Below are 72,089 nucleotides of genomic sequence, written 5' to 3'. Positions count from 1 at the left end.
TTTGAAACCATCAGGACTTTGAGAACACTTTTCCACGGGCACAAAACCTTGTCCAAGCACACTCAAAGGAAACCAATGCAAGTATCAACTATTTCCTAAATAGGTGCGTTTAAGCTGTAACCCCTTTTAACTAAGGAGACGGTCCTCGATGGTTCAGTAATATTATAATATAATTATTATTATAATATAATATATAGGAAAGTAATATTTCTTAGATTTGATATACGATCTGCGGATCACTCGCTGGACGAGTGAATTTAGTTTGTCGCTATTATCAGGTCTGCCGAATCCGATTAAAGTGTATAAGACAGGTATAGTTAATCATCATTAATTATACGTCTTTTACTGTGATCAAACTCATAGTTTTCCCCGAAATACACTACAGTTGGGATGAGGTTTTGATGTTGGTGTGCTGTGCCTTTTGTTCTCCACACATAGCGTTGTGTGTTCTTTCCAAACAACTCAATTTTGGTTTCATCTGTCCACAGAATGTTTTGCCAGTAGTGCTGTGGAACATCCAGGTGCTCTTTTGCAAACTTCAAACGTGCTGCAATGTTTTTTTTGTACAGCAGTGGCTTCATCCGTGGTGTACTCCCATGAAGTCCATTATTGTTTAACGTTTTCCTTATTGTAGATTTGTCAACAAAAATGAAGGCATGTACCAGAGATTTCTGTAGATGCTTAGCTGACACTCTAGGATTCTTCTTCACCTCATTGAGCATTCTGCGCTGTGCTCTTGCAGTCATCTTTACAGAAGATTTTTTCCAAGATATTTAGCGAATGAAAACATCCATTGTGATGTAGACGAGAACCTGTGGCCAAATCCATGATGGAAACGTAGATGCATAGTGCAGAGAGGAACACTTCAGTTTACAGTGTACTGTATTTTTTTTCTAAGTTGTTCCTTGGAAAACATATGTTGTGATTTATTTCATCAATAAATTACAGATTACAGTATTTCAATGATACCACTGTGTCTGTACTATTCTCTGTAGTCTACAGTAAATTAATGAAACCTGAATCACATATTTTGTAAAATGTCTTGGTTACGTATGTAACCTCAGTTCCCTGATGGAGGGAACGAGACGTTGTGTCGAGAACAACAGATGGGGTTCGCCCTTGAGAACCAATCAACTCTGACTACTATAGAAAAGGCGAATGAAATTTGGCGAATGAAATTTGCATGCCGGGCTCCGCCCCCGGATATCCGGTATAAAAGGAAGCCGGCGTGCAGTATTCATTTACCTCTTGTTCTGAAGAGCCTGAGAGCCTCTCACGACTGCAGCAGAAGACGATACGTGTTTGTGGCATATGGGACACAACGTCTCGTTCCCTCCATCAGGGAACTGAGGTTACATACCTAACCAAGACGTTCCCTTTCTGTCGGTCTCTCGACGTTGTGTCGAGAACGACAGATGGGGTTGCCTATGGAAAACGCCACAACGCTGTATTGCGTCACAATCTCAGCGAAGCGACGGTAACAAGCCTGGGCGTGTCAGCTCGAAGCTTCGTGAAACTGTAACCTTCCAGTGTGGTGGTCGGGGGTCCCAGAGCTTTCTTGGAGAAAGATGGGTACAGCCATGACCGGTAACCTTTCACGGACGGGGCCTTAGCTCTCTACTGGCGAGAGGCCGTCCGGCTCGGGTTTACATCGGATGAGCGCAACTCTTAATGAGTGAAGCGCTGCAGAGGCCACCTCCTACCCGTGGGGAGGAATATGGTGGCGATATATAAATGGTCTTGTCCTTGGAGGAGAACGCATGGAACGTGCGGACTGGGAAGTTAACCGCGAGGTGGAGGTCCACCTGGGAAAGCTCATGGGTTACCATGTGTGGGAACCATTGTCATGAGGGTATAGCAGACGGAACAGCCCACGGGGGGGGTGTTACTGCGTCTGAGAGCACCAGGCCGGTTAGAACTATCTGTGATAGGTCACATGGTATCCCGGCCTAAAGGGGAATGCTGCTCTGCCCAGCCAACCCCCAGGGGGTGCTTGCTTAGTGATGGATGGAATGCCTGATCTTAACCAGTGTCTGGGTAAGAAGGAAGGTTGGTGAGATACCAATTTTCTTAGCCATGTGTTTGGGTAAGAAGAAAAGGGTAGATAGCACACTGACCCAACCTCTTGGAGGGTGGGAATGTGCTTTCGCATGCATACGCCCCCTCGGATGCCAGTCCTACATGTCGCCACGCAGGACATGGGCTGACACCGGGTTTACGCGAAGGTTGTTAAGCCTTGCGAGGGTGTTTGGGCGTAGCCCAACCCGCAGCTCTACAGATGTCTGCTAGAGAGGCGCTTCTGCCAGTGCCCAGGAGGTGGCTGAACTCCGTGTGGAGTGAGCCCTCACTGCCAATGGGCATGGGAGATTCTGAGATCGGAATGCCGTCGTAACGGCATCCACGATCCAGTGCGCCAGCCTCTGCTTGGAGACAGCCTTCCCCTTCTGCTGTCCTCCAACACAAACAAGGAGCTGGTCAGAGCTACTGAAGCTCTACGTGTCCTTCCCCTCAGAGAGCAGGTCCTCCGTCAGGGGAATGGTTCAGGGGGAGTCGCTGTTCAGACTATCAGCTCTGAAGCCAAGTGTGGATAAACCAGTGCGGGGTAACCAATAACACTTGGTGCTCTTCTTCCCTGACCTTGCACAGTGTCTGTGCAAGGAGGCTCCTGGGGGGGGGAAGGTGTGCTTCCGCCCGTCCCGTGGTCAGCTGTGCGCCAGGGCATCCGTGCCGAGGGGGGCCTCGGTCAGGGAGTACCAAAGCAGACAATGGGTGGTGTCGTGGGAGGCAAAGAGGTCTATCTGTGCCTGTCCGAACAGCACCCAAATGATCTGGACCGGGGGTGGAGTCGCCACTCTCCGCAAGGCGTATACTGACGAGAGAGCTCGTCGGCTGTCTGGTTCATTTTGCCTGGGATGTGTGTGGCCCGCAGGCAGCGGATCACCTGCTAACTGCACAGGAGGAGGCGTCGGGCAAGTTGTGTTGTCGTGGCGATGTACACTACGGCTGTTGTGCTGTCCCGGAGGACCAACACGTGCTGGCTCTGCACTAGAGGCCGGAGCCTTCTCAGCGCAAGCAGCACAGCCCACAACTCTAGGCAATCCAGCGCAGACGGGGGCCCGTACAGCGCCCTGCTTCTGCGTGCCCGTTGCACACTGCACCCCACCCCTGCAGCGAGGCGTCCGTCGTCACCACGACGTGCCTCGTAACCTGCACGAGGGGAACCACCGCCCGGAGGAAGGTCATGGAAGACCAAGGGGTTAAGGTGCGTCGGCAGCAGGGCGTCATCACCATGCGCCTGCTGCCGGTGTGCCACGCTGTCCTCGGAACTTGACTCTGTGGCCAGTGTTGAAGCGGTCTCATGTGCATCAGCCCGAGGGGTATTACCCTCGCGGAGAATGCCATGTGTCCCAGGAGCCTCCAATCCCAACACTGGCTGGGCGCGTGCTGCGGACAGCTGTGCCGTCATGGTGACAGAGTTTGGTTCCATACCGAGAAAGAGGATGCTCTGCACTGGGGAGAGTTTGCTGTTTTCTCGGTTGACCTGAAACCCCAATCGATCTAGATGCCGGAGCACCAGGTCCCTCTGTGTACACAACAGATCTCACGAGTGTTTGCCAGTCGTCGAGATAGTTCAGGGACAGACCGAAAGGGAGGACTCTGTACTGATATGCCCACCCCTCGAACTCGAACCATGGGAACGTGGCAGTGTCGAGGGGATCGAGACATTGGAGTAAGCGTCCTTCAGGTCGATTGCCACAAACCAATCCTGACACCTGATAGATGTCAGGATGCGCCTCTGCGTGAGCATCTGAACGGCAACTCGTGAAGGTGCTTGTTCAGGGTACGCAGACCGGTGGGGCGCAACCCGCCGTCTTTCTTGGGAATGATGAAGTGCGGGTCGTGACCACTGAACATCTTGGTTTGAGGGACAAACTCAATGCCTGTTTCGCCAGAAGGGTGGTGACCTCTACCCGAAGTACGGAGGCGTCCCTGCCTCTGACAGAGGGAGAGATGATGCCCTGAAACATGGGAGAGTCTCTGGCGAACTGGATCGAGTAACCAAGACGGACCGCCCGCATTAGCCAGCGAGACAGTGTGGGCAGCTCTCAAGCTCCCAGGGACTGTACAGGGTGACCAAGAGGGGAGTCTGCTTCATCATTCCCACTGGGGGTGGTTCGTCGGCTGGCGAAGCTAACCATCTGTCGCGGGGGGTCCCCGGAGGGAAGGTTGGCTCCGCCTTTTTACCTGCCTGGCGGGACAACGATACGCACTGTCAGTTTGAGAGTGGTGACAGCTGTCGTATGTGTACGACCTCACACCTCGCCAGGGTGTGAGGTCGGTTCGCCGAGCACAGTCCAGTAGAGTGTGCGATCGGCTGCAAGTACAACCGGGGAGAACGGAAAAACTCTTTGAGTAAGTGGGCGCCAGGCCCTGAAAAGGGCCCGGCCTTGGCGACGAGGCAGGAGTCGTCTCTTACCGACCGATCAGAGCCGTGGCTGTGAAGGTTCGGGCCCGATGTTGTTCTCCTTGAAGTCTTCCCGTCAGTGTCCCTTCTCATGAGAAGTTTGCTGATGGGGTGGAGGACTTCCTTGGTGTCACTCTTCTGCACAAGGTATAGCCGGGGGTGTCACTCCTGGACCACAACCGTGGACATCGTCCGACCCAGAGCCTGTGCCGCCGCCTTAGTCGCCCGTAGAGCGCTGTCAGCGGCAGCACGGAGATCCTGCATTATACCCAGGTTGGCCTTACCCTCGTAGGGCTCTCTCAACACCTGGCCTGGTGGACCTGCAGGCTGGCCATGGCGAAGAGAGAGGAGGCAGCCTGGCCCGCGGCATTGCAAGCCCTCGACACCAGTGATGCCGAAGTCTTACATGCTTTGAACCTGTGAGAATCTGGAATTCGTCCTGTCCTCTACAAATATTGCATCTGTGTTTAATACAAAGTTCATGTATCATATGTATTCATTCGTATTCATTCCTATTAATATTAGCTTCTATTCACATAAGATGTGCCTTACTTTCTTGTTGTTTAACCTCGGTGAAAGTTGTACCATGTCATGCTTATGTTGATATAAGTATCTGTTGTTCTCCATATCAAGGTTCCTAATGATGCCTATGGACAATTGTTTTGTTATTGTAATATTAAATATGTACTCATATCTGATTGTTCAGGAGGAAAGACTAAACAGAAAGTCTGGTGATTTTCCACTGTTTTGGTGGTTTTATATGACGCCTCCTGATGCAAGCTTATAAGTATTAGTCCTTAACAATAAACTTTGGACTCTGATTGAAGAAGCACTTGTGTCTGTGTCAAACTTTGTCTCCAGGCCTGAAACTCTGTGTGTTCAGTCGATTAGACTCTTCAACCGTAGAATATTGTTTAGACAAGGGGACGGAAGAAGTTTACATTCCTTCAGGACCGTAGGCGTGGCCGATTCCCCCCAGGTGGTAGCCGTCCGCGGCACAGGTGCACCACCGCCGGTTGGGGAACATTCAGAAGAGCGAATCGGGGTGCGATCGGCCCGTGAGCACTTAGCTGGCGGGTTACGTTCGCAGAGTTTCCCATATCACTAACGCTGCTAACGTGGGTGGTCATCAGGGCCGTAGCCACAGATGTCACAGCCCGGGTAGCAGACGAAATGCCAAATTTCATTGGCCTTTTCTATAGTAGTCAGAGTTGATTGGTTCTCAAGGGCGAACCCCATCTGTCGTTCTCGACACAACGTCGAGAGACCGACAGAAAGGGAACTATATTTAATGATTGTACTAACAAATTCACAGTGAAACTATGGGTATCTTGTGTATGGGTGATCTAAAGTAATGTTACTATGCTATTTCATAATAAATTACTATTTTGAAACAATGCTTCTGCAAATGCAAAGTCTCTTTAAAGATATGAACGCAATATGCTAAGTTTTGAACAATGGACAGCCTGTGTTACAAATAATGACTGTTTTGAGTTTTGTGTCTAGAGTTGTGAAAAAAGACACGAAGGTTCTGTTATTAGTGCAAAAACGATCGTAAAAAACTGTAATACATTATGTGGGTTACTGTGTTTGTTGCTAATAAACAGGGGCGAACACTGCAGGTTAGTTTCGTTTTGAACTTATCAAATCATTCGTGCTTAGGCTGAAAAATCAGTCACAGGTTACTAGTTATGCTTTCATGTTGTGTGTGTAACATTAACCTTATTCCGCTGAGATCTGCAGGTGCGCAATCTGGGGATTTTAGGCAAACAAGCACAACGTGAGCGCTGTTTGCTGGGATGGAATTTTTAGTCTACAGAGACGTTTAAGACGAAACTAACCACAGAAGAATTCAGGAAATATAATTTAGCTAAATCATTTACATGGCAGTACTACGCGTGTGTTGACAAGCCGGATGGAAGGGGTGTGGGGTTCACTTTAACTCATTGTCATTTAAAGAGATATGCACATAAACGGGTTGCTGTGAACAGAGCTGTTTTTGACGAGGCGAGAAGGGTTTTGATTACACAGCCATTGAATGTTTTTAAGCTAAATATGTTCCAGACATTCCATCAAGACCCTTATAAATCATACCAACTTGTTGAAAATGCTCATCTGAGGAAACCTTTAAAAAGTTGGGGCAAGTGTAATATTCGATTCGATGGTAATCCACCTCCTGTTCCACCTCTTTAGTCCTACCACTGCAAAAGTCTGGTCAGCTCTTAACTTGTACCTGGTCCTCGGGACACAGGGACAACCCCTTGTTCTGAAGATCTTAAAGGCCTGGGTGGCTTGTATACCTGAAGAAGCTAAGATAGATAGGGCAGGGCTAGTCCATTTTGACCCTTATAAAAAAACGAAACGTTTAAATTCTATTCTAGCTTGGATTGGTAGCCAATTTAAAGAAGCCATTACAGGAGAAATGTGGTCTTACTTGTGGGTCCTCATCAACAATTTGGCAACAGGATTTTGCACTAGTTGAAGCCTTTTTTTGGCGGTTTGGAATACACCCACATATAGGGAGTTACAATAATCAAGTCGAGAATACACAAAGACATGATTCAGCTTCTCCAAATCTTTGAAGGATAAAAATGCTTTGACCTTAGCCAAAAATCGTAGGTGAAAAAAGCCGATTTCACAACCGAATTTCAGAATCTCAGATCTAATTGCTGCGATTTATCAATAGATTAAAAAAAAAAGATTCACATAACTGAAGGGACTCCTCCATTAAACCAATTGCAGAGGGGTTTATTACTGAATTATAGTGCTAAATAAAATCCTGGGCTTGTGGTGATTTCGAGCAAGTACTATAGAAAGTAGTTCCTTTTCTCAGCTTTAACTGAATTCTGATAAACTAAAAGAGAGTCCTTAAAAATCTCTAAAGAAACCTGGAGACCATCTTTTATCACCTACGCTCTGCCTTTCTGCACTCCCGCCTAAAAGCTGAGTTGTTTCATTAAACCAAGGCTGGGGTTTCGGCTTATCAGGAATAATTCTAGTAGGAGCAACAGTGTCAAGGATAGAAGAGCATGCCAAATTAAACACATTGAGCAACTTCTCAGCATCCCAATGAGATGGAGGATTCTCCAAGGTAGTAGTGAATGGAGCCCGAAAAAAACTAATTAACAAAGGTTAAAAAAGGTTGTGGAGAGTACACATCGATACATGACGACTCAGTACTTGTCGACACATCGAGTTGGGGCGGATAGGTTTTTTTCCTCATGGTTGAAAGAGATGGTTTTGTGGTCTGAAAAGACCACATCATCCAATGAAACATTAAAATATGACAGATCATGTGATAGTACAAGGTCTAGTTTATGGCCATGTAAGTGTGTGGGCCCATGATCATGTTGCAACAAGTTAAAAGAATCAATAAGGTTTAAGAAATCCGTGGCTAAACGATTTAATGAGCACCCAAAATCAAAAGCTGATCATATTTACATAACAGTCCACTCACAAAATCAGCAAACTGCTGAATAAAGTTCATATTAAATTACATTCAATCGTACATTTAAAAGGGTTTTATAAAAATAACTGCCAGACCTCCTCCACGACCAATCAGGCTAGGATTATTCAGAAAGTTACAATTCAGTGGGACGAAATCAGAAAACAGACTCGAATCTCCACTGCTAATATAGGTTTCGGTCATACACAAAAAATCCAACTTTCTGTCCTTAAAAGATCATGCAAAAGTTTTGTTTAAAAGAGACCTTACATTACAGTTTTTCTCGATTGCTAATTACCTCATTTTGCAAAGGTTAGACAATGTTCTCATTCAGAAAACACAAACACACAATATAATGAACTGAAGTGTCAAGATGTAAACTCAAATAGCGCACGTTCCATATTTTTGCAGAAAATAGTATACTTTTACGAAATTGTTCCAAAGGTGCAGTGGATGCCATATTATTTTACACTGCCTCCTATTGACAAATTGCTTTATTGTTTCCTTTATCTTCTCCTTAAGTCGTTTTGGATAAAAGCATCTTTATTTGTGCAGTCGTATACTGTATTGTGTTGCATGACCAGTTCATATTGTTCTTTGGTTTTTTAACTGTTCTTGTCTTGTAAGATCATCTTCATCTACTTTGCATTAGTGTAATTGTTTATTTCATTTTTTCCTAAATGAAATTCTTGCATTGTGGTCTATGTGCATTCTTTTAAGTTGTATATTCTAATAAAAACTAAGCTGTCAAATTATTCTTGAATCCCAATAAGAGGTTTTATTAACAGTGTTTTGAATTGATATCACCAGTGTCTAAGACTAAACTGTTTGGTTGAGTGTTTTTGAGGTCTTCTGTGTCATATCTGGGAGAACAGTTTTTTGAAAAAATAGGATGTTTGGTGAATTGGGTGAGATGTTATGGATTTGTGATCACTGTTTTGATAGTTCGAGGCATAATATCAAGTAATGTCTTTAAGCAATCGAGAAAAACTGCAATCAAGGTCAGTCTTATCATTGGATGATGGTCCTGCTTTGCCGGTTATGTGCGACCTAAGCAGGGAAGGTTAGACAGATTTACACCCCATCTGCGTAGATGCGAATGCCAAAGGCATATACTCCCATCACTGGAGTCTGGATCCACAGGCGCCATACCATCCAACACAGGTGCGTGGGAGTGAGCGAAGAAAGTTTGGTCCAGTGTTAAATCCACAAGAAAACGGGGAGGATTCGATGACTCGGAGACCACAAGGTGCACCCTCGCCACAGCCAACATGCCACCTCTCTTTCCTTTATTAGCAATATATGTAATTAATTGATGTAATAAAAATGCATGCCCTTTTGTTCAGAGATTGCAAAATTTAAACAAAATAAAGGACAAAAAAATAATGCACAGAAAAAAGGGAAGATTCCAATGTATATGATCTTCAGAATTTAGATGCTCATGATTTAGTAATGGAAAGACTTCAACATCTAGCTATGTCTCAGAGTGAGATTGGAATCAACTATTTTTCAAGTATCACTAATTACTAAATTCTTATCAGGTCTTTTACTATAAGCTTCTGTTGTTGCAGAAGAAGAAGTTTTTTTACTAAGGTTTGAAACATTAGTTCTTCATTTTTGTCATGCTGTATTAAAGCATTTGTAAAAAAGATAAGAAAGATCCATAATTTTGGTATGGGGTAAGCTTGAGTGAAAAGAAAAGGATTTTAGAAACGTATTTACCGACTGAGTATTGTGTGAAAACAACATGAATTGTGTTAATGGTATAATCACAACAGACGGATGTTGTGCTAATTGTGTTTAGAGTTTTGAAAATGTGACTACATATCGGTCAAAGGGATGTTAGAAATTGAAAAAAACTGTAATAATGAGGCTAGTGTGTCTGTAGTTCCTCTTTGAATGACAGAGGTTTTTGTACGACTCTGTTTCACTGTGTGAATATACTTTTACTGTTGATATGGTGGAAACTCTGACAGTAATAATCTCCTGCATCTTCACTCTTGACTCCACTGATGCTCAGAGTGAAATCTGTTTTTGATCCACTGCCACTGAATCTTGATGGAGTATTTGTGTGTAACTCATTTGCTTTTTTAATCAGGAGTTTAGGAGCTTCTCCAAGTTTCTGCTGATACCAGAAAAGAGGCTGATAAACCGCAGACTGATAGACTTCAGGACTGGTTTTACAGGTGATAGTAACTGTGTCTCCTGGATGAACAGATTTCACTGCAGGTGTCTGAATGACCGTCACTTGACCTCTTGATTCTGCATAAAGAACTAAAATATGAGTAAAGATTCATAATGAAAGCATTATCTTACACAGTGGATCAGTCATGTGAAAGTTAATGTTGTTCTCACCTCTGAAACAAGAGCTGGTTATCATCCAGATGAAGATGCTGATGAAGATCATGGTGACTGTGGGTTTAGATTTGTGATGATGGACACCTGAAGCTTCTAAAGATCTCTCAAACACTGTGTTCCCGATGTAAAGTGTCTGTATGCAAATTTATGCTCAGTATCTTTTCACAGGTTATCGGAACGTCTGCTATTAAAATTTCTCATTATAATATTTTTTTAACAAATTGATAAACACATGTTTTTCAGAAATTGTCTAATGAAAATGTTACAAATGTATTTTGGGGTTTGATTGTCATGAAGATCAGCTCTTGATCATGTGAGTTATAAACACATGTAGAGCACTGAAGCGTACGCTGCTCATGCAAATCTGCATCTCAGTGCAAACGCTTCAGTAGAGCGAGAGATCAGGACATCTAAACTGATCTCACAGAAACATTATTGATATGTCTTTGTGTTCTGCAGGGTCAGTTAACACTGTCTTCATGTGGAATGTTGAATGTAGTCTTGATACTTGCAATCCAAAGTATTTATATTGACAATATAATAGGAAAAAAAGTTAAAATCTGGACGAGTGTTTGTAAAGTTTACCCCTCCACTGGTGTGTCTGTGGTTGAGTGTGTGTCTGTCTGTGTGTGTGTGTCAGCCTGACTGCTGGAGGTTTTTGTACAACTCTTTATCACTGAGTGAACGACCAACTCCCGGTGTGGTGTGCAACCATACAGTAAAAAACACCTGCATCTTCACTCTTGCACAACTTTCAATCCAACAAACACATGTGTTTTCTAGATGGTAACAACCTCTCGCTCTCTGTGTGTTGCGTGAAAAAGCAGATGTCCTGAGGTCAGCTAAATTATTTTTCTCCATAGATGGGAATTTGACAAAGCTGTGGTCACTTACATTGGACTGGGGAAGAGTGGCCTGTAATTCTCCTCTGGAGGAGTTTGGGACTTACAGTCCAGTGATGTTCATGTTACTGAAAGGGCTTGTAAAAAAAACTGTTTGAGAATTTCCAAGACAAAAAAATAAATAATCAAGTTATCTCTCTTTTTGATTATCTCTCTTTGTGTTTTTGAAAGGGTAAATATAGTGTTTGATCATGAATACGCACTCTGTATTTGCTCACAGTAAACACTGTTTCTTACCTGCCGTTTGTACTTTCAACCTCTTTCATATCTTCTTGACGTCTAAAATCGTACATTGGCACATTCACTGGCATGTATTATTTACCAGAAAAATTGTGCTTTCGATTTCAAACTGTCTAAGTTGAGGTTTTAATTTATAGCATATATTTATGTTGACAAGGTCATATAAAAATATAATATGTATACATAAGATATGCAGTTTGTGTATTCTGTACACTTCTGTTCAAAGGTGAGTGTTTAACTGGTGACATTTATATTGACAATATAATAGGAAAAGCAGTGAAAATCTGGATGAGTGTTTGTAAAGTTTACCCCTCCACTGGTGTGTCTGTAGTTGAGTGTGTGTGTGTGTGTGTGTGTCAGCCTGACTGTTGGAGGTTTTTGTACGACTCTTTATCACTGTGTGAATGACCAACTCCCGGTGTGGTGTGCAACCATACAGTAAAAAACACCTGCATCTTCACTCTTGACTCCACTGATGCTCAGAGTGAAATCTGTGTTTGATCCACTGCCACTGAATCTAGATGGAGTTCCAGACTGAAGGGTGCTGACCCGATATATCAGGAGTTTAGGAGCTTCTCCAGGTTTCTGTAAGTACCAGGACACACAGGGTGTGCTACAGCCTGATGGAGGAATTGAAGTAGAACATCTAAGAGTAACAGATTCATCTGGTGCAGCAGTTTTCACTGAAGGACTTTGAGTTACTGTGATCTGTGATTTACACCCTGAAAAATAAATAAGAAGATTAAAATTTGACATACAGTTAATAAGAAAAAGTCATATTTTATAAATAAAGCATATCTACCTTGAAAAGAGAATAAAAGTGTACAGATGAGGATGATGAAGCTCATTGTTGATGTTTTGTGTGTTTGTGTTCAGTTGTGAAGTGTTAAACTCACAGCGCTATAAACACTCTCAGAGCTCTGAAGCATCCGCTCACTATGCAAACACATCAAGACCATACTTGTTCTAAATATAGCAGATATGACTTACAGAGCAATAAGATGTGAATGAAAGTGAAAAAATATACACATTGTCCCCTAGACCCATTTGTGTTGAAGTTAAGATTTTTTTGTATTTGATGTGTTCATGTGTAAAAAAATACTGATTTATCTTTTTGCCCTTCACGAACAGTATACAGATAAATCAGAATTGCAAATAAAAAGATTTACTGTGTATATAGTCATTTTTTTTATTTTGAATTTTGTCTACTGCAAAATGCTAATTTTCAATTCTGTGTGTAAAGACAGGCAGAAATTTAATAATGTTCATGTTTGTTTGCTGCTCTTTCAGTATTCACTCACATCTGATATGATCATATGGAAGTAAAATAGTGACTAATGTTTTTGAAGCAAAGAGACGTGCTGAAAAGCACTAACTGAAAAAAAATGCATTGTATTAACAGTTCTTGCATTTTAAGGTTCTGCAATTCAATATGGTTGTACATTTAAGATGTGAATATTACAAATTGAAACATTTCACACTCGGTTTCACTGTCTAAAACTAAAAAAATCTAAATTCACCTTTTAAATTTCATTTAAAAAATTGAACTTGTTTTTAAATACAACCTTTAATATTTGACGGATAATTTTCAGTCCATATTATTTCGATTAAAAAATTCGCTTCCACAAATTCAGCGGTTCAAATTCGGCTTGAAATTCAAAGTTTCACACCCGGGAATCCCAGGAAAAGCAATAGAGCGCCGATTCTACAACTGCATGATCTCTTCCTGCTGCCTGAGCGCTTCACCAGCAGGTGGTGTAAGTCGGTTCTGATGTAGATCAAATCAAGAAAAACAGATACTCTTTAAATGTTTGCCACGGAGTCCACTCATCTGCTCGATTAAGTGAATTTAGTTGTTCTCATAGATGGCTTCTTATGCTTCATCAAGAAAAAAAATATTTCCGTTTGTACTGGCAGCTTAGCTCACCACTATTAGCCCTAGAAAGGACATGGAGCACGGGGACAATTCTAGGTGGCCTGGAATCATTGGACTAGTCATACATTTTAATTTAATTATTTAATATTCTACCCGATCTCCTTGTACTGTCTATCTAGAGTATGAGTTTACGTTTGTATTTGGCTTGCTATTTATACCCATTCATTACTTTTTACGTGCATATGATATATTAACATTAAGTAATTTAGCAGCATTTAGCATTTTTATCCAAATTAACTTCAAAAGAGGTCAGGGAGCAATAAAGCGATATGTCATACAGAAGCAAAACAATATTGGTTTAGATGGTATGGGTAAATTACACCTGCGTATCAAATGCATGCAAATCTCTGTGGCTTGCCACATGCAAACATAAAATCGTGCTATTGATAAGCACCGTCTTAAGTCATCAAATAATGGTTTGAGTTTCGTGGATTAGAAAAAATGGATTTATAACAGTGCTTTACTAAGCCATACTGTGTATTGAGTTTTTAAAATAAAATAAGTTAATTTCATGAAGCTATTTGAATGACACATGCGATGGTATATGATTAAATGTGCCAGAAAAAAATACAATAAGATTTTAAAGCATTACATTAGGTTCATAACACGATCACAATAAACTTAATGATTCAAATGAAACAGTTTATTTTGGTATAAAACTAAATAGGAAAAAAAACAATAAATATCCATTTAAAACTGACTACAGTTGGAAATGAAAAAGTAGTGCAAACAGATATAAGAACAAGCCATGAACTATTTTAACACAACGTAAAATAATCTACAATATAAATAACCAATTAAAAGTAAAGTATTTTCTTCAAAACGTAATTGTAAAATATTTTTAAATATAGGATATAAATGCTTAAACTTAAACAAACTAATAACCACTTAGAAGAGACATATCAATGGAAATAATTATGCCTGTTTTTCATCTGAAATCTCTGAGGTCAGAACGAAAAATATAGCCAAGTATAGTCTATTAGGCTAAATAATCGAATGAATAAAAACAAACTGAAATACTGCAATAATAAAGACACCTACCTACGCATCTCATTCAGTCATCATAAGTTTAAAGAGGGTAAACTTGATCGTTTATCTGAACTGTACACGTACATTTTAGACACTTTGCTACGAGGTGTACAGGTCTGTTAGATCCTTATGGGTCCCGGCGGTGTCCGATATGGCATTGCGTCTCTAGTAATTTAAAATGAATTTACTTTACCGAATCGACTTGAAAGACAAATATTGAATCAGTTTAAATGTTATGGAAACAACAAATATTTTTTACACCAAAATTTCCAATACATTATTAGATTAATACCGTAATTGACATTTTTGCATTTTATTAACAGACAGCAACTCAAGCAGTTTGTCGCACATTTTGGGAAACACCATCTTACAGCTGTTAGATCGATAACGCCGTGAGGTCTCTTTCTTGGCTTCGACAATACATTTCGTGTCTGTTCTGGCTCTAAAGAACGTGATGTCTATTTGTATCTGGTCAATTTTATTTGGCCTGCTCAAGAAGTTCGCTTGGCTAAAAGATCGTTTTTTCTATTTTGTATTAACAAAATAAAAACGACGAACGTTTCCACAATTCCACAACATCCAGCATTTTCTGAGAGTCGCAAATTAAAAAAAGATCATGTGAGGAAAATTAAAAGAAAGTCTGTAGAGATTGCTTCTATGTCATATAAACAGAAGCACTACTGAGAGAGTTGCATACGTGTTAAAGTCGGAGCAGTTATCAATGAGATGCTGGTTGAGATCTCAGTATTTGACCGCTTTAAACAGTTAAACACAATAAATGTCCTGTAAATGCTGATGATGCATAATATTTATGTGAACATGATGGGTTGAAGTAAAACATAACCTAATTCATTTTAGCCAGAACAGGAGGAGATTCATAGTCTGAGCATAATAGGCCTAGAGTGTGTCTGTGCAAACTACTAGCAGTGCAAGCGTCAGTTGAATTACTGAAAATGTTGATGATGTTTAAGAAGCTATATGAGAACTAAATTCACTTAATTGAGCAGATGAGTGGACTCTGTGGCAAACATTTAAAGAGTATCTGCATTTCTTGATTTGATCTACATCAGAACCGACTTACACCACCTGCTGGTGAAGCGCTCAGGCAGCAGGAAGAGATCATGCATTTGTAGAATCGGCGCTCTATTGCTTTTCCTGGGATTCCCGGATGTGAAACTTTGAATTTCAAGCCGAATTTGAACCGCTGAATTTGTGGAAGCGAATTTTTAAATCGAAATAATATGGACTTAAAATTATCTGTCGAATATTAAAGGTTGTATTTAAAAACAAGTTCAATTTTTTAAATGAAATTTAAAAGGTGAATTTAGATTTTTTAATTTTTAGACAGTGAAACCGAGTGTGAAATGTTTCAATTTGAAATATTCACAGCTTAAATGTACAACCATATTGAATTGCAGAACCTTAAAATGCAAGAACTGTTAATACAATGCATTTTTTTTCAGTTAGTGCTTTTCAGCACGTCTCTTTGCTTCAAAAACATTAGTCACTATTTTACTTCCATACTGTGGTGGACGTTCGGCGGCGGCACCAGACTGGAAGTTGGCAGTGAGTACAAAATTATATCAAAATGTTCTTGCTGTTGCTTTTTGATATACATTCATACTTGGTATCATCTGTCTTGTTTTTCTTTTATTTCTTCTATTTGTTTTGCTTTTGCAGCAAATATTTATATTTATTTTACTTACTGCTTGCTGTTGTGCTCTGAATGCGACGTTTGAAGTGCTCAAGAAATCAAGATATAGGGCCAATAATAATTAATATAATGTTAAGTTTTAATCCTCATTTATATTAAAATAATTATCATGTAGAAATAATCTTCCAAATTTTGAAAAAAAAATAACTACAGGAATCATATATTCATGCAAAATCGTTAAATATGTTGGATTATGTTAAATGCGATTGGGAAATATATTTTTTATTTGAACTTTGGTAGTTTGGAAATCTTTATTTTTGTGTTTCTAAATATGTTTTGGGTATGATTTTATAACAATTACCAAAAGAAAACAACTAGCGATTTGTAATGAAGTGTCATGCATGATTTCACTGGTGGTGCCATGATTTTATCAGACATGCCACAATTAAACTAAACATAATATGTGGTGAATGTAAACATTACAGAGAAGGTGTAAAGTAGAATTGAATCCTTAAAGTCTCCACTAACACAGTCTTGATCCTAATTTAATCTTGGCATCCATTCAGTTTCTTTCTTGTAATGAACGGATTATTAAAAATACAAGATTAAACAGGCAAAACAATATTTATTAAACTTTTCTGTTTATTTTTCATCTGGCAATTTTTGCCTCATGTTCTCTGTATATCAGGTGTAACTCGTCCTACAGTTAAGGTCCTGCCGGCGTCAAGTGAAGAGATTTCCAGTAAGCAGACAGCAACACTGATGTGTGTGGTCAGCAAGGGCTTCCCTTCAGACTGGAGCTTGAGCTGGAAGGTGGATGGGAACATCAGGTCTCAGGAGAACAGCGCTGGACTCCTGCAGAAGGACGGTCTGTACAGCTGGAGCAGCAGTCTGACTCTCTCTGAACACGACTGGATCAAGAGCGTCTCAGTGAGCTGTGAGGCCACACGAGGAGACCAGACAGTCACTGGACAAGTGAAGAGAGATCAGTGTTCTCAATAGATCCTCTGTCTTCTGCTCTCTTCTTATCATTCATGTCTCACAAAAGTGGCTTTCTATTCATCTGTGCTTCATTCATTCAGTGCTGAGTATCTTTGGCTAAAATTCAATAAAATAAAAATAACAAATGATTTTGTTGATTTTCTTTTGTCTCTTTTGAACTTGAATATGTGTTGGGTCATTTGGGTCAAGCTCAGGGCTTTAAGTTTAAACTTCACTCACTGAACCATGAACACTTGAAGATGTGCTCCGTTTTATTTTTGTGTGACAGTGACATGAAACTCATGAGAGTGTGTGAACATCTGCTGTGTTGTGAGAGGAACAGAATCTCTCATCCTGATGATGCAAATCTGAGTTTCAGTTTCACTGTTTCTCACCTTGTTCTCAGAAATGAAGCAGTTTAGTTTCCACTGACAGTTAACACACTGAATCATTTATTTTGGACAACTGTGATAACTCAGACAGTAATAATCTCCTGCATCTTCACTCTTGACTCCACTGATGCTCAGAGTGAAATCTGTGTTTGATCCACTGCCACTGTTGGTCGAGTATATCAGGGGTTTAGGAGCTTTTCCAGGTTTCTGTAAGTACCAGGACACACAGGGTGTGCTACAGGCCGGAGGTGAACTGAATCTACATGTCAGAGTAACGGATAAAATAAATGATAAAAGTCAAATGAAAAATGCAGTCAATAAAAAACCCTTCTGGTAATATATATACAAATAAAGTAAATGCATGTTTCAAATTCTCCTTTGTATAGAGAGTAAAAGTTTCCAGATGAAGATGATGATGAAGGTCATTGTTGATGTTTTGTGTGTTTGTGTTCAGTTGTGAAGTGTTAAACTCACAGCTCTATAAACACTCTCACAGCTCTGAAGCATCCGCTCACTATGCTAACACACTCGACAAGGATTTAAATATTTATCTAATGCAAAAACGCAAGTTGGCCATATTGAGTGTTCGCGCATGCTCATATTTAATATTTGCAACTGATGTTTTAATATATGTAGATAATGTCTTAAAATATTGTATGTTGATTAACAGAGCATTGTATTATAACAGTATGTGTGACTTCATGGTCACTTGGACACAATTGTTCCCTATAAATGGTAAAAAAGTTAATATGCATATGCTTTATAAAACCTGAAGGGAAATGGGCATCCAAACCAAATACTTTAAACCTGTGAGTGTTATCTGTATGTTAGCAATTTGTCTGTGTCACATAAATCAGTGAATAAGTCCAGGTCTTGAGTTTAACTACATTTACTGCATATTATTTTGCCACATTTTTTATATGAATGCTTATACACGGCTCATTTGAATACTTGATTCTGATTGGCCAGTCACAATATTTTTTTCTAACATTATTTCACAAATTCTTATTTCTGAGATAACTACCGGCTGCCTGCACATTATCCCTTACTTAAATGATTTGAAAAATGTCTGGTTAAGCCACTCTGTTTGCCACTGTTTGACTTGTCAAGTGTTCTTATACAGTGCTTGTGTCTGTTATATCTTCTTGACCTCTGACAGATGACATATTGTGTAACATTCATGAGAAAGTTATCTTTTAAGTTAACTGTAGACATTCAAACACAAAGTTTTGTAAAAGTTTATATTTAGAAATGTTTTTCTTAAGATTATAATATTTATTGTTGGCAATTTTAATGATGAATATGGTTGTGTTTCTAAAGCTCATTCATTCTCACCCACACTGGTGTGTGTGCAACACAGTCATGTGTATCAGTGTCAGTCTGACTTATGGAGGTTTTTGTATGACTATTTATCACTGTGTGAACACTCCACTACTGAATAGACTTTGACAGTAATAATGTCCTGCATCTTCACTCTTGACTCCACTGATGCTCAGAGTGAAATCTGTGTTTGATCTACTGCCACTGAATCTAGATGGAGTTCCAGACTGAAGGGTGCTGACCCGATATATCAGGAGTTTAGGAGCTTCTCCAGATTTCTGATGATACCAAATAATACATGAATAAGATATGCCACTGCTGAATAGACAAATATGCACATCTCTGCTGGTTTTACACTTCAGAGTGACCGTCTCTCCTACTGTAAGAGGTTTCACTGATGGAGTCTGAATCACTGTGATCTCGGCTTGACAATCTGTAACTGATACAAACATCCATGACACTTACAACATCTACTGTACATTCAAGTTATGACAGAATGACAATCATCACATGAAGTAATATGATGGAGTTTAGTGAGTAGAATAAAAATGATGTAACTTGAATAAAGACGATCAGTGTCCAGATGAAGATGTATTCAAAATCACTTCCTCTGGAGACACATCACACCACATCTAAATCATCAATCATTTCTATATATTTTAAGTATGACCTATCATCAGTGAGAGTTTAAAAAGTGATTATTTTATTCTAAGTAAAGGATTAATGTGCTTTGAGGGGAAACTACAAACATGCTTGTTGTAATTTCCCCCAAAACAATCTGAATATCTCAAATTGAAATGAGATTTCAAAAGTTCAATTATCAATCTTATTGAATTTAATTTCACTGACCCTGTAATGTCATTTTGAATGTGAAGCCATCTGTGCCTCAAAATGTAGCCTCGCAATATGGTCATGAATTAATTTTAACTAAAAACCCAGAGCGAATTACTAAGTAGAAACGTAGACCAGACTTCAGTAAAAATAATTTTTATGAGAGTTATGAGAGGCACTTTAACAAATAGTTAAGTTAATTGAACTGTCTGTTTTGTATGAATATATGTTTTTTATAGAGTGACAGTTCAGGTTTTTGTACAGCTGCTCTATTAGTTTCTATAGTACATGTTCGGCAGCGGCACCATGGATGTTGGTAGTAAGTACACAATTTAATAACTTTCTATCATGTCTTTTTAATAAACATTCATATTGAATAGAATTCAGCTTGTTTTCTACACTGTAAACTTAACCAGCGTCCGTAAAGTTTGAAGTAAAATCAAGTAAAATGTATGAGTTAATCACTTTGAAGTTTTTTAACTTGAAGTTTTTAAAGTCAGTTCAATATAATTTCAGTTCAATTGACCCATAAAGTTAAATTGATTTAACTTTATAATTTAAGGAAGCTGAAAATTGTCATTTTTTACAGTGCTTTGAATATTTGATAGCCAATTTGTTCCATAAACACTTAAAATATGAGACTCGCATTTTTATGGGGAAAAAAACAATTTTCAAATATACATTTGTTTATGTTCACACAAATACCCAATGTGATTACAATATTTAGACAGTTTCTTGAAAATAGAGCAAGTTTTCGCATAATTTAAAAGAAAAATAACGGCGTATATTTTTTATTCTTTTTGTTGAATATGTGTCAAGTTAAAAAGAGTCATTTGTTACCCCAGGGTTTCAATTCACATTTATAAAAATACACTTCAGTCAATGAAGCATGAACACACCTGCAGATAAACTGACACAAGATCAAACGAGCAGAAACCTCCTAAAGTATAATCTTCTTTTGAATGTCACAAAATAGAATTATTTTAAAATGATTAAAACAAATGTGTAGAGTATATTGTAAGCGTGTTGTGTTGTGTATTGTTGTGTTGATTGTATTAATTAAACATTAAACAACTGCTCTGTGGTGAGAGGAACAGAATTTCTCATCTTGATGATACAAATCTAAGTTTCACTCTCGGTTTTACTTAATACAAATGTGATTTTCACACTTAACTGTAAAAAACTAATCCACTATAACATGGAAAAAGATCAAGAATATTTTCACAATTCAATGACTCTGGTGGGTTAATAAGTTTAATACGTTTGACATTTTTGTGGGGCCAAATAATCACTTTTTTAAGACAATTTATAAAATGTTCCATCAATATTCAAAAAGCTCAAAGCTGCAGCAAATATTAGGGAACATTCTGTTTTTTAGCATTGAGCTTGGACTTCAGTTCTTTTATTAAGTCATGGTTGTGCTGTGACTCTGGTGCTGTGGAGTATGTGGGCTCTGGCTTTGGTGCCATGTGGCTTTGGCTTGACTCAGGTGGTATACTAGTCCTAGAGGTGACAGTCCCAAGCTTTGGTGCTGTTGATGTCCTGAGCTGTGACTCTGGTACTGTGGAAGTTGTGGACTCCGGCTTTGCTGGCATCATAGGCCTGCGTCTTAACTCTGGTGCTGTGGAGGTCCTTGATTCTGATGGCAGCATGATGGACCTACGCTTTGACTCAGATTCTGCAGTTACAGTCACAAACGTTGGCTTTGATGCTGTGAAGCTATTCCTGTGGAACACTGACTCTATGTGTGGCCGGGACTGTGGCTCTGAAGGTGTTGTGGACTTTGCCCATGATTTCGGTAATGTTGAGGCTCCTGTATTTAATGCTATTGAGGAGGGCCTGGGTCGTGGCTTAGGTGCTGTGGAGGTCCTTGATTCTGATGGCAGCATGATGGACCTACGCTTTGACTAAGATTCTGCAGTAACAGTCACAAACGTTGGCTTTGATGGTGTGAAGCTATTCCTTTGGAACACTGACTCTATGTTTGGCTGGGACTGTGATTCTGAAGGTGTTGTGGACTTTGCCCATGATTTCGGTAATGTTGAGGCTCATGTATTTAATGCTATTGAGGAGGGCCTGGGTCGTGGCTTTGGTGGTGTGGGGGGCCAGACCTGTGGCTTCGATGTTGCAGGTGTGTAGGCACTTGACTGAAACGCCACTGAGGATGGCCTGGGTCGTGGCACTGTCTTGGACTTTAACTGTAGTACTGCAAAGGAAAGCACATGCTCTATGGTGACTATAATTTAGTCAAGCATTTATTAAAGGTGAGAACGTTTAAAAACATGAGTGAGAATATTATGAGTATTTATCTGGAATAAAAACCATGAGGTAATCAATGTGCTTTGTGTTTGCGTCGACCCAAATGGGCTCCTGCAGTGCAAATAAGTTGCTGCAAAGACAAGAACATGCAACGATTCTATTTCATCTAAAAACATAGTATAACATTTTTACTATTTTACTATTTGTGCAAAACTAATGTTAGGGACAGGCTGTATGTTCTGTGCTATAAACCGTTCATACTAATCACATAAGGTAACATTAGTGGATTGATTTCTTATCTCCAGGACTTCTGCCATATATATTTAATATGTCCCCAATAAAGAAATCTTCATGTTACTGTAAGGCAGTGTATTGTGTTGCCCACCAGATGTCCCCATAACACTGTTGTGTTAGAACAGTTTTAAGTGCCGTTCGCACTATTTGAGCTTCTTGATGTGTGAGTAGTGCATCATCTTTTCTTCAGTTAATAGTGGAAAAGGGCAATGTAAAATATATTTGTTGTTATCGCACTAAAGTTCAGTTTATTGAGATATTTTGTGTTTTAAACTGCTAAAGATCTAAATACAGAGTAATATAGAGGGTTAAAATGTTTTGTTTTTTCTTTTAAATGTGATTAATGCATGTTGGCTAATGCAAAGCTATGTACGATAATATAAGCAGCACGAGCTTGCTGTCGAAATGCGTGTGCATTGAAATATACTTTGCTAGTTTCAAACTTAAGTTGAGTTCATGTTATCAACTTTGATGCCGTGCTGTGGAATAAACGGTCGAGCCACGATCCCGAACCCCTTTGTGTCTGAGTCCCAGATCTCTTCCACCACCCACGAACATACACAACACAACGCAGAGTAACAGGGGCGGTGCTAGGGCCCAGTAAGCGCGCGGAGAGAGACAAAGAGGGTTACATTACCTTTTAACAGTTTTCCCACATCCTCATCAGAGAAGAGTGAAGTCAAGTCAGATATTTCCACAGGTATGTCAGGGCCAGAGAAAGACTGGAATCTCTACAGACACACAACATAAAGTACAACATATCCATCAAATAACTCAATGTAATGGATTGACTTAAGGCATCATCTCATCTACATCTCAGATCTTTCTTCTTGGAAAAGAGGCAGAAAGATCCCGGGATCAATAAACAAAACAAAATTATTTTGTTAACAGAAACAGCTGAAAATATCACAGAGAAACTTCCAGAATTACATAAGATTTAGAAAAGGACATCTTCAGCAACTTCATATTTTAACAAATGTAAAAGCGTAATTTATTCATACCTGTTTCTCTGTCCTCTCTGCTACAGCCGGTACAGTATCGTGTTTTTTATGCTCATCTCTTGTACAAAGAGAACATATAAGCTGCTGGTCAGTACGACAGAAGACGTCCAGCTGTTTGTTATGTTGACGACAGATGTTCTCCTGAAGTCTAGTGGCATCAATCACCTCGTGTGCTTTACCCGAGTAAACCATTTTATGATGTTCAAAATGAGCATGACAGTAAGATTTCAAACACATCAGACAGGACTTGACAGCTTTATCTTTTCTTCCGATGCACATGTCACACACATCTACAACTCCAGCATAAGAATGAGTGGGATCAGCGGCCTGGACCTGAATCTGCTTCAGTTTTTCTATCATTTCAGTCAGAATGATGTTTTTACCTAAATCAGGTCTGGGAGTGAAGACCCTTCTGCAGTGAGGGCAGCTGTAGACTCTCGTCCAATCCCAGCAGTCGTTAATACAGCTCATACAGTAACTGTGTCCACAGGGAATAGTCACAGGATCGTTCAATAGATCCAGACACACCGGACATGTCAACTGCTCCACAGGAATCCTTGCTTCTGCCATTTCGAGGCACAGATATACAGAGATCCACACTAAAGCCTCTGTACTATTAAGGACACGTGTGTGAGACTCCAGTTAAGGGAATAAGTTCCAGTGTCTGTTTTTGAGAACTGTGGGACAGCAAACATTAATTTCTTGCATCAAGAAACCCCTTCACTCGCCGGCATTCAAGCATACAAAAATATTAACAAGTATTAAAAGTATTTATAACATTACAACATTAAATGTAGCTAGGCCTTCTAATGACAAAATATTAAATGTATTGGTAACACTTTATAATAACTGCACGCTATGAATCATTAGTTAAGCATCAGTACATAGTTAATTAATCGTTTATGAAGCATTAGCCCCATATTAATAGACATTAGTAAGCAGTTTATAAATACAGCTATAAATGCTTTGTTCTTGATTTATAAGCCTGTATATAATATGCTTAATAATCAAATTTTCATACTTTATTAAGGATGAATTCATCATTTCTAAATTAAGGATTACATTACTTACAAACAAGTTAGTTAGGAGTTGTCACTGGTTCATGAGATCATTTAAAAAAGTGTAAGTAAATGATTAATAAACTCTCTGAATGCACATTTATACATCTTATTATTCTGACATATAGTAACAGTTACTTAATGTGTTAATAAATGCTTTTTAACACACATTCCTTCTGTAATTCATGATTAAGATAGTTATAAAACATTTACTAGTTGTCAGTTAACTATTTTTGTGAGCTCATCTAAAGTGAGTACTATGTATGCCTTGTAAAGCATTTACAAATGAGAGTTAAAGGCTCAGTTATCTTCTAAACAGAAATAGGAAAAACACAACACAGAGGGATCCAGAACATAGAAATATTTACTTCAAGATGCCAAAGAAATTAAACTGTACAGCTGTACATATTAATGAATATAAGATGATTTAATATAAAATAAAAAATAAACCTCTGCAAAATTAAAATTGTACAACCGAACGTATAAATTAACATTAAATGAATTGATATAAAATGAAAAATAAACTGTGAAGTGATATGCAACTCTCATTTGTAAATGCTTTACAAGGCATACATAGTCCTCACTTTAGATGAGCTCACAAAAATAGTTCTCTAACAACTAGTAAATGTTTTATAACTACCTTAATCAATCATGAATTACATCTGGAATGTGTGTTAAAAAAGATTTATTAACAAATTAAGTAACTGTTACTATATGTCAGAATAATAAGATGTATAAATGTGCATTCAAAGAGTTTATTTATCATTTACTTACACTTTCTAAATGATCTCATGAACCACTGACAACTCCAAACTAACTGGTTTGTAAGTAATGTAATTTTTAATTTAGAAATGATGAATTCATCCTTAATAAAGTATGAAACTTTGATTATTAAGCATATTTTATACATGCTTATAAATCAAGAACAAAGCATTTATAGCTGTATTTATAAACTGCTTACGAATGTCTATTAATGTGGGGCCAATGCTTCATAAATGATTAATTAACTATGTACTGTCATGATAGCTTTCAGGTTACAGTATTTACAATAATCACCTGTAGTTAATTTAACCAGATAAAAACTGACTTGTTCAACAATGTTTATTAGCATAATACTACCACAACAACACAAGACTGTTCTTTTAGTAATTCACTTTTATTATGTTCAAACCATAAACCACATGAGAATATAATGTTAGACAATAGTTGGCCACACAGATACAATGAATGTTTTCTTTTATTAACATTTTCCAACTAGTCTTTAATCGCATTAAGTAATATTTTATATTTATGTGTATGGGTTATTTTCCCCAAAAAAATGTACCATTAAAATGCTAATACACATCTTATGAATTTGGTTTCTTGATAAGAGGCTTAAGGACAGCCAATTTAAAGGGTCCTGGGACATGGCCTAGATTAATTGACGAGATGATGTTATATATATGGTCAATTGCAACAGGTAGTAACTCTTTAAAAAATGTAGTTATGGGGTCTAATAAGCATGTTGTAGGTTTAGTTGTTGCAAGTTCAATTAATTCTTCCAGTTTAAAGATGAGAAACACTGTAGTTTTTTGGGGGGGCGATGGTTGGTTCGAATTCATAGGACAGACGTGGAGGTTGAGTTTTTACTATTTCACTCGTATGTTTTCCATTTTCTCTGTAAAATAATTCATGAATTCATTGCAAACAAGGTGTGGTGGAATAACCAGGTCAGGTGACGTCTGTTTATTTTTTTATTTAACAAGGTACTAAATAAAAACCTTATATTAGATATACAACTGAGTGTGTGTCCTAATTGAAGTATAAAGGTGATGCGGATTAAATCTAGGAGGCTACTTAAAGGCTGTTTCAGAAGTCGCAGAGTCTGCTTTTGTTTCAGGAGCTCTGATATGGGGGACACGCTAAACGGCCGCTCAGGACAAGTAGTGTCTCCGGCGGTGAAGACAGTCAGATAGTGGGGGGCATATGTTTTAGGTAGTAGGGCATGCTGTCGGCTAGGAGAGCTCCTGATTTTGCCATGTAAGGCAGGGTGGAAATCTACAGTATTTGCTGCATTCCATTCTATGAGTGTGAAAAAAGTTTTGGTGCTTAGAGTGCTTCACTGAACTGAAATTTAAACTTTAAAGATCTCAAGATAAATGGACCAGGGTTTGACATAACCTTGGAGGTTTCACTCCTGCACCTGCACATGCACAGCGAGAGGCGAAATCCAGGACCGGAACGATGAACTCTCCCCCACCGCCACCACCGGTCTTCGATATTTCTACGAGAAATCAATATGCTGCCCTCTGCGAGACAAAATCCAACACTGTGGTCATCGGAGACTCAATCGTCCGGAACGTACGCGCCTCCTTCAATGAAGGTAAGGTGCGCACTCACTGTTTTCCTGGCGCCCGTGTTCTCGATGTCTCTGCGCAGGTAACTGCGATTCTGAAGGAGGATGCAAGAGTTGGAGCCGTAGTTCTGCACGAGGGGGTGAATGATGTGAGAATGCGGCAGTCGGAGATCCTGAAGAGGGACTTCAGGAGTCTGGTCTATACTGTTCGCAACGCATCGCCCACAGCGAGGATCATCGTATCAGGGCCGCTTCCTACTTACCGACGAGGGAACGAAAAGTTCAATAGACTATTTACGCTTAATAATTGGTTAATGTCATGGTGTATTGAACAGAACCTGCTCTTTGTAAATAATTTGATCTGTTCTGGCAGCGACCAAGGCTATTCCGCCCCGACGGGCTGCACCACAGCAGCATTGGAGCGGAAATTCTGTCTGACAACATCTCAAAGACGCTACGCACCATTTGACTAGTAAGTACAAATTTTAACCATAGTCTGTGTTCTTCTCACTCAACTGTTAAGAATGTTACAGTTAAGAATGTTACTGCTTTCAAATGCATAGAGACTGTGTCTGTCCCCCGAATAATACAACCAAATAATTATTTATTTTAAAGTCAGAGAAAAAATCTTATCATGATTAAACCAAAAGACAATATATTTAATGAGCAAAACCAACGCCTAAAGTTTGGGCTACTTAATATTAGATCACTAAATCCAAAGGCAGTTATTGTAAATGAAATGATCACAGACAACAGTTTTGATATACTTTGCCTAACTGAAACCTGGCTTAAGCCAAATGATTACTTCGGTCTAAATGAGTCTACTCCACCAAGCTACGGTTATATTCATGAGCCACGTCCGGTTGGTCCAGGTGGTGGTGTCGCAACAATCTTTAGAGACTTTCTTACCGTTACTCGGAGAACAATGCATACATTTAAATCATTTGAAATGCTTGCGTTGAACATAACAGTTCCAAACAAAAGTAAAAAATCATTGGTCTCTCTTACATTGGTTACTGTGTATAGACCCCCTGGGCCTAACACTAATTTTGTGATAGAGTTCTTATCGGATCTATTGGTTAATGTCGATAAAGTACTAATTTGTTGGAGATTTTAATATCCACGTAGGTATTGCTAACGATCCATTAGCTGTGGCGTTTAAAGAACTACTAGACTCTTGTGGTGTAACACAATACATCAATAGACCTACTCATCGCCTTAATCATACCCTAGACTTGATTATATCTCACGGAGCCGATCTAAACAATATCGATATTATACCTCAAAGCGACGATGTTTCCGATCACCATCTTATAACACACTGCGCACTGCAGAAATCAGTTGTATATCTTGTTATTGACAGGGTAGAACAATCACCTCAACTACTAAAGATAGTTTCGTAAAGAACTTGCCAGATCTGACTCCTCTAATAACCTTTCCAACTAATTTAGAATCGCTCGATGACATGACCAGCAACATGGGCACCATTTTCTCTAATGCATTAGAAGCGGTCGCACCTATGAGGTCAAAAAGGATTAATGGAAAGATCATAGCACCATGGTATAATAACACCACTCGCGCCCTAAAAAGAGAAACGCGTAAACTGGTGAAAATGGAAACAAACCCATTTAGAGGTCTTTAAAATTGCATGGAAAGAGAGTGCAAGCTGTTACAAAAAGGCACTAAAAGCAGCAAAAGCCGAGCACTTCCGTAACCTCATAGAAAATAACAAAAACAATCCAAGGTTTTTATTTAGTACAATTGCTAAACTAACAAACAATCAGCTGACCTGGGTATTTCGCCGCACCTTGGTAGCAATGAATTCATGAAGTTTTTTATTGAGAAAATCGAAATAATACGAGACAACATAGCTAAAACCTCCAAGTGTGTCGGAAGAATTAGTTTCAACCGTCACCCAAAAAGAAAAGCTAGAGTGTTTTTCTCCTATAAATCAGGAAGATTTAATTAAAATTATTACAACATCCAAACCGACGACATGCTTATTAGACACCATTCCGACTTCTCTATTAAAAGAGTTACTACCTGCTGTAATTGAGCCCATTTGTAACATAATCAACTCGTCAATTAATCTAGGACATGTCCCAGGGCCCTTTAAGCTGGCTGTAATTAAGCCTCTTAACCAAAAACCAAACTTAGACCCCAATGCACTTGGAAGCTATAGACCGATTTCAAATCTCCCGTACCTGTCTAAAATACTAGAAAAAGTAGTGTCAACTCAACTGTGTACCTTCCTACAAAATAATGACATGAACGAAAAGTTTCAGTCTGGCTTTAGACCGCATCACAGCACTGAAACTGCGCTCGTTATAATTACAAATTACCTCCTTATTGCTTCAGATAAAGGTAACATCTCACTCTTAGTCCTGCTTGACCTTAGTGCTGCTTTCGATACTGTAGACCATAAAATACTACTAGATCGTTTACACAATTATATTGGTATTCAGGGACAGGCACTGCAATGGTTCAGATCTTACTTAACAGACAGATATCAATACGTCCATTTAAATGGGAAATCGTCAAATCATACGCAAGTAAATTATGGATTACCTCAGGGATCGGTCTTAGGACCCTTGCTTTTCTCCATATACATGCTGCCCCTCGGCAACATTATTAGAAAACATGGAATTAGCTTCCACTGTTATGCAGGTGATTCTCAGCTATATATCTCATCAAGACCAGATGATTCCTTTAAGCTATCCAAACTGGCAGAGTGCATCGAGGACATAAAACATTGGATGACTAGTAATTTCCTTCTTTTAAACTAGCAAAACAGAAATATTACTTATAGCACCAAAATCAAGTAAACAGAATATCTCCGATTACAGCCTGCAAATTGAAAGCTGCACTGTTAATCCAACAAATACAGTTAAAGACCTAGGCATTATATTATTCGGCAACCTGTCATTTAAAAATCACGTCTCAAATATCACAAAAACAGTCTTCTTCCACCTTAGAAATGTTGCCAAATTACGAAATAGTTTATGTGTTGCAGACGCAGAAAAGCTTATTCATGCATTTGTGACCTCACGGCTTGACAATTGTAATGCTCCATTTAGTGGTTGTATCATAGATAAACAAACTACAGTTTGCAGTATGCAGCTGCCAGAGTTCTTACTAGGTCAAGAAAATACAATACACCTAGAATAACAAAATCCACCAAGGGGGGACGAGCTTTCTCATACGTAGCACCTAAACTCTGGAATAGCCTTCCTGATACTATTCGAGGGTCAGACACACTCTCCCAATTTAAATCTAGATTAAAGACATATCTTTTCAGCCAAGCTTTCACTTAATGCATAGTTGATGAACAGCAGCTACGCTAATTATTCTCTTTCCGCCTCTGCCTCGGGATGCCCATCCCGAGGTAGGAACAAGTTCCACCATGTCCAGACGACCGACAGATGCCCATCCCCAATTTGAGATTACGCCAGCTACAGCTGCAGACTGACTGACCATCCCAGCTCCATCTAAGGCAATTCCACCACCAGCCAAGAGAAATATGACCATCAGACCATCCCAGCTCAGACCACTACATCCCCAACCAAGAGAAAAGACGGACAATTTGTCTTATTAATGCTGAAGTTACAATATTTGGTATTAAATGCTAAACCAAAACCACATGTCAGCAGTCTGAGTGCACCTATGACACGTCAGAGGGGATCTGGCCTTCCCGGTTGAGCCTGGTTTCTCCCAAGGTTTTTTTCTCCATTAATCAATAATTGGAGTTGGCCTGCTCACCGGGATACTGCATTCATTCATTTATTTATTTAGAAATTAGATATTATTTATTAGAATGATCTTACTCGTTGTATAAATACCATGCACTGTGCTGTGTTTTAACTTTTCTGTTTTTCCTGTTTGCCCCTGTAAAGCTGCTTTGAAACAATACACATTGTGAAAAGCGCTATATAAATAAACTTGAATTGAATTGAATTATATGTGTTAGGAATTTGTTATAGCGATGATGTTTGATAAGTCATTACATACGAGCTAACAGTGATGCCAATTTCCGTTATAGCTATTACAGCTGAGAATGTAACATTCATTTATATTTAGATGATTAAGAAATATGTAGTCATTGAGTATTGTTGCATAGTTTTATTTCAGTTTTCACCATGCATCATGCAACATGCTACTGATAAAGAGTGACAGTAAATGGAAGTGTCTTGACCCCCCAAGGTTGTGTGACGTGTGTGCACAATCCGAGAGAAGGCCTCAGTGTGATGTAGACTCCAGGACACGTGAGCCTGGAGTGGCATGGACATTCAGACTATAAAATCTAACAAATGTCTGCGGAGAGGACCAGCCCGTCACATCACACACTTGCTGCAAGGGGACACCTCTTGCTAAGGCCATATAATATGAAATTCCGCTTGTGAAATTAGCTCGGACTCCTAGAGGCGAGCATGCCTCATAGTCCAGAGCAATAGCATCCCTCACCCATTGTGATATTGTTTGCCTGGTGGCAGTCGCCCCTTTGTTGCGGCCCCCATAGCATATGAAAAGTTGCTCTGATTTACGCCACTGGCTAGTGCGATGGACGCAAGTCTGAAGAGCACGTACTGGACACAGTGGGTGTAATCGTTCCTGCTAGGACGTTGTGAACGGAGGAGGGCAGAAGGCCTCAAGAACAACCGAATACACGGTGGAGAACGGAACCTTAGGCAGATAACTCGGGTGAGAATGCAGAATAGCTTTGACCATCCTAGGGGCAAAATTTAAACAGGACGACGAGATTGAAAGTGCCTGCAAATAACCGACTCTTTTAAGAGAGGGGATTGCCCTTAGAAAAACCATTTAAAGGTCAGAAGCCTGACAGGTGCTGACTCTATAGGTTCGAATGGGGCGCTAACTAGACCCTCGAGCACTGTCGCTAAGTCTCATGTGTTTAGAAGGAGGCACCAGCCACAATAAAGCGGGCGACTAAAAGGTGTTTCCCACAAAACCCATCAATCAGGGTGTGGCCACAAAAACCCTGAGAGTACCGGGGCTTGTCCCTGATGATAGGTTCTCTTGCAGAAACTCCAACACTGAAATGATCTGGCAGTAATTGGGTCTGCATGGTGTGCCATGCATCATCTGTCAACATCGCTGTGAGGTTCCTGCCATGAGCGAGATAGCTCGCCGTGGAGATCCTCAAAGAAAGGGAGAGCCCGATTATGGGGCTCATCCCTCCGGCCACCCGACTGATATCTGTAGTTGAGATTTGAACCCTTGGGAGTCTCTTGTTCCTGCGGCCAGTCGAGTTTGAGCCTGTCTACTGCCTTGGTTACTGCCCCGAGTAGATCCTTAAACCCTTTAATATCACGAGAGGAATGCCCCGAGGCGGAGCTATCAAACCCCGCAGAAATAAGGGTAACCTCGTGTTTGACACACGTGCTTCACGACCGGTCGAACAAAGACTGTTCTCCCATAGTTTTTGAAATGGAGCATCGAGTGTAGCTTTTGATAGGGAACCAACTGTCAGACTATAAAGCCATTAATATATACAGTATATATAGCCATTTATCAGGTGATGTATCATTATTACAGTCAATGTTAATGCATGCAAATAAATGTACTATGAATCAGTGAATTTGATTGAATGTGTGTTATTATCAGTAATGAAGTAATTAAGGTAATGTTTAAAAAAAAACAATCATTGGCCAGTAACACTATTTGAAAATAAATTTTGCACTCCTTTCTTTCTGACTTGCAAATTTCTCAATGACCTTCTGGTTAAAGTCAATTATCTCAGTCACCATTCTCTTCTCCATTGACAGCATGGCCAATGAATTTAGCCTCTCCTGTGTCATGCTACTTCTCAGAAAAGTCTTAACTCTTTTCAAAGTTGAACAATCTTGAATCATGTGCTTTGGTTAACCAGAGAATGGAGAGAATTTCTGCAAAGGATTAAGTAAATTTATTACTAATAACAATAATAATGATAACAAATACAAAAGATGGAATACAGCTGCTACCTGATCTTCTGTATGTCCTGCTGGATGCTCCCCTTAATGTGGACTGAATCTATATCCTTCTTCTGGAGTTTGGCATAAAGGATGTCCACATGTGGCATGATGTTGTGGAAAAGTTGCAGATTTTTTTTGATCCTCCAGCAGCATGGCAAAGCTCCTGCCTCTCTGGTGGTAACAAAGTCAAAGTTACCCAAGTCTTGAATTGTTTCAAAACAGCAAATGAGGCCCTCTGTGCTCAAACACTGTATTGATGGCACGGCTGTTGAAGTTCCATCTAACACTGCTCAATGTTGGTAGTCTATGGGCAACAACATAATTAAGAACATCCGTGCGCTTAGTTGATCTTGAAAAAAAGCTGGCAAATCCTTCAAGGTCAGAAAAAAAATCTAACTTTGGGTATGTGAGAAGTGGCCTTTTGCATTATTAGATTGAGTTGATACGCATAGCAGTGGATGTAATGGGCAGTTGGGTACACATCTTGAAACGTCCTTTGAACACCTGCTGTGGCACCCCTCATCACGCTGGCTCCATCATACGCTTGGGAGATTTACTCTTCTGACCTTCTGGAGGGACAGCAAGATGCTCTTTTAGTGCTGTAGCGATGGAATCAGCTGTAGTTGAATGCATATGAATAATAGCAAAAAACCTCTCCTGTACGTTGCTTTTGGCTTCAATGTAGCGCAGCACAAGTACAAGTTGGCACTGTGTGGCAATATCGGTGGTCTCGTTGGCCTGGATTGATAGAAAATCGGTGCTTTGTGCTTTGTGGATTACATGTTCCCTCATAACAGACAACATACAGTCCAACAGCTCGCTCTGCATGGTTTTCGAAGTTCCCTTATAGAGTACCTAGCATGAGATCATGAAAATGGCATTTCATCCAGTCGGTTATGTTGCCGTGTTTGAAAGTAAGCTCTCTGCCAAGTTGTAAGTTCGAAGGTGAATAAATAACAAAGTTATTTGCTTGTTAAAATGGCAGTCGACTCTGAATCACACAAATGAGACATGGAATAGTTCAGCATATCTAGTTCTAGCGTATCTACGTCGCTAGACATAGTCCCGCCTACGTTTTGCTGAGACTGCCGGGAAAACTTGTTTCTCTGCACCCAAACACTGTCGCTCGTTCGTGATGAGTGTGTATCATGTCTAGAACCTGTGTTCTACGGTGTGACACTATGTCGTATTTCAACTACCAAAGGAAGAACGTCTAAAGGGGAAAATGGTTACAATTCATTTTCAAACGATACCAAAGGAGTTTAACCCCTGGGTTTTACAGTACGCGCATCATTTCACCGAAGATTGGTTTGATAATCTTGGCGCGTTCACTGCAGGGTATGTGAAACGACGATCCTTGAAAGAGGGGAAATAACAACTCAATTTCGACCTGCTAGCATATAACGCAAACGTTAACATGTACCATTATTTCTGGGGTTACAGTTGGTTTATCTTGCTATTAACTTTGCATTTTGACACATTTGCCGCACGTGCACCTATATAGATATATTTGGGTGAAACTACAATCATTTTTCATAACGTCGACTTTCTGAAATGCTCTATGTACAATGATAACTTACAGTTAAGACGAAATAATAGTATTGCTAACGTATTAACAGTATTTAAAAAATATATATATTTTATTTCATTGATGAGCAAAAGCACAACATGCACGTTGTCACACTGGGAGATTTTATGCAAGAGTTGTCACTTGCCACTGACTAACATCCTGCTCCAGTCGTGGTGGAGTTTGTTGTGGATTAGTGTCTTCTGATGCTTCCTCGTCAGACTCGGGCTCAAATTGGTAGGGTAAAATACCCGCCATCTGTAGCTACACATATAATATAAATGACATCAAACCACATGTAAACCGTAATCCTGTTATGATGTTAGGCGTTCCATTTGCGACAAATGATGAACGCGTTTGACCAATCACAACAGACTACACCATCTGACCAATCACATGACACAAGGTTAGCAGATAGGAGGGGCCTAGACGGATAAATCGCGGAACGAATCATTTAAGAGTCAGTCAAGAAGTAAGGTATGTTTTTACACATTTTAATTACATGAAGTTGTTGCTGGACACTCCATAAACCAAAGTAGGACCTTAAAAACCATATGCTACTCACTCTTTAAACACAGTGGCATTCTTGAGGTGCTCTTTCAAAACTCCATCAAGAGATGCATCAAAGTCGACCAAGCCACGGAATATCCCGGGGTTATCTGAGCTCTCGCTCTCGTTGTGGCCACGCAAAGCCAGCTCATTGCGCCACAAAATTTAACACAGTCTATTATTCTGGACAGGATGTGTCGATTCTTTGTGATTTATCCATTGTGCCTTCTAATGCCAATCCTTTAGCCTTCATCTAGCTGTTCAGCAATGCTAAGCTTCCCAAAAAACTTGAGCCTCATAGCGTTGTCAAGATGGCTGCGGCTACTTTCATGCCGCTTGCACTTATCAGAGAGATGTTTTAAATCGCAAGCCTCTGTTGTTGCCCACAACGTTTCGGTGCCAGGACTTTGAAACAGCAAACAGGGAAAAGAATAAAAGGCATGACTTGCATCGCATCCAGCTAGCCAACTACGTTTGCCATAAGAAGTGCTGGAAAAGCTCCGAGTGTAAGATCTTCTGAATTTGCAAGTTGGGTCGATCTGATGCAAACTGCTTAAGCCGTTTTTTTATCTCCATCCGAACGCCTTTTGAACGTGTATTCTTGTAAAAATTCATTTCATGAATTTTCATTCATCTCGAGATAATTTCGCTTGCTTGCACTTGAATCAGTACTTTTCAGTCAAATGACAATCTGCTGCTGAGCGATAATGAGACGCCTTGAGAACGGTCAAATCACATGAGGCCAAACACATAAAAACAATATTGATTCGCTTACAACAAAAGTGTAAAAAAAGTGTCGGCCCAAGGACGATTTGAAACAAGCCAATTAGAACTCAGCCTCAAATCACATGCTTTCAAAAATGAACGCACCTAAATAAACACTTGTTTGTCCGGGGCCCCACTCACACGTATAAAAGAAATAGTTTTATTTTTTAATAAATGATATTATGACTAACAGTGGAATAGTTCGACTAAATTATTTTATTTCGTTATTAATTTGCGATATATATTTAACTTATTGTTGCCATATTAAAGTAGCTTTTTTCTCCGGCTAACTTTAAGGGGGTGTCGCCCCTTATTGACCGGCCGCCACTGGGTTAGAGCCTTACTCTATTAACAATTTATTAAAAAATAAATTACGTGTGTTGAAGTATATAAAAATACTCTACAAAACCGTTTAAATAAAACAAAAGTAAAGAAAATGGCGCAGGGCACACTTAAACAGCGAGAGCTATGCCATTATCACTACACAATGAAACTAACAAACATTACGGACAACAACTAATAAGCAGTGAAGCCAGTTTTAAGTTGTTTATCATGTGTTTATAAGGACTTTTGATCATCCCTTGTATGTTTTGCGATCACGGTCCGGCCCGCATGAGCAACGAAGCAGGGATAACACCCGGTGCTGCAGACTGGGAGCTCTGTCATCTCACAAAAACATTGTATAAAAAAACGTTACATTCAATAGTTCACTCAGGACTGGTGGGAAATGTGCATTGATCCTCCTTCATGAAGAACTCCTGCATTCTTCATGTTATGCGGTTTACTTTGATAGGTGAACTGTCTTTCCCGTGTCCAATGCCATTACTATTTTCCCTGGTTGTTCCTCTGTTTTCTGGTGTCGATCGTGGAGTGGGACCAGGTTGAACCTGCACGGTTTTCGACGAGTGGGGTTGCAGATGGTGGGTCACTGAGTGCAGCTATGACACGTCAGAGGATGCTGGCCGTTGGCTAGATGGGTTGAATAGCTGACTAGTTTCAATATAAAATTGTGCTTCGTCCGGGTCAAAAACATGTTAATGCAGATGCGCTTTCATGATTGCCATCATTTGGTGCCAAACGGGAACATGCTCAAGATTTATGTTCTGTTAGTGCCGCTGTTTGTGCGGGCAGGGTGTCCTCTTGAAGAGGGGGAGGTTGATGATGAGTTGGTTATAGTGCAGAAGATGGAATGCAGTCTTGCAGGAAGTTGGACAACTAGGGTTGCGGGGGGAAGAGGGGCGCGCAGAAGCACAGTTAATAGGGGATGTGAGGAGGTTTTTACCGGTGTGGGACCAACTGAGTATGGAGCAAGGTCGCATTGTGCATAAGCTGCCTCCTAATATGGACACTGCATTAAAGATTCAGGCGGTCCTTCAGAAAATTTTGGTTCCAGATGAGTTAAAATTTTTACCCAATTCTACAACTGGTGGCCATTAATGAATGCAAAAAATGCAGACAAAAGTGAGTGGTTTGAAGTTGAAAAGAAGTGGTGTAGAGAGTGTTCAGAATGTCTCAAATCATCCTGGGTTAAACCCTCATGGCCCATCACAATCTACTGTTGTTTCTCTCCACATGAAGTGTTGTTCGGTCGAGAAATTGTTTTACCAGTTGATGTTGTATTGGGAGTGGGGGAGACGGAACGTTTCGACTCTCTGAATGAATATTTGGCGAAGGTAGCGGAGAGTTTGTTTACTTTGGCAGTGAAAGTTCACCAGATGAAGGCATCAGGATGACAAAAACTAGGGACTGATTTAAAGGTCTCCCACCAGTTTTATACGGAGGGAGAATTGGTATGGCTGAAAAATGTAGCATGTAAACAGAGGTGTGCCCGAAATGATGAAAATGTCTTGTGGGGTTGTATATTGATCTTGAGCAAGTGAGAGGTCGGATGGTTGTTCAGGATGAGGAGAGAAGTGTATCGCCTCCTGATAGAGTGCTTTCCTTTGACCTGTTGGTATCTCCTGAGCCTGTGCTCCCACCTGGCGCTTTCATCTGACTCTGTGGTGTCTTCTGATCCTTTGCCGCCTGCTGATTTGGTTTTGGATTCTGCGCCTCCCCGAATCTGCGTCTTGGCCTGACCTGGCGATCAGTGGCGGAGCTAGAGTTTTTTAACATGGGGTGTCCTGGGGGTGGCCAATGCAACTTCAGGGGGTCCATAGATCATGATAGAAAGTCAGTGTGTAATATTGATGCTCGGATGGCGGTTAAATCCGCAGCCGCCGCGGATCATCCGCAGGACGGGTGTGTCGGGTAATAAAAAATACATTTTGATTAATTGCGGGTGGATGATATCATATACAATATTAACAAAATTTCTCAACAAAAAAACAAATTTGTTTTAAATGCATTTTACAGAAGGCGCTAATTTGCAGTAATTTAAAAGATATGCGCGCGTGGTGGCGGTAGAGGGCGGTCTATTTCTTAATGCAGATATGGGGGCAAAACAGATCCGAGAGAAATTTAAAAAGGGAGAAATAAAAACAAAACAAAAGGTAGGAAAGAAAAGAACCGTGTGGGAGCGTTTTAGCGAAGTGGTTAACAAGGATGAATCAAGTGGGTATGTAATATGCAACGGCTGTGAGGCACTGTATGTACAGTATATGAAAGCCATAAGACTGGTACCTCTTATATGGTACATCATGTATGTGCTAAATCGAAAGATTCGATTGGAATCGAACTGGAATCCCCTGGTTGGGCCTGGGTTCCCCTGAGTTTTTTTTGGGGGGTTCCTCACCACCGTATGCATATTGTTCTGCGCTATCTGCCTGGCCGGGGGGGCTGCTTTAGAATTTAGAATTCATACTTGTATTCAATGTGTCTCATGTACAGCTGCTTTGAAACAATGAAAATTGTAAAAGGCGCTATATAAATAAAGTTGAGTTGAGTTGAGTTGAGTTAAACATTGACAGACAAAGACAGTGCTATAAAATTTACTGAGTAATTAAAGTGACGATCGGATTCGGGTCGGGTGCGGATATCTATATCAGAGAAAATTATATGTGCGGGCGGGTGGATAATTTATTTGATGCAGCGGATGCGGGTGACATTTTAGCTTATCTGCGCATCCCTAGGTGTAACCCTAACATGGCATCAAAAGAGAATTTTTTTTACTTAACCTGGTGTTTGTAACGTGATTTGGCTTAAAAAATATTATTCACATACTATGAATTGTCAGAGTCTCTATCTCGTAACACACAACTAGATTCATTACATGGCTTGCCGTACTATGGAGTAACTTAGCTGTATTTTATTTGCCCTTTATGATATGTAAACAGGCTGTTTGCAATTGAGGTAAACTTTTGAGTATCACGACCAGATAAATAGCTTAAGAATTTCAAAGTTAGCTTAACATTTAAACACTGGTGGTGGCTGTAGCTGACGTTAGCCTACATTAAATAAACAGGCAAATAGTGTAATGGATTGGCACTGCACTGTTTATGTGTATATAACTAGCACAAATGTAACGTTAAACACAATGTTTAGGCTAAATCTGGAACCGATCTCTCTTATCTGATTAACCCGTCTAGCACCAACATTCATGCTTACTCATACAGCGACTTCACTTTCAAAATGATTTCCGCAAACAAAATCCTGATGCCTAGTCTTAAAACTTACCTTATATGTGAAATTTCATTATTCTCCTGTTACTCGCATCACTGTCGTCCTTGATTAATTTGAAAGCTGTGCGCGGCACAGGACGCTTGAAATGATGATGGTGAGATGTCCATCATCATTAAACTGCCCAATAAAATTTGAGGTGCCACCCAGGACACCCCTCTGGCTCCGCCTCTGCTGGCGATGTCTCCTGAGGCTTTGCTGCCGACTGATCCCGTGTTACATTGCTTCGCTGCCCTAGGATTTTCACCTGACCCTGCGCTGCCTTCGGGTTCTGTTGGGGATGTTGCAGTGCATTCTGGCTGTGGATTGGATCCTTTTTACCCGGTGCATCTACTCTGCCTCTAAATCAGGGTGCATCTGTTATGGGTGATCAACCTAGGACATCTAATGGATTTGATGGGGAACGGATGTCCGGCACCAGGAAGTTACCGGCCCGGTTGTTGGATTATGAGTTATCCAAGTGGTTTATGCAGCTGCCAGAGTTCTTACCAGGTCAAGAAAATACGATCACATAACCCCAGTTTTATCATCGCTTCACTGGCTACAAATTAAGTATTGTATTTATTTTAAAATTATTTTCATTACTTACAAAGCCTTAAACGGTTTAGCACCTACTTACTTAACTTAGCTTTTATCACATTACAACCCATCACGCTCTCTACGATCTCAAAACCCAGGACTATCCTGAGGTAGGGAGAAATTCCGCCAGGTCCAGATGATCGACATATGTCATTCACTTTAACCAGCAGAGGTCCCAGTCGAGCTCTGATTTGAAAAGCTTCACGTTATGAACCCTTTTCTGAATCTTTTTTTTTAAAGCTTTTTTTAAGGCTCTACCTGTGTGACTCCACCAAGCAAAGAGACGGTCGGGGCAGGCGACATTAAGCTTTGATTTAATTTTTTATTCCCATACTTTTCTACTGTCTTTTTTTTGTTTGGCAACTAACATGTATTTCCAGTACATTCAGATTCAAATGAGGAGTTCCTGCAAGGAAAAGACAGAGGAGGGAATTTCAAGGTGTTGGAAACAAGCAAACCTGTTCCCCCTCCTCGCCCAGAAAGACGAGGAGTTTGGGTGAAGTTGTTCGAGAGGGCCGATGGAGTAGCAGTGTTCTCTTAACAGATCCATGTTTCAGTCAGTGCTAGAACATTGAGATTAGCCTGACTGGCGAAGACAAGTTAATAGACAAGCAGACTGTGGAGGGCTAGTGCAGGGTGACCGAAGATTGTGCTGAGGACTCCACTGTGTACGTTTGAGAGTGCATCTACTAGGGGCAGCGCACCCATGGGGGATGTGGGTGTTTTAACATCCACACTTTTCCTATGAGAGGGTTCAACAACCACAGTTTTTCCACAGTTTTGCACAAACGCCTTACAGCAAACGCTCCTCCGTTTCTATGGCGACTTAATGTCTTTAATGTTTTTTGGACAGCAGTGGCTTCCTCCGTGGTGTCCTCCCACGAAGTCCAATCTTGTTTAATGTTTTCCTTATTGTGGATTTGTCAACAAAAATGTTAGCATGTGCCAGAGATTTCTGTAAGTGTTTAGCTGACACTCTAGGATCTTCTTCACCTCATTGAGCATTCTGCGCTGTGCTCTTGCAGTCATCTTTACAGGACGACCACGCCTAGGGAGTGTAGAAACAGTGCTGAACTTTCTCCATTTGTAGACAATCTGTCGTACCGTGGACACATGCTGTTTGTAGACTTCAGCTCTGTATTCAATAGCGTCATCCCTTCCAAGCTTATCATCAATCTTGGAAACCTAGGCATTAACAATTCAACCTGCAACTGGATTATGGACTTCCTGACGAACAGGCCTCAGCTTGTTAGGTTAGGCCACATCTGCTCCACCACCATCACCCTCAACACTGGTATACCACAGGGCTGCGTACTGAGCCCCTTTCTCTACTCTCTTTTCACACTCGACTGCAGACCTGTGAATGGACCTAACTCCTTCATCAATTCGCAGACGATACAACAGTGATTAGTCTCATCAGCAAAAACGATGAGACTGCTTACAGGGAGGAGGTACGGCACCTGGCCACATGGTGCTCAAACAACAACCTGCTCCTTAACACCTCCAAGACAAAGGAGATCATTGTGGACTTCAGGAAGGCGAAAGGAGGCACACACGACCCCATCCACATTAACGGGACGGCTGTTGAACGTGTTTCCAGTTTTATGTTCCTGGGGACCCATATTTCGGAGGACCTGTCCTGGACCACCAACACCTCATGCCTGGTCAAGAAGGCTCACCACCATCTCTTCTTTCTGAGGACACTGAAGAAGAACCAACTGTCTTCAACTATCCTGGTGAACTTCTATCGCTGCACGATAGAGAGCATCCTGACCAACTGTGTCACAGTCTGCTATGGGAACTGTTCTGTTGCTGAGCGCAAGGCAATGCAGCGGGTTGTGAAAACAGCCCAGCGCATCACAGGGACTACACTCTCTTCCATTGAGGACATCCAAAAGAAACGCTGTCTGCGTAGAGCTTGCAGCATTCTCAAGGACTCCTCTCACCCTGCTCAATGACTGTTTACTCTCCTGCCTTCCGGTAGGCGCTTCAGGTGCCTCCGGACAAGAACCAGCAGACTAGGAAACAGCTTTTTTCCCAGAGCTGTTTCATTATTGAACTCTGCTCCTCACTGATTCCACTACCCCTAATAACTTACACTGTAATGCTGCTATTACATTGTTTACATTGCAATACAGGGCTGCCATGCATGACTGAACTGTACACACAGGTACTTCATGTTATCTGCTCTATCGGACTGTTTACACACACATAGCATCATTTGCACTCTATCCTTCTCACTTGCACTCCAGGAATATTACACTGAATTCTCATTTGTACTAATGGACTACTCTCATAACTGCATTACATCATCTTCTGCGCAGTAACTTTCATAACTGCATTACCTCATCTACTGCACTGTAATTTCAATAACTGCACCAACTTCTCTACTGCACTGTAACTCATCTATTGCATTACTGCATCTATTGCATAACTAACTGCATCTACTCATCTATTGCACTATAACTTCAATAACTGCATTAACTCATCTACTGCACTGTAACTTTAATAACTGCATTAACTCATCTACTGCACTGTAACCTTAATAACCGCATTAAAGCATCTACTGCACTGTAACTTCAATAACTGCACTAACTCATCTACTGCACTGTAACCTTAATAACCGCATTAACGCATCTACTGCACTGTAACTTCAATAACTGCACTAACTCATCTACTGCACTGTAACCTTAATAACCGCATTAACGCATCTACTGCACTGTAACCTTAATAACCGCATTAAAGCATCTACTGCACTGTAACTTCAATAATTGCACTAACTCATCTACTCCCTTGTAACCTTAATAACCGCATTAACGCATCTACTGCACTGTAACTTCAATAACTGCACTAACTCATCAACTGCACTGTAAATGTATAACTGCATCCACTCATGTATTGCACTATAACTTCAATAACTGCATTAACTCATTTACTGCACCGTACCTTTAATAACCGCATCAACTCATCTACTGCACTGTAACTGTATAACTGCATCTTCTCATGTATTGCACTATAACTTCAATAACTGCATTAACTCATGTACTGCACCGTACCTTTAATAACCGCATCAACTCATCTACTGCACTGTAACTGTATAACTGCATCTACTCATGTATTGCACTATAACTTCAATAACTGCACTAACTCATCTAACGACTGTAATCTTAATAACCGCATTAACGCATCTACTGCACTGTAACTTCAATAACTGCACTAACTCATCTACTGCACTGTAAATGTATAACTGCATCTACTCATGTATTGCACTATAACTTCAATAACTGCATTTACTCATGTACTGCACCGTACCTTTAATAACCGCATCAACTCATCTATTGCACTGTAACTTTAATAGCTAATGTCTGTAACTTATGCACACTCAAGTCACTTGCACTATTGTATAGTCTATATTGTTATCTGTTCATAACCACCTGTGCATTAATGTTCACAGTATATAGCCTTCTGTTTATATTGTTCATAGTACATACCGACTGTCATATTTTTATAGTACATGCCCATTGTATAGTATTTTCCTAATATTGTATTCTGTATTTATTCACACTGTATATCCTGCACTTGCTAATTGCACTTCTGGTTAGACCTAAATTACATTTCGTTACACTGTACTTGTAATTGTGTAATGACAATAAAGTTGAATCTAATCTAATGAATCTAATCTATGATTCCCTGTTAGTTTCCTTCAGCCTTCTGTGATTTGCGTTCGGTCTGCAACGGAGCTGTGTGTGAGGAGAAAAAGTGAAATGCTATCGTTCACCAGCCATTACTTTCTTAGATCTTTTGAAGATTTTGTACCTAGTGATGTTTAGAATATTTCTTCTTATATCGCTGATAATGTATGTACATATAAGTCATATATTTAACCGTTTAGGATTTACAGGGAGCAACAGCCCATAATAAATATAACCGGAAACTACTGAGTTGTACGATTGCAAGTCGGAAGTACGTCACAAGGCTACGTGCAAGTAGTCCTTTCCCATTCATAAAAATAAACTTATGTCAATGAAGCATGAACACACCTGCAGATAAACTGACAAAAGATCAAACAAGCAGAAACATCCTACCTATGATCTTCTTACTAATGTCATAAAATATAACCATTTTAAAATGAATTAAACAAATGTGCAGAGTATATTGTATGCGTGTTATGTTTTATTGTGTTGATTGTATTTGATAAAATATAAAACATCTGCTCTGTAGTGAGGGGAAGAGAATTTCTCATCCTGATAATGCAAATCTGCAAATAATGCAAAAAGTTTTACTCTCGGTTTTAATCAATGCAAATGTGATTTTCACATTGAACTGTAAAAAACTAATCCACTTCAACAAAAAAACATCAAGAATATTTCCACAGTTCAATAGCTCTAATGGGTTAATAAGTTTAATACCTTTGTTTGACATTTTTGTGGGCCCAAATAATCACTTATCATTTATTACAGAAGAATCCACAAATGGAAAATTTAGGGTGTATATCTTCAACAAGTTCACAATTTACTGCTGTTGCTTATTTATTTTTTGTATAAGACGTAATAAATGTAGCAACTTAAATAAAAAATTAAGTGGTACCCATGAAGTTGATTATAAAATGTTCCCTCACTAAGCAAAAAGATCAAAGCTGCAGCACATCTCAGGGAACATACTGTTTTTTAGCATTGAGCTTGGACTTCAGTTCCTTTACTAAGTCATGGTTGTACTGTGACTCTGGTGCTGTGGAGTATGTGGGCTCCAGCTTAGCTGGCATCATGGGCCTGCGACTTGATTCAGGTGTTATACTGGTCCTAGAGGTGACAGTCCCAAACTTTGGTGCTATTGAGGTCCTGAGCTGTGACTCGGGGGCTGTTGAGGTCCTGAGCTGTGTCTCAGGTACTGTGTAGGTTGTGGGCTCCAGCTTTGGTGGCATCATGGGCCTGCGACTTGACTTAGGTGTTACACTGGTCCTAGAGGTGACAGTCCCTAACTTTGGTACTGTGGAGGTCCCGAGCTGTGAGTCTGGTGCTGTGGAGGTCCTGAACCGTGACTCTGGTCCTGTGGAGGTCCTGGGACTTGCCTCTGGTGCTGTGGAGGTTCTTGATTCTGATTCTGGTGGCAGTATGATGGATTTACGCTTTGACTCAGAGTCAGCAGTGACAGTCCCAAATGTTCGCTTTGATGCTGTGAAGCTATTCCTGTGGAACACTGACTCTATGTTGGGCCGGGACTGTGATTCTGAAGGTGTTGTGGACTTTGCCCATGATTTCGGTAATGTTAAGGCTCCTGTATTTAATGCTATTGAGGAGGGCCTGGGTCGTGGCTTTGGTGGTGTGGGGGGCCAGACCTGTGGCTTTGATGTTGCAGGTGTGTAGACACTTGGCTGGAACTCCACTGAGGATGGCCTGGGTCGTGGCACTGTCTTGGACTTTAATTCTAGTACTGCAAAAGAAAGCACATGCTCTATAGTGACATTTATTCAGTTAAGTATTGTTTGAAGCTGAAAACGTTTAAAAAAGTCAGAATGTTATGAATGTTAATCTGAATTAAAAACCATGAGGTTATCAAAGTGCTTTGTGTTTGCATCAACCCAAGTGGGCTCCTGAAGCGAAAATATGTTGCTGCAAAGACAAGAACATGCAACAATTCTATTTTATCTAAAAAATTAGTTTTAAAAAGCTTTTTTACTATTTGTGCAAAACCATTGTTAGGGACAGGCTGTATGTTCTGTGCTGTAAACCGGTCATACTAATCACAAAAGGTAACATATTAGTAGATTGATTTCTCATCTCCAGGATTTCTCCCATATATATTTTGTATGTCCCCATTAAAAAATCTTCATGTTACCTTTTAACAGTTTTCCCACATCCTCGACGGAGAAGAGTGAAGTCAAGTCAGATATTTCCACAGGTATGTCCGGACCAGAGAAAGACTGGAATCCCTACAGATACACAAGTTCAACATAAATAACTAAATGTATTTTTGGAGCTCAAAGAGCTGTAGATCATACAATCCTTTTTCTTTTGTAACATCATCATGATTACAAACATTTAACATTAATTTAACAAAATCCAAGTTAGTTATTAAATTATTGTGAGCAAAGCTAAAATACATAAACGAGTGCTAAATTCATATATGGCGACACGTCAATATCTTCAAGTCTCATTGGTTCCTGCGTGTCATAAAACACATGTATACGATAACTAAGCACGAGAAACAAAACCAATGATATTTGAAGTTTAAATTATAAATGTATGTATCTAATGGAGTTCAAATCAGAGCATTTTAGAAAAAATGTCATCTAGCTATACATCTGAAATGACATGAGGATAATGATTAGAATGATTCCTTTAAATGAGAAATGAAATGGTTTGAAATGAAACATCTCTTTAGTTAGTTTTCTGTCACCTGCAGGAATTGGATGTGATCATGTGTGCTCAAAAGCTTGTTCAGTTCAGCATCTCTTCTCTTCAGACCATCAATCTCTTTCTCCAGTAGCGCCGCACGTCGTTCAGCTAGACTCTCTGTCTGTGCAGACCACTGTTATGACACAAATTACAATTCCATTTCAATTCTTCCTGTCTGTGAAAACATTGAACTTCACTGAGATCATGATCTCTTTTTTAACACCTGCCAACTCACCTTATGACTCTTCACATTGTCTCTTAGTTGCTGAAGATGCACTTTTTTAAATCTTATGTAATTCTGGAAGTTTCTCTGTGATATTTCCAGCTGTTTCTGTTAACAAAATAATTTTGTTTTGTTAATTGATCCTGGGATCTTTCTGCTTCTTTTCCAAGAAGAAAGATCTGAGATGTAGATGAGATGATTCCTTTTTTTCTTATAGGAACCATCTTTTATTTTTTATATGAAATGTAACTTCATATTCAAGCAAATGTAAAAGCGTAATTTATTCATACCTGTTTCTCTGTCCTCTCTGCTACAGCCGGTACAGTATCGTGTTTTTTATGCTCATCTCTTGTACAAAGAGAACATATAAGCTGCTGGTCGGTACGACAGAAGACGTCCAGCTGTTTGTTATGTTGACGACAGATGTTCTCCTGAAGTCTAGTGGCATCAATCACCTCGTGTGCTTTACCCGAGTAAACCATTTTATGATGTTCAAAATGAGCATGACAGTAAGATTTCAAACACATCAGACAGGACTTGACAGCTTTATCTTTTCTTCCGATGCACATGTCACACACATCTACAAGTCCAGCATAAGAATGAGTGGGATCAGCGGCCTGGACCTGAATCTGCTTCAGTTTTTCTATCATTTCAGCCAGAATGATGTTTTTACCTAAATCAGGTCTGGGAGTGAAGACCCTTCTGCAGTGAGGGCAGCTGTAGACTCTCGTCCGATCCCAGCAGTCTGTAATACAGCTCATACAGTAACTGTGTCCACAGGGAATAGTCACGGGATCGTTCAATAGATCCAGACACACCGGACATGTCAACTGCTCCACAGGAATGCTGGCTTCTGCCATTTCGAGGCACAGATAAACAGAGATCACACAAAAGCGTCTGTGCTACAAGCTCGTGTGTGAGAGACTCCAGTTGAGAGTAAACATCCAGTGTCTGTTTCTGAGAACTGTGGGAGTGCAGACATTAATCTCTCGCGTCAAATCCATAACGCCCCCCCCTAAATCATTGAAAATCATCTATAGTGAAAAATATATTTATGTGCAGTATACCTAAAATAATGGTGTTAGTAGAAAAAAATACAAATGCAATAAATTCGTTTTAAGCTTTCCTGAAGCTCAGCGGTAAGAGCATTGCGTTATCAGAACATTTTGTAGACTTGGTAATGGTGTTCAATATCATGTTAGAATTTTGTTTTTGTTTTCCTCCTAGGTTGTAAATTAAAATTTATGCAAAAATGCTTTCTTTATTGACACTGTACTGTGCTTAGAAACAATTCCTGACCTCTTTACATGTCACATGACATACGGATAAAATACAAAATGCACATTACTCTAAAAACATAGCATTTATCACCAGCTTGAAACATACTTAAGAAATAAAACTATTTTCAAATTTCATAACATTTAAAAACAGGCCAACATAAATTCTTTATTTGGACCAAATTCCACCATGTTCCCACCACATACATATTTTTAAGTAAAGCGATGAATAGTGATATCTTCAGGACAAGAAGCGAATTACAGATATTATTCACGTCCTCTGAAGCACGATTCAGGGATTCCATATTTTTGATTTACCCCTAGTAAATAGTAAATTATACTATTATTTGGGTTTTATTGCAGTATTTTAGCAGTTATGTCTTTGTCAGTAACTGTGTTCGTAAATGAAACACTTGGGTCTCATGCTGCGTTCCAGACACCTCTGATATTTCTAAGGCATGGCCAAAGAAAATTGAACATAGCCTACTTTAAGAGTTCATTCACGTGAATCTTACTACTATAGTCTTCTCCACTAGATTTCACTTTGTTTTTGCAACAAGGATGTTACAACAGGGAGCCTTTTTGGATAAATCTTAAATTTCAGTGAGAAAATGTCTCCAGTACGGCCAATTTGTGAATAAATGGATAAAAAATGTTGTTTCCGAACACCTGTTACTGTTGTGTCGACTGCTTCGATATACAAACATGAACATAGTTCTTCTGTAAATTAGTGCACGATTGCATAGATAGAGGCTACACTCTGTATCATAGCCCAAATCATTGTTCTTTCGTGTGCTAATTTTGTCAGACAATGACAGAATCAGACTGACAATACATACAGAATATATGTAAATGAGAACGGCTTTTTTTGAGCAACAAGCTGTATTAAAATACAGAATGTTCATAGAGTATTTGAAAAACGGGTCTGAAGTTGCAACTCAAAAACCATGACAGACAATGACATCACAAATATGTTAACTAGTGCGTCACATCACCAAATGCTGCAGTTCTATGGGGTTCCATTTGTGCCAAAAATCTGTCGAAAGACATTTGTCTTTGTCTGCGGTCATTGCCTACTTGTTCAGATAAATCAGCATAAGTTGACGTGCATGTTGTCTGTTGAAGTCGTCATAAACTATCGTCCTGCCGTCTATTTCACTGTCCTTGTTGTCGTTTGCTTCTGTCAACTTTACTATCGTTTTGTTCCGTCCTCCATTCTGTCGTCCTGTATGTCGTCCTAGATGTCGTCCGTGCTGTCGTCTTTGCTGTTGTTTTGATCTGTTATCTTGCTCTGTTAGCTTTAAAATCGTTTAAACTTTGTCAAATCTGTGCACAGGAGCAGACGCAAAGATTTTCAAACAATGTCTTATCATCCTCCCAAAGAAAAGTTTACAAGCTGTTTCGATGACTACAGGTCTATAACTTTTTCCTAAATGCGCAATGTGGAAGTCGCATCTGACTCGTAACTGGAAGGATGCCAGGAATTCTAACAATATTTTTCACGAATATGAAATATTTGAACAATGGAACAATAAAGATGATATTAAAGAACATATTTGTTCTGCATTGTGCAGTGAACTGAAACCATAGAGTATAGATATCAAGAGATGAAAGACAATTGAACCTTACACTGCAACACCGGCGCACTGGCTTTAGGATACTTTTTTTGTAAGGATGATAAGACGTTTGTTTGGACAGCTTTGCATCTGCGCCTGTGCTAGGGTGACCACCTGCTAATAAGCCCAAGGGGGGACAAGGGGTATGTTTCTGAGGGACAATGAGGGACACTGGCTGGCGCGGCGGTGCCCCCACTCCCCAGACAGATTCACAGATAGTGGTTTTCCCATTTCTAGCACATACCACTTACATGGTATGTTAATGCCCTATTCCCCTAAACATGTGTAATTGCTGATGTATGCTCATGAATAGGCCAGCCAATGTATATTTTTTAAATAAAGATTCACAATATTTTGAACATTCAATGAATTGACAAATGCACTTCCACTAACGATTTACTTTAGCTATTTAATTTGCCCAGTCTTTCTTGTACCCACACCTTCTCTTTTTAATTAATGGCTCAGACCAGTGCATTGCTAGGCCCTTTTTAGGGGAGCTAAAGCCCCCCTAAAGTTCTAGCTGAGCCCCCCCTAACATATTGTGTGTAATGTAATCTGTACAAGAATTCGAGATCGATTTATAGCCCCCTTTAAAACTCTTATTATGAAAACGGCGTTAAGTTGCGTTATTTAGCGCATTCTTCAGATCACACAGTAGCACATTGGAGTTAACATCATTAGCAGAGTAACTTTACAAGGTGTGTTCATTAACATGACATCTGCATTTTTGCCATTCTTTGTTATAAATGCATCTTAATATGATGTGGAATCGATACAAGACCCTTTCCCATCCACTGTTTAAAAGTTTTATGTGCGTTCACCCCTCGTTAACTATTTGTTAACTTTACCTCAAGCCAAATGAAAGCACTAAACACCAATGACGGCATACCTCGACGATCAAGATGATATTGTATCTCACAGAAAGTGTCATTAATGATGATGTGCTATAGTTATAGAGAGTTGACTGTAGTTTTGACAGCTCTGGAAAGAGGACGGGCAGATAAGAGTTACTGTAGTTCAGCCCGGTGCGGCAGTGTTATTCATTGTTCTGAGTTCAGAGGAAATAAAAGTGTACAGAAGCTCTATGTCGTTTTTCAGACGCTTCAGTATTTTTATCATTAATTGAAAACATATTGTGGAGGTAATAGATGAACACGCAGTCCTGCAGAGAGAGTGACAGCGCTAGTGCTAAACAGAATGAATGGCAGGGAAACATATTAAGTTATTTTTACTAAATAATGATTCAGCAGCTGATTGTGACACTTTATTTTATGGATTTGTGACTGTTGTTGTCATTTTGAAATACAAATGTTTTTGTATCAGATTTACCGATTAATGTGATATTCATTTGAATAACAATAACTTGTATTTATGCTTTTCTGCATATTCTTTCTTAATTATTTATTTTAGTAACGTATACAATATGTGGTGATTAGAGTGTGTCTCTCTCTCTATATATATATCCTCATTGGAGGCTGAGCCCCACCTAATATTGAAAACCTAGAATCGCCCCTGATTAAGCTTTGATTATGCGTGACACGGTCTCAATTTGCGGGACGCATGAATTGGGCTTCAAACGCTGTGCACGCACGCGCTACGCGGGACGGGTGGTCACCCTAGCCTGTGCACATATTTGACACAGTTTAAATTACAATTTTAAAGCTAACAGAGCAATATAACAGATCAAAAGAGCAGCAAGGACGACAGAATGGACGACAGACAGGACGACAGAACAGACGACAGAATGGACGACAGACAGGACGACAGAACAGACTACAGATTTGACAACAGCACGGACGACAGAACGGACGAACAGACAGGACGACAGCAAGGACGACAGAACAGAACAATAGTAAAGTTGACAGAACCAGATGACAATAAGGACAACAGTGAAAAAGACGGCAGTACGACAGATTAAGACGACTAGGCAATGATTGTAGACAAAGACAAATGTTTAGTACAAGATACAAAGCAGTTGACACATTTTTGGCACAAATTGAACCTCATACAGTTCCACAGAATCCAGGGGAATCAATGCACGTTTGTGGCTTTTTTTTTGGTCAATTCACCATTGTAATCTGATGTTTACTGTTCTTTTTTAGAAACATCTATATGATTTTAATCCGTATCCATGCATTGAACCAAATTGAGAATCAAGTCGAATCAAGATCTTGAGATTCGAAATGTTATCGAATGGGAACATCTGAATCCCCAAGCCCTAGATATTAACCACCTCAAACCCGGAAATGAAGTCTAAATTTGGTGACATTAAAAGTTTAGAGTATTTATTAACAAAAAGTATATACAAAAAGTATTTATTAACATTAAAAGATTACTGTCCCAGATATGATTTCCGTGTTGATGTGGGAATTAGGCCTATCTTAAATCCAAGGTGTCTGCAATTTAGCCTTAATCAATTATCGCAGAACTGTGAGTCAGCAGAATCATTTAGCGAGTATGACTCGTTCGTACAGCTCACTCAGGAATGGATTTGTTTGAAAGAGTGATCACTCCATTAACAATAAGTAAAATATTGGCTTTATTTTAGATTCAAAAAGATCTAAACGAAGAGAATGTTTACCCATAAACCATCAAAACAATGTGCTTACCGTACAGAGAAGTGACGGAGATGTCCAAAACATGCTGGTTAGCATCAGGTAAAGATGTTTTACATCCCACAGTGCGTCAAAACAGGTAAATGTTTTTGTACATTTACCTTAAAAACCACAGTATCGATGCCGTGACATTACAAAAGCCTACGTGCAGCCTAAGGTGAAAGAGAAACTGATGTAGGTAACGTGATGATTATATAAACTTGTTCAAGAGACAAAATGTCAACAATTCATTTCCTGGTGAGAGAGTTATGTGCTCTAAATACCGTTCATGTTACAGTATTTAATACTATAATAACCAGTAGTCCATTTAGCTAAATTAAAACTACTCAATCATGAAAACAAAGTTTTTGCATTTAACCTCAGTTTAAAACAGTTTTGTAATATAAAACCACAACAAAACAAGACAATTAATATCTTATAGTATAATCACTTTTATTATATTCAAACAATAATGTTCAATGTTAGACAATAGTAGGGCACACAGAGGGTTATAAAATGACTGTTTTAATTGTTTTATTTTATTAACATTTTCCATTTAGTTTTTAATCTCATGAAGTAGTATTGTATGTATATTTGGTGGCCTTATTTTCACAAACTACTTCTCTCCCACTAAAATGCTATGCACATCTTATAAAAAAAATCGTTTTATACTGTTTCTTATTAAATACTAATATCTTACTTTTATTCAAGTTAAACAATTGCTTGACTAAAAGGAAGAAAGTACAATGATTTTAATTTACTTTTTTACATTTAACAAATTACATGAAATAGTAAAGTATGGTAGACTATGCTTTATTTTGTTGGTGCAATTTTGTAAATAAATGTAAATGTAAAAAAACATTCTGATAAAGTAAAGATAGTTGACAATTATTTATAACATTACAACATTAATGGTACTAATGACAAAATAACATAAAAATATTAAAAGTATTTTTTACTTTTTCTTACAAAGCCCTGTCAGGAGATCAAAGTTGGCCATTCACGTCATCAGAGGGAGACTGGAGTGCCAGTGCAACACGAGCTATTAAAAGGTAAAAGAGGAAAGGCGGTGCAGAAAAAGTTACGGAAAGCAAAAAAAGTCTGACGCTACCAAATGCGTAAAGTTATCTGAACTCTTTTCAAAACGTTTCAATTCGGCTGTTGCACAGGAGGACAGCAGTGCCGTAGAGGTAAGAAAACCCAGCTGTTTAGACTGGTTAAGCTTGAATTGCATCGCTGAAATATTAGTAGATAAGGTGGAATTTAGGGTAAACACTGTTTCCTAAATAGACTTAGACTGCTGTAGGCCACTTGCGATATGTAAAGGTACGTGTGTGACGTTAGAAACTGGCAGCAACTGTGTCAGGGTGTGTCTCTTGACTCCTGTATCGGCATTTGTCAGAATTGCCAGATGGCCATCCCCCGATGCACATGCAGCACACACTAGCAACACTTCAGCATAATTCAATTCACAAATGTATACAATAAAGTACTTTAAAGGATTTAAAAAGGTAAAAATATCTTGGTACACAAAAACAAACACATGCCAGAGTCTTCCAGTACCAGTGCTGTGAGGAAGGAGGCTATGGTAAGCTAGGAGAGACAGAAATGAGTGTGATAGAGGTGGAAAAAACAGTGACACACAAATGTACTTCAGGTTTATAATTAACTACAGTAGAGGGGAACACATTTGACAACAATCGATATGGTGCCAACATGAACAGATATTTGAACTTAACTGTACATTTGGTCGTAATTATTAATTAGGTCCCCTATAATTGTTTCATAAGTGCATATTTTTATTCAGAATCAGAATAATGAGGACACTCAGGCCCATCATCAAGTAGAGGAAAAAGAGCACGCAAATGAAGCAGAGTACACAAGAGGTGCAGAGCTGGCAGGAGAGCTTGCAGAAAACAAAACATATGCCATTAGAAAAGTACAAAAACATTGATTGCCAATCACAAACAATAAATGTTTAAATATCTGTTACATGCTACTGCTTACATTATTTCACCATTTGTACACACAGGTAAGTAGTGTCGTTGGGTTGGGTCCCAATCCGCCCCTGCCTGCTAGTCAATATCAGGTAAATATGTTGAACAGCCCACAGTGTATCAAAACACTCGCACACAGTGTATCAAAAGACTCAATGTTTTTGTACATTTCCCTTAAATACCACAGTATCGATGCCATCACGTGACAATACAGAAGCCTACATGCAATGTAAATGCTAGATAGAGAAACTAATGTAGGCCTACGTGAAGTGATGATTATATGAATGTGTTCAAGAGATAAAAGGTCAAGAAATAATTTCCTGGTAATAAAGTGATAAGTGCTCTAGTCTTGATAGCTTTCAGGTTACAGTATTTACAAAAATCACATGTAGTTAATTAAAACTACTCAATCAACACAAAAGGGTTTTACATTTAAGGTCAGTTAAAAACTGACTTGTCCAACAATGTTTATTAACATAATACTACCACAACAACACAAGACTGTGACAATGAAAGTACAGCATTCTTTTAGTAATCACTTTTATTATGTAAAAACATAAGCCACATGAGAATATAATGTTAGACAATAGTTGGCCACTCAGAAACAATGAATGTTTTATTTATTTTATTGTATTAACATTTTCCATTTAATCTTTAATCTCATTAAGTAATATTTAAATTTTATTTGGTGGCGTTATTTTCACGAACAATTATTTTTACCATTGAAATGCTAACACATATCTTGCATATGAATTTGCAACAATAATGTTTATTTTAAAATTTAGGCTTATTTTGTAAAAAGTTGCCTAACTGCAACAATGTAAAAGTGTAAAAAGCACTATAGAAATATACATTTAAATTGAAAAGAGATTTGAACTACTTTTATATACTGTAAATAGTAAAAACCACAAAAAAAGTTCACAGAATTTATTCCGCATCTCTGTTCTCAGAATAACCTGCAGATCATAAGCTTCACACAAACTGAGTTTGGTGACTGGATTGTTTTTATTGTTTCATTTATTTATTATTTATTCAGCATATGAAAGAAAAGTGAATTTTTTTCAGTATTTTATCTTGCGTATAACTTCCTGTTATCTGTCTCATTCTCATATATTCATATTTTTTTCTGTCTCATTGACTTTTTGAAGTCGTTCTAAACTAACAGTCTACAGCACAGGTGTCAAACTCAGGTCCTGGAGGGACGCAGCTCTGCACAGTTTAGCTCAAACCCTAATCAAACACACCTGATTCAGCTAAACTTCCAAGCAGGTGTGGTTTAGAGCTGGTTGGAGCTAAACTGTGCAGGGCTGCGGCCATCCAGGAACTGAGTTTGACATCCCTGGTCTACAGACTGGTGCTTACCACGGTAATCCGCGGCCTGCAATCCTGCACATGATGATTGACCACAGAACTCTTCATGATGGAATTATTACCTTTCTGTCCCTTCCCTCGTTTGCATGTGACATCACTTCCTTTTCCACCTTTGGACACCTCTTGAAACTTTCTGCTTTCTGTGTTTATTGAGCTGTACTCCCCATGTTCCTCAGTGGCAAGTTCCTTGTCTGCCGTGACAATCGATGTCTGCGAGTGATTGTTCTGATTTGGTTTGGGATCTTCTGATGTGGGTGGGATCATCTGGATTTCCTCATAGATGCACTGGTCCGGTTTGGAGTGGTCAGGGGTGCATGTAGATTGTTTGTCAGATGTTGTGATTGGTTGATTAGATTGAGCGTCCTGCAGTTGCTTGGATGTTTTGGGACTTTGGCGTTCTTCAAAGTCAACTCCATTCTGACCTTCATGAACACTGGAATTGTTTTCAACATTTTGAGCTTTCCGGTTGCTTTCTTGGTCTGTTTGTTGATTTTCCAGAGGCAGGAGAAATGCTTTCTGATGGTCGGCCGGGGCCACCTCACACCATCGCCTGTTTGACAAAAAACACTCTGATTTAAGATTACCAGAGAACTTTTGTCCGTCAGAGTTTCTGGTTTTCTTTTGAGGTTTGTTTGTTTGATTATTTCCCTGATGACCCTTAAAGACAGTCAGTGTTGAGATATGATTAATGGAGTGGCTTTCTATTACGATGATGTCATTGCATGAGGATTGTTGTGATATCACATTCTTCAATTTAGTGTGGGGTGTTGGCAGACGGGCAATCTCTTTGCCGTTGCTCTGAATTGTGTGCCTGTTGCCACTGTAGCCATTATTCAAGTGTAGAACAGCTTCATCTGACAGAAAATAAAAAAATAACAATAAAAATGAGAAATCATAAACACTATAAACTAGAGGGATTATATTAGGATGATTCCAAAGCACCTGTTGTGCACTTGTTGGTATCTGTCTCTTTCTCATTGGCTGAAATGAGTCCCAAGCATTGAATGTCGTCTGTGAAGTGTTCTATGACCGCACTGAAAGAAATATATGAAAGAAAAAATGTTCTGATTATTTTAGGCTAGATATTCACCATTAAAGAAATAGTCCACCAAAAACAAGCTGTATGGACCGCATTAATGGTGCTGTGTTTCCTCGTTTTCATTTTACCGTATGGAAAAAAGTAGTGTACTGTAAATAGTGTTACACTACAAATATTTTTGTAAATGATTTGTGCACACAGGTCTAACAGGTTTTGAGCAACACGAGCAAACATGTTTCGTTGAACACAGTTTCTTCCTTTAAGAAGAAAACACAATGGTTGTTCAGGGAAGGAAACTATTGGCTGACAACATTTCACAGACGCTACGCATCATTTGACTAGTAAGTCAAAACTTTAACCATAGTTTGTGTTCCTCCCACTCAACTGTTAAAAATGTTAATGCTCCCAAATGCATATAGACTGTGTCTGTCCCCCAAATAATGAAACAAAATAATAATTAAGTCTGAGAAAAAATCGTGTCGTGATTAAACCTGAAGACAATGTAATAAAATAAAAATGATAAAGTTTGAGTCCTTCACCACAGGGCAGTGTTGGCTTGCTCACCCAGAAACTGCATTCATTAGATATAAAGAATGAACTTGCTTGTTCTGTAAACACAATGTATTGTGCTGTGTTTGACCTTTTCTATGTTTTTCTTATTTTCACCTGTAAAGCGGCTTTGGAACAATGCACATTGTAAAAAGCGATATATAAATTGAATTGAATAATTTATCAAGCTTTTGTCAGGCAAAACCAAATTAAAATACGTCATAATCACACAATCTAAAATGCAGCAGATAAATGCAGACACATGCACATCCTATAATGCACAAAGAAATGCAGCAATTTGCATTCACAAGACAAAATATTAACTGGCACTAGAACTGGAGTAAGTTTTGAATGACTGTGCCATTTCGCTCAACCTGATTTTGCCAAGTGGTTAGAAAACATTTGATAAATAAAACCTAAACCCACACCAAACCCCAACCCTAACCATAACTTACCCTTAAAATCAGAGGGAAATGATATGTAAAAAACAGTGGTCTAGGAGCACCTAATCCTGGTTGGAAGATTAAACTAAAAATCAACTATAAACTTATTTCTGAAATCTGATTGTTAGATTTAAATGTTGTCCCAGGGTCAACATGATTTTGTCCTAAGGACATCAACCACTTGGCAAAAAACAGAAGAGCTGTGGCCTTTCAGATACACTATATATAAAATGTATAAAAGTACATTTAAAGTACTTTTATCCCGGTGAAATTTTTTCTTTTTTTACAATTTTCATGAAATATTGCAGAATTTATAGTAAATCGTTTATCAATGTGGGTTATTCTGTTTTTAAAAACCGTGTGCCCTCATAATCTTAAAAAATTCTGAAAATGCACTTCCTTCCTGTAATGACTATCAATCTTAAATCACGTATGTTAGACGACTTGGGTGGAGCATCCGTTAACTCCTCCCCTTCAACTGTCAGTCTGCTGCCAGTGCCATGTTTAAATGCAACGGCTGTTTTATAAATCCAATCAAATCAAAGAGAAAGACGAAAGCCACACCCACTATTTTTCTTATTCAAAATTCCATCTTCCGGAGACTTTAAAGGGATAGTTCACCCCAAAATTAACATTTTTCATTATTTGTTCAACCTCATGTAATTTTAAACCCGAATTACTTTCTTTCTGCAGAACACAAAAGAAGACATTTTGAAAAATGTTGATAACCAAGCAACATTGCCCTCCATTGACCTCCATTTTATGAACACAAAACCACTGAAAAATGTCTCTAAATATCTTCTTTTGTGTTCCATATACAGGGTTTAAACCACACGTGGTGAATAATGGACTAATTTTGTTACTATAAATGTAATTGTTTTTAAATGTCAGTGTAGTTTTTGTAAATGTTCATACCTTAGGGGTCTATCTTCACGCTCCATGTGTCTGACTTTATTTTCTCGTCTCTGAGAGGTCATGGCGAGGTCACAGTCAGTCTCGCCGTTCGTGACATATGAAGCTTCAGGCTCGAGCTGTAACATGCATTCATGCACACATGCACAAAATATCTAATTTATAATCATTACTGTTATTGGAATCATAGGTGGACTTATTAAATTCAGTGTAGGGTTAGTTATAGCTGGTAAGCACAAACAGCACATTATTATAAAGCATGAAAGATTCTTTCACCATTGACAGCTATTCAAAAGCAACTAGGGATGCACGAAAAAGTATCGGCCAAATCTGTATTGGCTGATAATAAAAATTAGGCTGATATATTATAGACGATAAATTATTAATCATTTATTCTGGTTAAACCACCTCAGCTGCACGCTGCACGCTGCTCACAGTTAAAATCTACTACAGTACTGTCTTTCTGTCATGATCATTCACTTACTGCTATTAGCAAATATTGTTGTAGTATGAAGATAAATATTTATTAGGAACAAAAGCATATTGTTTTAAGCTGACTGCTGTCTGAATGCTTTCTGTCTTGAAACCTGTTAGACTTGTGGCTATTGAGAACACCTTTCAGGGTTGCTCTGGAAGAACATCTATTATTTAAATAATATCTTATTTAAATTAATTCAAATAAAACTTCTTGAATTGGCGCAAGAAGGCATGATACATGATTTTCAGGGGAAATAAGAATTTTCAGTCTCAGAAGAGGTTATATTAGGTACTGTATATTGGCCGATATAATGGTTATCGGCTTCCAATGGTCAAGAATTATCGAATACCGGCCAAAATGTACATATCAGTGCATCCCTTACAGCAACATACAGTATAAATCACAAACATTATGTAAGACGCTGCAGCATAAATATTTTGACTTTTCCAATTGTAAACATATTTTTGTTTTTTTAGAAAACTTGCATTGCCTATACTATTTGTTCACAAATACTTGAAACATCTCGACATGAAGCTTTAGTAAAAGCAACATCACATATGTAAAATAAAAGGAAAGCTTTTGTCTTTGTACTGAATTAAATTGAAACAAACACGACCGTACCTGCTGTTGAAGGTGTATCCAGCCTTTTCCATCAGCCTTTGCAGAAAACTCATTCTGTTTGTTGGGATTGTCTCTTTCCTCTGGCAAATCTGCCCAGTGGCAGCGTCTGGTCTTGTCAGTGGTCTCATGCCGCATTCTGCTGGGTTTTTGGGGGATCCTTTTGTTCTTCAGAGCTGACTGCTGGTGGATCTGTTCATGGTCTTCTACAAAGATGCACTCGGCCATTAATGGTGTCGGAAGGGTTGATGTAACCACGCGTGTCAGTTGCAGTGGCTCGTGAGGGGATTCGTTTGAAAATTTGGTGTCATGGTCAAAGCTGGTCCTGCTGTCACTGGCGGAGATCTCTTTGAGGTTTCTTGTATAATTGTGGTGATATTTCATGAAGTCCTGCTGCTCCAGTTGAGTCACACAGTCCTGTCACACAAGAGTTCAGTGTGGGGTTGACATTTACAAAACAAGCACCACTGCCATCATGTGGTGATACATAAAAATGATGATGTAATTGTTGTTTGTGTGAATGTAATCCGGGTCTGTTTACCATGTCATGACCTCTGAACTCTCCATCAAAGTAGGGGAGGGTTTTTGGCTGAGGAACTGGAAAACAAAAATGAAGACAAAATTATGAATGTAGACAGTCATTGAAACCGTCACATTAACTTATTAGAACACATCTGCCCACCTCCCGGTGTTTGCAAACCCAGTAAACGGTTCTTGTTGACTCTCAAACCGCACAAGATGTCCTCCATCATCCAGAGCTGCCGCTGGGCCTGAATCTGCTCCTGTGACACATGTGATAAACATTGAACATCACAATTCTTCTCTCAATGTGTGTGTGCGTTTGTGTGTGCGCGCACACACTTGAGTGTGTTACCTGTGGCGTTCCAAAATGCAGAATGTGTTGAAAATGGGAATGGAAGACAGAGAGTTCGCTTTCCATTCGTTCATAGTCACTCCACAGTCTGTCCATCTCCTGTGAAACAGAGAACACCAGGAAGGTTTAAATTATTTAGCTTCTAGAACATTTTTATGTAAACGTGAAACTCAAACAAACAAAACAAGTCAGTGTGTTTGGAAAGGCGTTGTACCTGGAAGTAGTATGCTACATGCATTTTAGTCAGACATTAATTTATTGAAGTGGCAAAATCATAATATTTATTTTTGACGTGACATTGTCAGACATTACGGTACCGATGACACATCACATATTCTTGCTCTGAGTGTAACCAGATCCTCCTGAAGCAAAGCCTTCTGGGATACATCATGTTCTTCAGGAAGTACATCATCCATCTCAAACCATCTTCTTTCTAAAGCACACTCCACACTTTTCTGATAAAAGAAAAATAAAGAGTAAAAAGGAATATGTATTTTTACTTCATGAATGTCATTGTGTGAGACTGACTTTATCTGCATGCAGTTGAGTCAACTGCATTGAAAGAGACTGCAGAAGTTTATCACAACCACACAAACGGGTCAACACCACCTGAGTGAGCAAAACAGAGAGTTTGACAAAAGCCTTGTTTTCCGTGTAAAAACTCTCTCGCACACATATGACCGTAAACTCACATCTGTGTCATTCTCCAGGTCTCTTATTGGCTGCACTTCTCTCCCAAAGAGTATGTCAGATGTTCCTGTCTGTGATCAAAAAGATCAAATCTAATTACGTGACATCAGTATAAATGTTCATGTGTATTGTACTGTACATACTGTTTGGTGAAATCTAGTTAGTATGGATTTGAAAAGATAAAAATACACACAGTGTAAATGATGGGTGTTGAAATTCAGTTTTGCATTCAGTTTAGAACTAACCCAAACAAAAAATGTGTTTATTCAAGTTTTCTATTACTGTGATAACTTTCAGTTTCAAACAAAATGTAAGTAGAATTTCAGCCTACTTTTTATGTACTTCTTAAAATATACTATTTTACTTTTATACTTACAAAGTTTACTACTGTTACACTTAAAAGTACACTTGTATAAATTAAAAAGAGGACCAATTTGATCCCAAGTAGTGCTGAAATGCTACATACAAGTACACTATAATAATACAAGTATTACTGCAAAGTAAACTTGAAAATATATTTGAACTTTAATGGGATAGTTCACCCAAAACTGAAAAGTCTATCATGAATTACTCACTCACTCTACTTACTCAAAAAATGACTTTTTCTTACAAGCATTCTTCCAAATATCTTATTTTGTGCTCATCAGAACAAAGAACTTATAAAGTATTTTTGTCTACTATGGGAGTCAATGGTGGCCAAGAACTGTTTGGGTATAAGCATTCCTCCAAATATCTTTCTCTGTGTTCATCAGAGCAAAGAAATGTACACAGATTTACATTTACACAAACAACTTACTCGAATGTAAGTCTGAGGTAAGTCAGCACACCAATGGTCCAGTAATATTTAAAAAATGTATTAATAGATGTGACATTTCTGTAAGAGTTTTCTCTTCAGAAGTGTGTTGAATTGTTTTGGGAAATGATTTGTTCATGTATCATTTTAATAAAAGGTGTATTTATTATTTCATTTTATTTTTGTAGTTTTATTGTAATTAGAGTATAAGATCCTATGGATTTCTATTACCTTACACAGTGTCATGTGTTCTGCTGTGTGATAGTCTGAACAATAGCACACTCCACATGGAAATCTCTGAAACTCATATAGAAAATTAAAGTGACTATTTGCAATAAAGTTCTATTGTTTTATTATATTTCTGCAAATTTGAAAAGTCAAACGATGTTTTCTCACAGTGTCGGCCAGGTGTCTTCTCTCTGTATAGATGCAGGGTGATAGAGGAGCGCTGGAGCTGTTATCCAGCGGCCAACCGTCTCTTCCAACATTACCCTGACAGCCATACTGATCTCTGGCAAATAAAGGGAGATTTCCTAAAGTTTCTGTCGGAAGTTGGAAGGAAAAGGGCTCTTCATCTGCCTTTCCCAAACTTTGAGACTGCTGGAGAGCTTCAGGGTCACTGACAGAGCAAACAAAAATCACACATAAACGTCCATTTAATGTGGGTTATACAGAATGAAAATAAGAAACAAAAGATGCTGTGGGATGATTTACCGGGATCTGATTCCGTGTTTGCCTCTCAGCTCTGATGTCTTCGTTCCCATCATGGGTTGATCCTGCAGAGTCGGTTCTGTCTGCGCTCGGGTCAGTTTTGCTGTCGTCTGGGTGTTTCTCTCTGGAAATGTCTGCTGGAGCTCCATCATTTCGGCATCATCTCTCATCTGCGTAAAGTCTTGAAAACTGCTACAGCGTCTAGAAATGAAGAAAAGACATTATGGTCAAATCAACATTTGTATATAAAGGAATTACACTATTAAATGTTGCATTAAAGATGTGGCAGTGACAATTACCAGCTGGAGTGCCCTCTCAGATCCACTAGAGGGCACTCCCCTCATCAACCGAACTGGCATTGCACACTACATTTCCCATAACCCTTTGATGGACTCCTTGTGTTGATCATCCTCACCAGTTACTAATCTTGTCACTTCTGTCTACATAAGCCTGGTCTGTTCTTTCATCATTGCAAAGTCTTGTTTTTGTGTTACATTGCATTTCTGAGCATACTCGTCTATTGGCTTACTTGTGTTTGACCTTAGATTGTATATTTCTTGTGAATCTCTACTCCCTGCCCCAACCATCGGCTGTGACCTAGTCTTTGCCTTTTTGCTGCCTGCCCTGACCATTGTCTTGTTTTAGGATTAATGCTGCATTTGAGTTGAATTAACAGTGAGTTAACACGCGTGCAACTAACTCCACATTTAAATGCAGTATTGAGCACAAATCACAGAGGTAACTTGAATCTTGTATGACTGTCACATGGAAAGATGGGCACACTCGTTAAAATCACGAAGGTGGCGACGGTGGTCAGCTGTGAGGTGGCAGTAGAATTTGTTACAACAATAAATTGAAATAAAGCTTTGATTTATTTGATGTTTACTTGTAAATGTTCATTTATTTCCTTGCATCAAATTTACATTTTTTTATTCATGTTTGTTCTTTAGTTTCTTGTAAATAAAACATATTACATTACTTCATGCATTATGTCATTGCTTCCCTGAAAACATAGGCATTCACATTTTGTAGTCTGTATTAATACATAGATGGCAATACAATAACATTTATTTGCCTATTTTAATACAATATATCATTTTTAGGGGGGAAAAAATGAATAAGTATTGGTCAGCACATATCAATAATATTGTGCACAAGTGTAGGTGTCAGCTAGCAATGCATTTCTAGGGTACACTAAATTTATAAGCAATAATACTTCTTCAGTAATATTCCTTGAAAATAAAATCAGCAGTGCTCTCCTAAGGCGAGATCGTCGAGCAGCTGCCCAACATCTTCTTTGTGAATACATTACAAACATTTTGCAAATGCTTTGAAAACTCATGAAAGATAAAGTTAGCATTACTGATGTTAATAATGCACCGGTCTCTCAGAACTTAAGTTGTTGCGCTTGTTATTACGTCACATGGTTAATCTCTGGGCCGTGTACACTCCAGTACAGTAGCTGGAGGATATGTACCACAAACGTAATTTGCTCCCCACCATAAAAAGGAGAAGATCATCGATATGGTGGACAACTGCTGATCGCATTCATAATGCACCCATTCACAGAAGACAGTAAATACCCATTTTACCCCGTTGAGTACGTACCTACTGAAATTGAGTACCTACTCATTGAGTATCCGATTTGGGACGCCTATTTTCCATAACCCTTTGTTGGATTCAATATGTTGATCATCCTCACCTGATACTAGTAAACCTTGTCACTTCTGTCTACATAAGCCTGGTATGTTCTTTCATCACTGTGAAGTCAAGTTTTTCTTGGATTGTATATTGTTTGTGAATCTCTACAGCCGACCATCCCCTGTGACCTCGTTTTTGCCTGTTTGCCCTAACCATTGTCTGTACAGTTTTAGGATTATTAAAGCTGCATTTAGATCCTCAACCCTCTAAGTCTCGGAACAATTCAAAACAGTGGCATTATTGTGCTCAGGAAGTTCACCTGTTGAGGATGTCATCAGCTTCCATATTTGCTGATTGGCTGAGAGCTCTGACCCAGCCCAACATATCCTCTTGAGTTTCAGCACTCATAATATATGGACGCATCCCCTGATGGACAACCTGCATTCACATGAACGTGACTATCAGAGAAAGAACATATGTGCATGCTGTGTTTAACAGGTGCACGTGTGCACACTCACCTTAAATGCGTATTTGCGGTTCCTGCATTCTCGAGGGGAGCAGTACAGAATCCTGTAGCTAGGAATAGGAATACTACCCAAAACAGACTCCTCTCTGCTGTCTAGACAACAACATGTTTATAAGCTCAGTTCAAAATAACAGACACACACTTACATACAAATCAATCACATGTTTTACCTTTATAATAATACAGGCAGTAATTGGAGAGCACAAACCACCTTCTCTTCCATAACTTTAATCCAGTGCTGTCCTATAGATAAAGACAAAGACAGTTATACATACATTGCTGGGGATTATTTGTGTAAAGAAAAGTCTCTTGAGGTGTAAAAGAGTGACTCTTGAATTATAAAAAAATTTGCCAGGCTAATGCATGATGTTCTGGTGTGCTGTCACGTTACCCTCTTGTAGAGCCATCCTCTGATCACCACCGGACAGTTTGGATCCCTCTTTACCGCATGACATCTCTTTCCAAATGTCTGCACCTTTTCATGAAACTGTAAGCATATAATCACATATTATATATCGGTCTTTATGAAATATGTGTGTTTGTTCACATGTGTTTATGACTCACTTGGTCTCTGTTCGGTATAAAGGATACAGTGGCGACACTAGAAGTCTGACTCACCCTGTCCTGATCCTCCATCCTGGAGAAATAAAGAGAAATATTTTCCAGAAAGCCCACAAATGAGGATCATTCAAAGACAATAATTGTGTTGGATCGGTATAGCATTAAATAGAAGTTATAAAGAAGTCAATATATTATTCATATATTATTCTTTCATATATTATCAATTATTGCTAAATCTCCTTTGACTTGTTGATAAAACGAGTATCTAAAGTATCTATAGATCATCTTTAGAAAACAAGTAATAATAACACGTGTTTTGTATTCTATAACATAATATTTTAAGCCTATGCATGTACATATGTATGTAGGTTTTTTGGTGTTTTTACTTTATTTTTATAGTGCTTTTTACCCTTTGAATTGTATCAAAGGAGCTTTAAAGTTCTCATGATTGGTTATCAGTTCACCAGAATTAAGTGCCAGACTCGAGTGCTTCATGTTTTTTTTTTCATCACATTGGTCAGCTGCTGTCAAACACATTCTTATCGCTGGCCGTTCGTAAGAATTAGGTGTGTGTGTGTATAAAGTCATATAAGTGTGTTTAACTTGGGCAGGTCCTTTCAGAGCGTATTGGTAGATTTTTAATTTAGGACTACATATGCATGCCACATAGCACGTCACTGCGCTTTACTTATTCTGTGTTTATTATAGTTAAAACATATTTTTGTAAAATGTTTTCCGCAAAGTACTTTAGATCTGTACATTCAGTCATTGTTTTTGCTTTCCTGTAGCTCATTTGTAAGAGCATGGCGTTAACAACGCCAAGGTCGTGGGTTCGATCCCAGGGGATTGCCCATACTTAGAAACAAATGTATAGGATAATGCATTGCAAGTCGCTTTGGATAAAATCCATAATGGTAAAAATAAATGTTTTGTCTGGTTATATTCCTATACTAAAGACATCAAATGAACATAAAATCATATCGTTTTTAGAAGGACATTAATAAAAAACTATGAATGTTTACCATTGATTTGACCACATATTCTTAAAGCAGTGTGAGCTGATTTTTTTTCAATGCTTTATCTATTCTTCTTTATGTTCTTAGAACACCTTCTTTCTCATGGATACTGTACACCAGCCCTGTAAACCAGTAAAGCCCAATCAATTTTATTTCTCAAACATTAATTTTGTCCTCATCATTTCTTGTGTTCCGACTGACAGAATGTAAAGAATTTAGCCATTTATCGGAATAATAGTGTTGTTGTACAAATACAAATAGGACAAAGTATTGTACTGTACATTCTCATTCGAGGAACACAGAAGTGTCACACATACAGCAGCATTATTAATTTACATGCAGAAAGTTTAAATACAGACCAAGCTCAAAAGTTTCAGCGCAGTGTAGTGCTCCAGACTTCATACAGACCAAAATCTCTTATGGACTGTGTCTTCTATTCTAGGAACTGCGAACCCATAATTCAGAGTGACACATAACAGCTGTTGCCCTGGTCATTGGGTAGACTCAAAGTGTGTGTGTGCTAATGTCCCCACAAAGATAGTAATATCACTAGATTTTGACCTTGTGGGGACATTTTTCAGGTCCGCATGAAGGAAAACATTTTATAAATCATACATAATGATATCTATTGAAAACATTTAAATGCAGAAAGGTTTGTGTGATAGTTTTCTATCTAAAGACACAATAGGTGTCTATGTGTTTGTGCGTGCGTGTGTGTGTGTGTGTGTGTGTGAGAGAGAGAGAGAGAGAGAGAGAGAGAGAGAGAGAGAGAGAGAGAGAGAAAGAGAGAGAGAGAGAGAGAGAGAGAGAGAGTTGTACAGAAACCAATTACTGAACTTTACTAAATATAAACAAAATTATAAATATACAAAAGTTCAACATTCATAAACAAGTGTAAAAATAAGGGAATGTTCCACTTTGCTCCTTTCATAAGAGATTGATAAGAAATTGCTTTTAATCTTAAAACTTAATTTTGTCATATAATTGCATTTTGTATTTAAAAAATCTCTTACATTTTTATATGTTTTTTGATTGTTTGGACAATGCAGTACAGCAAATCTCACCCAAAATCCAATGCAGAAATGTAAAGCATTATCATTGATAAATCAGTTTGTATTTTAATAAGATAAAGTCAAGAGTTCAACTATTTGAAGAATCACCCACCCTGGACATTAAGTATTCTAGGTGTAGGAGTGTCTGAAATATCACACATACAGATGGAGCTTGTGCACAACAAAGCGTGAATTGTTAGCAGCCTCATGAACAAAACACTGAAAGTCTTTCATTTAGGAATGCTCGTCAGACCACAGAAACCATTACAGTCACAGTGAGAGCAATGATAGGGTTTGACAGTCCTTATTTTTGTGCATTTGTGTATTTAATATAACGATTAATAAATTACTAATTAAGTTCACAAGTCAATATTTGTGAGGGAAAGCCCGGAAATAAAGATCAATCAAAGACAATTATTTTGCCAGATGCCAGCTATTATGGTTCGTTTTATTTCCACATCAAGCAATCTTATCACTGGACTTCAGTTCTAAAGAAATAATTTAAACCTGTCAGTGTGTTTGTCATGTCTGAACGACTGTTGTGCTATTTGTTGTTCTATGGACACTTTGTCTTAAAGTCACAAAGTAAGTTCTTGTGAATTTAAGGCCACTGATAAGATTGTTTAATGTTTAAAGATCACACCTTTCAACACACCACACACACATTTCTGGGTGATTTTCTTGCACCTCATCATGTTTTTAATGCTGGTTTACATTGCATTTTCGAATGGTGTTCTTATTCTTTTCTCTCAGCCAGTGTGGTTTGACTAGAATGTCTAATGTAAACTGTAAGGAAATTCTGACAGGATGTTACACATTGTCCAAAATATTGTTATTGTATTGTGTACATTATAGATTAAAGAAAGTTTTTGACGTTACATGCGACATTTTGATGTACATATGTATATAAAAGGATATACATTTGGCTTAGAAAAAATACAGTCATATCATAACCCTGTAGAAGCTTGAAGAACAGAATAAAAGTTCAGATTTGTTTTACCTGCTCTGTTTTCTGTGTCGAACAGCAAGTTCCAGCGTCATGACTCTCTGAGCATCTCTCTCGCTGTAAAAGACCACCACACCAACACAATACGGCCTCACAAACTCGGCTGCGGAGGTTCACATCTCTCTTTCATCCATGAACACTGATTCCTCTGTTTGTCTGGTTAACTCTCAGCATTGATAATAAACCTCTGAGAGCAGATCTTTTTCATGCACTGCTCTTTATTCTCACTATATATTCACAACTGGATCATTAATTGCGTGTGTACAGTTATACTGCAGTTAAGGATTTTACATTTGGTCACCATTTGACTGCAAAAGAAAGAAAAATCACAGACGAAATCTCTTTAATGTCTCAATTATTTCAGTCCGATCAAAAGAAGAGCAAATTAAACTTTTGTCTCCTTAGGATAAGAGGCAGAAATCTCGCATTCGAGTCTCAGAAGAGATGGTTCAAACTGATCTCAGGTTTGTCAAGCCTGCCATCAAAAATCAATATTATTGAAGATCTCAATGATGAACTCAAACATTTCTCATCAAAATTATCCAAGTTAGATTATTTGACTTTTTCAATCTACAGTACACATCAACACCCTTCATGTGTCTCAACAATAACCCTCTCATTCTATGTCTCCTAAACAATTTTAGGAGAAACATCTGAGACTAAGTTGATACTGAACAATTAGCTCTATCAAATCTCATGAGCTTTAAAAGAGGAAACTCCAAGCAGTAAAAGATGGTTATCACCATTTGAATCACTCATTTGCAGTTTATGTTAATAGTCTTGCTTTGTTGTTTTACTTTTCCGTTTTTGATAGGGCAGACAGGAAACATTATGTATGATCGGGAAAGGACCACATTTTGTACAAGGTAAGAATTTTGCATTTAAACTCATACATTACAATGACAGTAAAACTGTATTCAAATTTGCCACCTAAAAGAAAAAAACATTAATTGTTCTCCTAAAGGCAAAAACTGACTTTGTCCTTTTTTGTGATTTATTAGATTACACTACCTAATATAAAGCATATTCTGTAAAATTGGCAATGCCAAATATTGAAGTAATAGTAACATTAATGATTGGGATCAAACTATGGATTTAACATAGAGGGTCATTACAGTTTTTCTCAAATGCTAAAACACATTTCACAAACGTTTCCTCCATGTTCCCCAATGTCTAAACACAACACCCTTTTCTAAAGCTACATAAACACAACCACACCTTCCCACTTCAAAACTCAAACTTTCACACCAAAAGAGCAGCTCGAAGCTTTCAAAAATGTAAACATTATACACATCATTACACACTACAGCAAAACAATTGAAAACACAATGCTCAATTTGTGAGAAGGTTCTTTGTTTCATAACTGCCAATGCATATTTTTAGAAACTTTACAGTAATGGATCTTCTTAGATCTCTGCAGAGGATTAGGCATTTAGATTTGTGAGTTTCATATGAAGAGTATAAGTCTATAGTAAATTCTGCATGTACAATACTGTAACACAACTCAATGCAAAGACAGAATCTATTGCACACAACAATACTCTTGAAAACATGATCAGGGTGTGAAGTTTTTTTATATACTTTATTCACACCACACACACCACAATCACTGTGCGGCATCATGCCGCTGAGCTGCATCGGGCCACATCACCTCATCCACGTCGCAGGCTATATTGTCTCTTGCCAGGCACCTCGGGAAAAACGCCCTGGAATGGCGAATCCATCCTTGGAAGGCCTCCACTGGGATGTCAACACAGGCCAGCTCCATTGCCCTTAGGAGGTTCTCTCTAGTGTATGGTTGTCTGTCATAAACCTTCCATCTCCACGATGAGAAGAACTCCTCTATAGGGTTCAGGAAAGGGGAGTAGGGTGGCAGACAGACGTTTAAAAAGTGGTTACTGTTGTGAACCACTCTCTGATTTGGTTTGTTCTGTGGAAGCTTACATTGTCCCAAATGATCACATAAATGTGATGTGCGGGCCCAGGATGGTGTTGTTGGCGGTCCAGGAGGATGCCTTTTAGCTCCTCTAGGAAGGTGAGGAGACGTTGGGTGTTGTAAGACCCAAGGACAGCATGCCGGTGGACAAGCCCCTCCAAACCCATGGTCGCACAAAGAGTAATATTACCCCCCCCGTTGGCCAGGAACCTCAGTGATGGCTCTTTGCCCAATGATGTTACAGCCTCTTTGCCTTCGTTTCTGCAGGTTGAAGCCAGCCTCATCCAGGAAGAGGTACTCATGAGGTCTGGCCATCGCGTCCAACTGTAATATCCTCTGTGAAAATGTGAAAGTGCACAGGTGTTCAGAACAACAGTCAATCAGGTAGCACAGTATTGTCCAGAAGTAATGTAGGCCACTGAGCAACACAGTATATCCACTAACTGTACTGTGAACATGGATGTATACTTACTTGCACATACTCGTAACGTAGGTCTTTGTGTCGCGCTCAAAGGGAACCCTATAGACCTGTTTCATCCGCATCTTTTGGCGCCGGAGAACTCGGTCTATTGTGGCCAAGCTGACATCATCAATGCTCTCAAAGTTGACATTATCGGCAATGACTTTGTCTCTGATCTCTCGGAGTCTGATGAGGTTGTTCTCACGAACCATATCCACAATGAGGGTTTCTTGTGCTGCTGTAAATATGGCAACCCTCCCACCTCTATGTGGCATTCTTTCAACTCTAAAGAAAGAAACATGTGTTGTCAATTGACATGTTTTACAATACAGTAACAACTGATTTGAAACCAATAGACTACTTCACAGGCTTGTTAAATTGTATTGTGACAAAGAAAGCAATAGAGTACAATACCTGTTGTGTTGTCTGAATGCCCTGATAATGGTGGCCATGGTGAACCTACTCAGGTTTGGACGGACTCTTAGTCCTGCTTCAGCCATTGTCATGCCATGGACAATGACATGGTCAATGACTGTTGCTCGCATCTCGTCCGTAATGATGGTGCGAGGTTGTCTTGCTCTCCCTCCTGGACCTCCTGGAACTTGATTTTACTTTTTATACATGTGGTCACAGCATTAGCAACAAGTGTCTTCAATTTTGAGTCGTTGTGTGTAATGATTGACAGCAGGTGTGTTCATTGTGTTCAAATATTGCTGACTGTGGCAAGCATTTTGCATCACATGAGCTTTCATTTGAGAATATGAGCAGAGTTCTTTTGCAACTTGTGTTTTAGCAAGGGAAAATGTGAAGATTTATGAGAACGGAGGATTGTGTTTTGTGAATTGTGTCTTCATGTGAAATGTGTTTATGGTATTGGAAAATGATGGCTAGATTTGGTAAATGTGTTTAGACAACTGGTCATTTGGTTTAGAGGATTGTCTTTTGTGTTTTAGCATTTGAGAAATGCTTTTATCTATTTTGATGATTCATACTCATCACAAGTCTTTTTTTATTGTTTCTTGCTTTTTTCTATTTGATCTGCAGCAAGATGCTGATGTCAGCAGTTTTCATCATCTGTTTGCAGTTTCTTGCCTAAGGAACTGCTAATGGTAAGATATTTTATAATAATAAATCACATGAATTCCCTGCCTAGACTTTTACTAGACTTTTCTAAACTATTGACTTCAGAATCCACATTTTACAAGTTGTTAGTTACAAAAGTTACACAAAAACTTACCTTTTTATTTTTTTGGGGGTCACAATTCAACAGTTATATACAGTTATATAACAGTTATATATAGAGAGAGAGAGAGCGAGAGAGAGAGAGAGACAGAGAGAGAGAGAACAAATAAGAATCAACCAATCACCAAAAGTATTTTTTGACATGCAAATAATTCATTCAGCCTGTTGGATTATACTTAACACTTTTAAATAGATAATGATGAATTATTATGCCGTATAAGAGCGCAAAAGATGTTCACTAAACAACAGAATAAAATATGTTATTTCTCAAGAGAGTTGGTGTAACATTAAATAAATGTTGTAAAATTAAAAGTTAACAATGCCACATCTTCTGTATTTAATGTAATTTAAGGGCCACAAAACTATAGGTTTCGTTTTTTACTCTGAAATAAATATTATCTTAGAATGTGACGATTATACTGGCCTTTAAAACTAAGATAACAGCATCTAACAACTGAGAAGTTTTAATCAGGTAAAAGGCTTTTTCATTTTTAGAAGAGCCAGTGAAATATCAAACCA

The 72,089-nt window shown here is 38.9% G+C and overlaps 3 protein-coding genes and 2 gene segments (V, D, J or C); 1 reads left to right on the top strand and 4 right to left on the bottom strand.

Moving 5' to 3' along the window:
- Positions 1-9,837: 9,837 nt before the first annotated feature.
- LOC130412882 (probable non-functional immunoglobulin kappa variable 6D-41) lies at positions 9,838-10,532 on the bottom strand. The segment is given in 2 exon segments: positions 9,838-10,184; positions 10,266-10,532. Coding segments are annotated over 2 exon segments (399 nt in total).
- Positions 10,533-15,590: 5,058 nt separating this feature from the next.
- LOC130413471 (Ig lambda chain C region-like) lies at positions 15,591-17,118 on the top strand. The segment is given in 2 exon segments: positions 15,591-15,941; positions 16,718-17,118. Coding segments are annotated over 2 exon segments (486 nt in total).
- A 4,463-nt stretch (positions 17,119-21,581) lies between these two features.
- LOC130412956 (E3 ubiquitin/ISG15 ligase TRIM25-like) lies at positions 21,582-39,059 on the bottom strand. The gene is made up of 4 exons (XM_056737773.1): positions 38,969-39,059; positions 23,108-23,784; positions 22,744-22,837; positions 21,582-21,759 (listed from the first exon to the last, which is right to left on the bottom strand). The coding sequence occupies exons 2-4, from the start codon at positions 23,675-23,677 to the stop codon at positions 21,602-21,604; spliced, it is 822 nt and encodes a 273-aa protein (XP_056593751.1). The 5' UTR covers positions 23,678-23,784; positions 38,969-39,059; the 3' UTR covers positions 21,582-21,601.
- Positions 39,060-43,726: 4,667 nt separating this feature from the next.
- On the bottom strand, positions 43,727-51,850 carry LOC130413331 (E3 ubiquitin-protein ligase TRIM17-like). 3 transcript variants are annotated; one of them, XM_056738438.1, is made up of 7 exons: positions 51,671-51,850; positions 46,842-47,132; positions 46,459-46,748; positions 46,181-46,276; positions 45,947-46,078; positions 45,386-45,479; positions 43,727-44,980 (listed from the first exon to the last, which is right to left on the bottom strand). In XM_056738438.1, the coding sequence occupies exons 2-7, from the start codon at positions 47,026-47,028 to the stop codon at positions 44,199-44,201; spliced, it is 1,581 nt and encodes a 526-aa protein (XP_056594416.1). In that variant the 5' UTR covers positions 47,029-47,132; positions 51,671-51,850; the 3' UTR covers positions 43,727-44,198. The 3 variants fall into 3 exon arrangements, with proteins under 3 accessions (XP_056594416.1, XP_056594415.1, XP_056594417.1); XM_056738437.1 differs by having other exon boundaries at positions 46,459-47,132; XM_056738439.1 differs by having other exon boundaries at positions 46,459-47,021.
- Positions 51,851-54,175: 2,325 nt separating this feature from the next.
- Positions 54,176-67,992, bottom strand: si:ch211-234p6.5 (uncharacterized). 4 transcript variants are annotated; one of them, XM_056738417.1, is made up of 19 exons: positions 67,927-67,992; positions 64,862-64,934; positions 64,689-64,784; positions 64,468-64,540; positions 64,290-64,390; positions 64,091-64,209; positions 62,134-62,331; positions 61,816-62,038; positions 61,651-61,722; positions 60,629-60,697; positions 60,465-60,545; positions 60,254-60,391; positions 59,937-60,035; positions 59,745-59,844; positions 59,604-59,659; positions 59,066-59,479; positions 57,970-58,085; positions 55,966-56,057; positions 54,176-55,877 (listed from the first exon to the last, which is right to left on the bottom strand). In XM_056738417.1, the coding sequence occupies exons 1-19, from the start codon at positions 67,965-67,967 to the stop codon at positions 54,997-54,999; spliced, it is 3,042 nt and encodes a 1,013-aa protein (XP_056594395.1). In that variant the 5' UTR covers positions 67,968-67,992; the 3' UTR covers positions 54,176-54,996. The 4 variants fall into 4 exon arrangements, with proteins under 4 accessions (XP_056594395.1, XP_056594396.1, XP_056594397.1 ...); XM_056738418.1 differs by having other exon boundaries at positions 61,651-61,716; XM_056738419.1 differs by lacking the exon at positions 55,966-56,057 and having other exon boundaries at positions 54,176-55,573.
- Between the last annotated feature and the right edge of the window lie 4,097 nt (positions 67,993-72,089).

This window comes from Triplophysa dalaica, chromosome 23 (assembly GCF_015846415.1).
Source record: "Triplophysa dalaica isolate WHDGS20190420 chromosome 23, ASM1584641v1, whole genome shotgun sequence".
Lineage (NCBI taxonomy): Eukaryota > Metazoa > Chordata > Actinopteri > Cypriniformes > Nemacheilidae > Triplophysa > Triplophysa dalaica.
Note: the sequence above shows the minus strand (reverse complement) of the source record. Positions and strands in the feature narration are given on the sequence as shown.

What these genes read in the sequence shown, in the direction of transcription:
- LOC130413331 (XM_056738437.1), bottom strand. Translation starts at nt 47,028, where the DNA reads ATGGCAGAAGCCAGCATTCCTGTGGAGCAGTTGACATGTCCGGTGTGT. An exon ending in CAGAGAGGACAGAGAAACAG is followed by an intron (nt 46,277 to 46,458) that starts GTATGAATAAAT and finishes TTTTGTTAACAG; the next exon opens with AAACAGCTGGAAATATCACA. An exon ending in ATCACATCCAATTCCTGCAG is followed by an intron (nt 45,480 to 45,946) that starts GTGACAGAAAAC and finishes GTGTATCTGTAG; the next exon opens with GGATTCCAGTCTTTCTCTGG.
- LOC130412956 (XM_056737773.1), bottom strand. Translation starts at nt 23,677, where the DNA reads ATGGCAGAAGCAAGGATTCCTGTGGAGCAGTTGACATGTCCGGTGTGT. An exon ending in CAGAGAGGACAGAGAAACAG is followed by an intron (nt 22,838 to 23,107) that starts GTATGAATAAAT and finishes GTGTGTCTGTAG; the next exon opens with AGATTCCAGTCTTTCTCTGG. An exon ending in TGTGGGAAAACTGTTAAAAG is followed by an intron (nt 21,760 to 22,743) that starts GTAATGTAACCC and finishes TTTCCTTTGCAG; the next exon opens with TACTACAGTTAAAGTCCAAG.
- si:ch211-234p6.5 (XM_056738417.1), bottom strand. Translation starts at nt 67,967, where the DNA reads ATGACGCTGGAACTTGCTGTTCGACACAGAAAACAGAGCAG. An exon ending in CGACACAGAAAACAGAGCAG is followed by an intron (nt 64,935 to 67,926) that starts GTAAAACAAATC and finishes TTATTTCTCCAG; the next exon opens with GATGGAGGATCAGGACAGGG. An exon ending in GCTGATGACATCCTCAACAG is followed by an intron (nt 62,332 to 64,090) that starts GTGAACTTCCTG and finishes CTTCATTTCTAG; the next exon opens with ACGCTGTAGCAGTTTTCAAG.